The 72089-nt window shown below is 34.1% G+C and overlaps 1 protein-coding gene and 2 long non-coding RNA genes across 24 annotated transcripts; all 3 read left to right on the top strand.

The window, feature by feature from the left end:
• Positions 1 to 11132: 11132 nt before the first annotated feature.
• On the top strand, positions 11133 to 13272 carry LOC145816144 (uncharacterized). Its single transcript, XR_014358568.1, has 3 exons — positions 11133 to 11258; positions 12181 to 12233; positions 12998 to 13272. It is a non-coding gene; the product is annotated as an uncharacterized LOC145816144 (long non-coding RNA).
• A 3968-nt stretch (positions 13273 to 17240) lies between these two features.
• On the top strand, positions 17241 to 19376 carry LOC145816145 (uncharacterized). The gene is made up of 3 exons (XR_014358569.1): positions 17241 to 17362; positions 18285 to 18337; positions 19102 to 19376. It is a non-coding gene; the product is annotated as an uncharacterized LOC145816145 (long non-coding RNA).
• A 2648-nt stretch (positions 19377 to 22024) lies between these two features.
• On the top strand, positions 22025 to 43104 carry LOC114310374 (uncharacterized). Of its 22 annotated transcripts, none has more exons than XM_082912279.1 (8): positions 22025 to 22327; positions 23611 to 23679; positions 30675 to 30715; positions 39848 to 39929; positions 40525 to 40578; positions 40724 to 40931; positions 42493 to 42613; positions 42721 to 43104. In XM_082912279.1, exons 2-6 carry the CDS (start codon positions 23638 to 23640, stop codon positions 40826 to 40828), a joined length of 324 nt encoding a protein of 107 aa, XP_082768405.1. In that variant the 5' UTR covers positions 22025 to 22327; positions 23611 to 23637; the 3' UTR covers positions 40829 to 40931; positions 42493 to 42613; positions 42721 to 43104. The 22 variants fall into 22 exon arrangements, 1 of the variants encoding a protein (XP_082768405.1); XR_014358516.1 differs by adding an exon at positions 37666 to 37798 and having other exon boundaries at positions 22060 to 22327; positions 39581 to 39942; positions 40525 to 40931; positions 42721 to 43044; XR_014358520.1 differs by lacking the exon at positions 30675 to 30715 and adding an exon at positions 37666 to 37798 and having other exon boundaries at positions 22064 to 22327; positions 39581 to 39942; positions 42721 to 43044.
• Positions 43105 to 72089: the final 28985 nt, after the last annotated feature.

Below are 72089 nucleotides of genomic sequence, written 5' to 3' on the forward strand. Positions count from 1 at the left end.
CAAACTGAGCAAATGATGTCTGTATTTTTGAAAAAGAAAACTGAGCAAAATTGCGGATCTCATACCCATGTGAGATATTTGGTCATTTGTTTGGTAGAAAATTTGGTATCCCTAATATTGTCCTTTTCTAAACTCATTTTTAGACTTAATGATGTATAAGTGATATATGATTGGTTGATAATTAGAGAAGCTATGATTGATTGTCATATCATTAAGTTTGAAAAGTAAATCTAATTTTTTATCTTGAATAGTAATGTTCAAACCGAAATAGGTGAACAAGAGTAAAATTGCTTGTTGTAATTCCGAAAACTGAGCATCTGGTGGTCTTTGTGTAATTCATAAAAGACATATACATGGGAGCCCCACCATTAATGGGCACTTGAGGTTTTATAATTATATATGGTGATCATTTGTAGAATCAATGAGGACATAAATGTATTTATGTGTATATATATCATAAATATAGGGTTAATAGCGACGACCAGTCTTTGCCAACTCTGAAGAAGAAATTCCAGATTCGATAAATTGAAAGGAATGGATAACAAATGCACTTGTTTACTAGACTAGTACTGTCTACTACCATATTTTCCAGCTGTGGTGATAAATATATGTTCTTTTAACAACACCAAAAGCTTAATTTGTATCCTTTGGGTTACACTACGAAATTAGCTTGGCCTGAAATAGTGAAAATGTCTACATAATTGTATTTAAAATATATATATATATATATATATATATATATTCAATATCAACATTCATTGCATTATTAGCTGTTGTGCATAATCAAAGACTAACCACCCACCCACCATAAAGAGTTCATAATGTGATATTTGTTAGATGTATCTGTTGTTATAAGTTTCTACTTTGAGTGAAACTTCAGCAATTAGGCTATATTTGAACTAAACTTGCCACTGCATTTCATTCATTGATTTCAAAACTTCAACGAATCTTTGATATGTGGGCACATGTAATTGATATTAGGAATCTTGATAGATGAGTTAACTCAATTACTTACAAAAATTAAAAGTTTCCCTGAAAATTGCCACTGTATTGCATTCATTGATTTCAAAACTTCAATGAATCTTTGATATGCTATAGTAATTGTAGTGTATTAGCAGTCATGGGCGCATACAATTCATATTGGGAATATTGACAGATGAGTTAATGCTAGTACTTAACAAAATTAAAAGTTTTCCTGACAATTAATTGACACAGATTTTTCACTCGATAAAAAACATTTTTTTAATGGCCAATGCTATGGTATAGTCCTTTGATTATTACATATGTCATAATTAAATTTAAAAAGAAAATTATAACCAACTACCAGAGAAGATATGACCAAAATAATGTCATAATCGATATCACAATGAGTCATAACTAGCAGATGTTTATAATCAAATTGTAATCAAGTCATAATTAATACTTCAATATGTTATAACTAAAAACTACGAAGGTCATAATAGGGGTGTATAATACACATCCCAAAAAAATTCTCCTATTTAATATAATTATAGAATTAAAAAACTGTTACACACCTTCATTGAGTGTAAACTATTTGGATGCAATAACTAAAAATACCCGGGTTTATTTTGTTTATTTTTTGAAATTTGTTTTGATTATTAAATTGAGAATTTTGTTAACAAGTGTGAAAAACCTAGAAATTCCCTAGATATTGATTTGTGATTATGTATCAATTTTAAGCAGTAAATAACAATCACAATCAAACAATTAAGACAAATTGACACAAAGATTTTAACGTGAAAAAATCACAATTGGAACGCCTCCAATTGTGAGAAAAAACCACGGGTCAAAGCCACAAAATAATCCACTAAGAAAACAAAAGGAATTACACAAATGCACTCTCAATTACCTAGCGAATCCACACTAACGTTGAATTCACAACGCTGATGTCGAATCACGATGATGAGCCACTCCAGAATCCATCAAAGCTTCAGGCTCGAATTCCTTAGAATCCACTGAAGAATAACTCTCTCTTTTGTATAGAATAAACAAACAATCCTTTGATGTATGCTTCTTAAACCATGAGTTGAATACTCAATCAAACATCAAAGAAAACTACCAAAATAGCCCCAGATATAAACTCTAATATCCAAAAAGAAGATCTGGAAGCGTAACTCTAAAATCTGACTGAAACACATATTTATAGCAATCTGTTCCGCAATCTCCGCTCGAGCGCAGGAATGCCCACTTGAGCGGACCGACGCTCGAGTGCAGGAAATTCCGCTCAAGCGGGAAAAAATGACTCCCTGTATTTTTGCAAGCTATCAAACTTCTGGAACCAAAGATTCTCCACTCGAGCGTACAAACGGCCGCTCAAGCGGACAAGCAACTTCGAATGCATTTTTACATTTTGCTTCGGGGGCGTTGCCCTTCAACCCCACAGTGGTGTTGCCTCGGACCCGCCAAGGGGCGTTGCCCCCTGAACCCCCGCGAGCTGACCAGGCAGCTTGATCCCCGTCATAGTCAACGGAGTGGCAAACATGAAAGAATTATCTTCTGAAACTTCTCAGCAAGGCGCAATTCGGGTTGGATTCGCATCTAAATACTCATAGCCTTACTGAAATAAAAGAGCGAATAAAAGTACAACTGAAAGGAATTTTATCAAACGAGATTGCCAATAATAAAAACCTAACAAAATGTTTTAATGGTATTAATAAATAAATCTTAAAATAATTATACATTGTTTATGGCATTCAGTTTTATATAAAAATAAAAATAAAAATGTACAACTGTTATTATAGGGCTCTAATTTAAGTTTTAAAAATGTCAATTTATTACATTAGCGATTAGAGTCTATTTGAATTAGAGTTACGAATGTATATCACTGATTGGTTACAAAACTTTATGTGAATCACAATCCCGCTCAACTAATTATAGTATTGAAAAGTCACCAAAGTTGAGTTCCTTGTTCCACTTAATTTGGTTATGAAGCTATTTTTTTATGAATACAATGACTCTAGGATGTTTATGACCAATATGTTTATCTGTTGTCATGATTCATCATTTGAATCTAAGTTAAATATGAGTACAATGATAACTTGAGGATTTTGTATTTTATACCACTTTTATTATTTTAAATCATGCAATTTATGGGACAGGTGAGTGTGGATGCATGAAATAGAGAAACAAGGCTAATTATTGAAGCAAACAATGTTCCTATATTTTGAAAAAGAAAATTGACCATTCATACCGTAATAAATGGAAAGGAAAAGAAACCTAATTCAAATAGACACTAATAGCTAATGTAATAAATTGACATTTTTAAAACTTAAATTAGAGCCCTATAATAACAGTTGTACATTTTGATTTTTATTTTTATATAAAAGTGAATGCCATAAACAATGTATAATTATTTTAAGATTTATTTATTAATACCATTAAAACATTTTGTTAGGTTTTTATTATTGGCAATCCCGTTTAACAAAATTCTTTTCAGTTGTACTTTTATTTATTAAAAATCTCGAGGGGTGGAATGTAATTTCTAAAGGGGTGGAATGTAATTTCTATAGACTCTAAATAGATTTATTTATTAAAAACCTCAAGGGGTGGAATGTAATTTCTAAAACTATAGGGAGTGATTCGTATTTTAATCAAATTTTAAAAAGTGTATTAGTAATTTACTCAAAAAAAAACTTCAAGGGGTAGAATGTAATTTTTAAAATTATAAGAATAATTTATATTTTAATCAAATTTCAAGAAATTTATATATAATTTACCCGAAAAAAGAATGTTTCCTGTCAATGTCATCATCTGGTGGCCTTTGTTTGATATACAAAAGAAATATACATGGGAGCCCACCCCATTGATGGTTAATCGAAGTTTCATTATCATCGGGTGTCTTTTAGTATAGAATTTGAAAAAATGCCCCATTCTTTCAATTTTCACCCCTAAACTCCACTCAATAATGTGACAAATAATTTGAAAATCAACTTTTCTTAAATTATTTATTACATTATTAGAGGGAGTTTAGAGAGAAAAAAAAAATAGAAAATGTAATATTGCTGATGAAATTAATGGGTACATAAATATAGTAATGTGTATATGTAGCTATGTGTATATAAATATAATAAGCATATTATTCATGTTATGCACGGTTTAAATAAATAATTGAAATTTAATTTTAAAATTAAATAATAACATAAAATTTGTTTGACATATATAGGAAAAATAATTTAAAATCAATTAAATTTTAACTATTTTTGTTGGAGATATTTTTATTTATTTATGGCATTAATTGTATGTTCTAGGTTTTTAATAAGAAATAAATGTCATAGTTTAATTGATACAAATGAAATAATAAAAAAAGAGAGTAAATTACAAAAATTACATTTATGATAAAATAAAAATACATTATTTTTATAAACTTTTCAATTGTAGTTTATCCTATGTCAAAGTTTGTCCAATTATATATTAAATCATATTGCATAAAAATATAGTTTTCCTTATAACTTTCACATAAGAAAGGACAATAATTGGATTGAGTAATTAGAGTTGACCTAGACATGGCATAGAATATAGTCAAATTGACTTTTATACTAATTTCGCTCCGACTTAATCATTAAAACATTATCTTATGAGATGTTTAATTACCTAATTTAGTATTTAGAACTAAATTTATTAAAAGATAATCAATTAAGCTTATTTGATAATCATAATTGAAATCGCTTAAAAATATAAGTTCCTCTTAAATGTACACTAAAACTTAAAAAAAAAATTAAATCATATGAAACTTATTTAATTCTGATTAAATTTATAAATACTAAATATAAGTATCGATATATACTATTATAAACTTACTACCACTATCATGCCACCGCCACCACTTCTACCACCACCATCACTACCACCATGTCATTGTCACTGTCACCACTATAACCACCATCACCATTAGGCCCATTGTTGTTACCACTATCACCACCACTATTATCATCAATTTCATTACCATTATCATTATTGTCATATGACCCTTATCATTTTGCTACTATTACTATCGTTACAGCCATGACGACCAGCATCACCATCAACGTTACCACTATCATCACCACTACCATTATGCCACTACCATCACCATCACCACCACCACCACCACCACCATACCATCACCACTACTACAACAATATAAAAATTGAAATATATAATTTTAAAAGAATAAATTTTAAATTTAATTTTATACATATCAAACAACTTGTGTGGGTGATTTTCTGACCACACTGCCAAACAGTACCCAACTGGAGAGCACCAGCAGAATAAATTAAGCTCGAACGACCTGCAACAGAAATAAGAGTTTCCAGCGGTGGCTCGTCCACCCGGGGGCACTCCGACGATCAAGTCAGTGCTCAATATCTCTCAAAGATAACCAATAGTGCTTAACTCACTAGACAAAATATCAAAAGCATACCTTAGACCCATGGGGGTGCCTCCCTTTTATAGCCAACACAATCCTAGTCCCAATAGAAACCTAGCTCTAATGGACTTAGGATTACTGCTAATCTTGGACTCCCAGTTGAATTAGGATAAACTTTCTAAGAGTCTTATCTTTACCCAAACTGAAGTCTTCTCTCACTCTAGGACTCTTGTCCCTTATCCGCTTATCTCGGATTCCGGGATCTTTGCAGATAACCTCGGCCTAGCCGAGATGATCTCGGCGTCATGACCAGGGCATGTGACACCTCGACTGATACTTCGGTGTCACCTCGGCCACGTGTTGTCATTCAAAAATTATGTCCCCACAACTACCCCCTAGGTTCTATTACCTCGGCATCCTGAGGTGATGGAACCTATATCATTCCTTCTTTTTAGCACGTCGGCTAAGCTCATTTCATCATCTATTGCCGAAGTCAGAACTCGTCGGCTCAATATGACCAAGACCTATAGTCTGCTTTCATCAATGCCTTTAGAACCAACGACCAAGATCGCTCAAGTTTCTCAGCCAAAACCATCCTCCTAGCTGAGGTATTTGCTTCATTGAATCAAGAACTCCAAAAGTTCCAGCATTGGCACGCACAATATTTCAACCGTTTCTGCTATGCATCTTTCTTCGTGTCTGATATGCGTCATAAAGTTGCCTTGTATCTGCGTACTTGATCAAAAATCTCTTCACTCTCTCCATCTTTTCACTTCTGCATCTTCATTTTTGTTTAAACTTTCTCTTTCAAATCCTCTTTTGCTGCTTTTGCGAAGCTTTCTGTAACCAATTTCACTCTCCTCTCTGGCGAGGCTTCTGCTGCACTTCCTTGCTTACGGCCACCATCTGATCCCGGCGAACTTTACTTCGGCTTCATTGCTTTACTCGTTCATGTCTTTTGATCATTTAACCTGTATCTTGAATTTCACCATGTACTGTCTTCGTACCTTGTACTTTTTTGTTACTCAAACAATTTATTCTTCAATGTCAGGCCGAAGTGCCTTCTTTCCTTTTCTAAATGCATCTTTTAACTTCTTCTTTCAAGTGTTTTGAATGTTTACCTTCTTCTAAATGCCTTGTATGATTTCATACTTAGAATACAATTTGTATGTCTTCAACATACACCTTAACTGTGCAATCTCCCTAGGTTAACATACCTCGGACAAAACTTCCAACCTTGCTTATCTCGGTCTCGGTTTAACACTTGAAAATATTATAACAAATATTTTCACAAGTGTTACTTTTACTTCTTAAGACTTTTGTCTTCCATTATCTTCCAAGTCTTTGTAACATAGTCACCTCGGCACATGTATAGATACTTCTATAACCTTGGATTTAACTTCAACTTGTAAATTTTCTCAAAATTTCAACAAGTGTTAAATCATTCTTCTTTCTTGGTTTAACTTCAACTTGTAAACTTTTCTCAAGTTTCAACAAGTGTTAAACATCATATCGGTTTAACTTCAACTTATAAACTTTTCTCAAATTTCAACAAGTGTTGTCTTCCATTATCTTCCAAGTCTTTGTAACATAGTGTCCTCGGCACGTGTATAGATACTTCTATAACCTTGGATTTAACTTCAACTTGTAAATTTTCTCAAAATTTCAACAAGTGTTAAATCAATCTTCTTTCTCTGTTTAATTTCAACTTATAAACTTTTCTCAAGTTTCAACAAGTGTTAAACATCATATCGGTTTAACTTCAACTTTTAAACTTTTCTCAAGTTTCAACAAGTGTTAAACATCATCTCGATTTAACTTCAACTTGTACACTTTTCTCAAGTTTCAACAAGTGTTAAACATCATATCAGTTTAACTTCAACTTGTAAACTTTTCTCAAGTTTCAACAAGTGTTAAACATCATGGCCAAGCTCTTCTCTTCTCGAACTTAATCATGTAAGCCGAGATCTTGTCTTCTGGGATCTGGGATCTGGGATTCCAGATCTGGAATCTGGGATCTGCTCACTTGGGTTAAGCTCTTGTCTCTTCGTGTTCAGTATTATCTCGGCTTTGCTTCGGCGAACCATTTCTCTTCTCTTGTTTGGATGTCATTGTCCCCGGCGTGTCTTTCTCGGCTCTGGCATACTTTTCTATTCTGGCCATCAACTCCTCCATGCTTTTCGACAATGTCTTTGCTAGTGATTTTCGAAGCAGGCAGTCATCCTTCAAGCCGTTTTTAAACGACATGACCGCCACCTCTTGGTTGCATCTTGGTATTCGGTTGAATACCTCATAATACCTTTTGGCATAGGCCCTACGGCTTTCATCCTCACCAATCTTCAGGGCCATTAGGGCGTCTACCCTCAATGGCTGTAGTTTGTTTGTCATGAACCTGGCCATAAACATCTTAGCTAGGCCTTCCCAGGCTTTCACAATTCCTTTCGGCAATTTGTGAAACCAGTCTGACGCAATTTCTCTGAAGGATGAGGGGACACCTTGCAGAGCAACGGCTCGTTCCCGGTGTACAACACTATCGAGTTCATGTACAAGCCGACGTGAAAGTTGGGGTCCTACTTACCGTCGTAGATCTGGAATCTTGGCATGCTAAACCTTTTCGGGGCTTCGAATTTGTCCAATTCTACCGAGAACTACGTTCTCGGCTTGACCAGGGAGATTGCCTCGGCATCTTGTTGCTTCTTCTGTAGGTGATCTCTCAAGTCCTCCTTGGTCCGCCCAGGAGCTCAGCTATCTCCTGACTTTAATCTTTTCGGTGCACTGTTCTTAGCTTCGTTGTGAGCCTTTTTTGACCTTTCTTCATTAGTTGTGTTGAAGCACAACTCCTGCCCTTGAATATGCTGATGTTCTTTGGGGTCTTCTTCCTTGGTGCGGTGTATCCTTCGAGATTCTTCCCTTCTCGACCCTCCTCGCCCGACCTCCCTTGAAGGCCGGTGATAGTGTTCTTCGCTCCTGGTGTATTGGAGAACTGCAGGGACTGTTTTCTGCCCTCCCTTCTGGGCATTGGCCACTGGAATCGGCGTGTCTTGCAGCGGGAATGATGGCTTCATGATGTTGCTTTGCATCATGAAATTGATGACTGATTGCAGGTCTACCAATTTATTTGCTATCTCTTTCACCTCTTTGTCCCTCCGCAGGCATCTATCTTTCCATACCTGGAGGTCGTCCTCATTGTAATACCCGCTTCGATCCGGTTTCTTTGGTATGTCGTCCTTCTGGCCGACGTCTTTCTTGCCGTGATACTGGTTCTAAGTCTCCTTATTGCGACCATCTTCCTCCACATTTGGGTCAACGTGTTTTCCATTCCCAGTAGGGATTTCGTCTCCAACCTTATCCTTATGTCCGTCGTTGGCCATCTATTCTTCTTTCTTTCCCACAGACGGCGCCAAATTGTGTGGGTGATTTTCTGACCACACTGCCAAACAAGTACCCAGTTGGAGAGCACTGGCAGAATAGATTAAGCCCGAATGACCTGCAACAGAAATAAGAGTTTCCGACGGTGGCTCGTCCACCCGGGGGCACTCCGACGATCAAGTCAGTACTCAATATCTCTCAAAGATAACCAATAGTGTTTAACTCACTAGATAGAGCATAAAAGACATACCTTAGACCCATGGAGGTACCTTCCTTTTATAGCCAACACAATCCTAGTCTCAATAGAAGCTTAGCTTTAATGGACTTAGGATTACTACTAATCTTGGACTCCCAGTTGAATTAGGATAAACTTTCTAAGAGTTTTATCTTTACCCAAACTGAAATCTTCTCTCACTCTAGGACTCTTGTCCCTTATCCGCTTATCTCGGATTCCAGTATCTTTGCAGATAACCTCGGCCTAACCGAGATGATCTCGGCGTCATGACCAGGACACGTGACACCTCGGCTGATACTTCGGTGTCACCTCGGCCACGTGTTGTCATTCAAAAATTATATCCCCACACAACTTATTTTTAAATTAGCATTTAAAATTTTATCAAACAGTTTTTCAATTTAAAAAATCAGCATTTAGTTTTCAATACTTAACTTTTAGTTTTTAACTTTATCAACTTATTGTTAAATTAGCATTTAAAATTTTATCAAACAGTTTTTCAATTTAAAAAATCAGTATTTAGTTTTCAATACTTAACTTTTAGTTTTCAACTTTATCAAACGCCACCTTAGTATATGCCTAACTCATGAACCATTTAATCCATTGATTTATTTGGTTATTAAATTGGCGAATACACATCTGTTGGTATTTGGTTTTTATAATAAAATGGGTTAATTACACCAAAACCCCATCAACTATTAACAATATTACTTTGTCTTCTCTCATCAATGAATTTCGTACATATTGATGTCATTAACTATAAAATGTAACACTTTCACCCCCTCTAGACCACTTCCAAAAGAAGTGTATTTATATAATTTTCATAGTTGAGGGAGTCAATATGTACAAGTTCATAGATGACGAAGAGAAAACGATATTCATTAATAGTTGATCGGGTCTTGATGTGATTAACCCTAGCAAAAATAAAAAAATATATATACATGTATATGCATATTTATTTTTAAAAAAAATAAACTTGGGTAAAAAATTATATATTTATATTTAAAATTATTGTCAATTAAAGCTATCTAATATTGGGTTGCCTTAAAATATAGGGCTTATTCTAGCCCTACTTTTCACTTGATCTAAAAATTTGATTGGTTAATTAGTAAAAACAATTGATAATAATCAATTTAAATTTTATGTTTTAACTTACATCCTAATTTTTTAGGTTGTGACAGTATGAGTTAATTTGAGAGTGTTAGTATTGGATTAAACACAAAAGTAATTTAGAAGTCGAATGGATAAATTTTTATGCCAATAATCTAAATTTTAGAAAATTGTCTTACATGGGTATGGGATCCGCAATTTTGTGGACCCCACACCCATGTGAGACATTTGGTCATTTGTTTGGTAGAAAATTTGGGACATATAGCATTTTCCTTTAAAAAATAGATGTGTATATCATTTCTCTTCTGATTTTAATACGCAGTTTTCTTTTTCAAAAATACGGACATTGTTTGCTCAGTTTGGTGGCATTTCAATACTATAATTAAAAAGGAACATCAATTTTGGAGTCCTGAAGCTATTGTCTTAGAAAAGTTTTTCAATTTTTCCTAAAATGACCTTAACTTCTTAAATAATTATATTATTTTTCTACTTATCAATTTGTAATTAAGGGTAAAATAATAAATTACAACCAATCCCACTTCTCATGATTCCAACCAATCTCACCTCCCACCTTTTCAAACTGCTATGCAGTTCTAAATAGTTTCAACATCTTCACCCCTCTCTCTAGTTATTGTAAAATCTTCCCTTTTATTTGTTCAATGATTTTTTATTTTTATTTTTTGTTGGGAGAAATACTGTGAGAACCCGAATATAAAAATTAAGTAAATAATTAAATAATAATATTACAATCTCAAATATTTTGGTGGTGAATTCTAAGGTGCAAATTAAATATTATTGGAGGATCCTTTAATTAATTTTTAAACCTAAAATAAATTTATGGTGAAAGTCATTGATTTAGAAGCAAGATTTATTATTAAAAAAAAAAAAAATAGAGAAGAGGGTGTGACTTGAACTCTAGACCATAAAATTAATAAGTTAGACTCCTACCATTTGAGTTACATATAACTTATATATATGTTTTGTATATTTATCTATTTATTTGACCTATGTGTGCCCACCACTAGTATAAAATAAAATAAACACAAACCCTACTCTATTATTTGTTCACCACATAGGGCAACAACAGCAGCCACGGGAGAGGGTTAGAGAGAAGGAAAAAAAGAAGAAGATGTTGCAATCAAAGAACTTTTGGGTGTGTTGTGTTGTGTGTGATCATAAAAGGTTAGCCCTCCTTGGTTTTCTTCTCTTCTTTTTGTTCTTCATCCTTATTCTATAATTATTTTGTTCATTGATGGAGAGGTTGTAGGTTTATGTATTGTGTATATAGATATCCTATTAAGAAACTTGAGGAGCTAAATTTATGTGTAAAGATTGGGTGTAATTTTCAGTCCAAAAATTCTGCACAGAATCGCAAACTTTAAAAATCAAGAAACCATATCAAACGGATGAATTTTAATCTGAAATTTTTGCAGTAGATCAATTACACATTGAATTGCATATCTGAATTTTTTCATAATTTTTGGGAGTCAAAATCCATATAAATTGAGGTATTCAAATCTGTCCAGGAAACCAGTCCGAAACAGTAAATTCGGGATTGTTGTTCTCTTTGGGTATAAATCCAAAAATTATCAAATTAGTGTCATTAGAACCGGTTACGAGTCTAGTTTCATACGTTTTTGGCCTTGCATTGATTGCTCGTGTATATTAAGAGAACCGTCAATTTCTTTAAAGTGCTGCAGAAAACAACCTGTTTGGATATAATAAATTGTAGAAAATTATTTTGATAAGCAAATCAAGTGAAACCAATTGGGTTTGAAACTTAGGATATATTAGATCATATCTGGAGGTTTTTGGAATTTTTTGAATAGCGTGGAGTGGGTTTTGTAATTTTCAAAGTTAGCGAATAGATTGGGAAAACTAGTTTAAAACACTGTTTTATCTTAAAGTTATTTTTAGTTAAGTTTCGATCGGAACCTATGTCTTGGGTGATTTTAGACCTTGAAGAACATGAACTTAGGTAATATTTAAGAGTAACGGTGAGTTGGGTTGAGCCGTGTTAGTGCGCTTTAGTTTGGGGTTACTCAGTTCGTATTCATTAGTATTTTTAAATTAGCAGTGACGTGTAGTTTTCATATTGGTTCAGGGCACTAGTTGGACTTTCATACTCTATTCGAGGATTACATTATTTCGTTCCAGGTGAGTAGTTTCATGCTACGTATTTTTATAAATGTTCCCCTACCCTGAACTGTTGGAAAATTAAATTGTTGTTTCAAGACTAAACTGTTTTGATAAATTATTATATTATCAATTGAATCAAATTGTTTCTGAAACATGTGTGAACTTGGCATACTGTAAACTATTTGTTTTGGTCTCATGTTTATAATGATGAACTACCATGTTTTGCGAAACTGATGTGTATTGATTATTGGGACCATGTGTGTATTTAGTCCAGGGAAATTATTCCACTGTGTGTGGTGACTCTGGCCACTAGGGAACAGATCCGGGTTGGGCCGTGATGACTCTAGTGCTCAACGATTGTAAGGAACAGACCTTTAAAAACAACTAGGTGACCTTTAATCGGACCGTCTTTGAGAAAAGGCCCAGGTGCCACCCTGAGGATGACTCTTAGTTCGGTATTGGATCCAACGGGGCTTATAGCCTGAGAAATGTGTGGCAGATTATTTGTTTTTATTGGTACCCAGAAAATTATTGGTGTTCATGTTATAATCTGTTTTAAGTGAAAAATGTCGTTTATCATGTTTTTGCGAGACATGAGTATTTTAAGTGTTGAATTGTGGAACCTTCTTTTTGAAACAGATTGTATTTACCAAACTGTATGCCAATCTAGTTTCTGTGATATATATCTTATTTTGGAATTGAACCCTGTTTTTAAAACTGTATTTACTATCCATGTTGCTACTCACTGAGCTATCAGCTGACTTAGTTTTTATCACTTCCAGGTGTTAGAAGGACTTAGAGTGGACTCATGGCATAGCGGGGACTCAATTGCATGGACCTCTAGGGCATTCCTTTAGTTTAGAGTGTTATGTCAAGTTTGTGCATATTTAAATTTATTCTTATCTAAGTTCATTTAGGATTATTTTTGATATGTGGGTTGTTTATATCCCATAAGTTTGGATGGTTTGTGATTACGGTTGATTTTGCCGTTTATAATTGTGACATGTCTGGATTGAGTTTTGGTTATTTATTATTGGACTATTGTTTAATTGTTCAAGGTGAAATTGAATGCGTGTTTAGGCTTACGTGTGCCTTGGGCTAAGTCCCTGTGGGCCACGGCCGGTCATGCCCGGATTTGGGGTGTGACAATTGTGGTATCAGAGCCAGGTTTATCGAGTTACATATCTTGCATTTCATCATTTAGACGAGGTCCGAGTCCCTATAGTCCTTAGTAGTGTTTGGTTAAGTTAGTTTTGTTTAAACTTGTGTTGAATCTTTCTTGATTTAATTTTGGAGGTTAAGAGTTAGTACCTAGATATCTATTTGGATTGTCTTTTCCTTGTGGTCGTTTAGATGTTTGTATTACCATGTGTACTCCATTAGGAGAAATAGTAGTGTTAGGAGATGTATGTAGATCTTGTGAGGTAAACTTGGATGGTAGGATTGTTCTGGTGGATTTGATTTCCTTAGAGGTGAAGGATTTTGATGTGATTTTGAGTATGGATTTGTTGACGAAGCATCACGCCTCTGTTGATTGGTTTAGAAAGAGGTTAGTTTTTGCTATGCCAAGGCAACTTGAGTTTTTCTTCCAGGGGGATAGGAAAGGGTCTTCTATCTATTTTACTTCTTCCTTTTAGGCTAATCGAATGTTGAGAAAAAGGTGTCATGGTTATTTAACTTGTGTGGTGAGTATCAAACTACCAAAATAGAAGTTAGAGGAGTTGCCTGTAGTGAGTGATTGTGTTGATGTTTTTCCAAAGGATCTACTTGGACTTCCTCTAGATCGTGAGGTAGAATTTTCCATTAACTTGGTCCCTGACACAGCACTTATTTCTAAAGCGCCCTATAGAATGGCATCGTTAGAGTTAAGGGAGTTACAAACTTAGTTATAGAAGTTGTTAGAGAAAAGTTTTGTTAGGCCTAGTGTCTCATCTTGGGGAGCACCTGTGTTATTTGTGAAGAAGAATGATGGGTCTATGAGATTGTGTATTGATTATGGGGAACCGAACAAAGTCACAATGAAGAATATGTATCCTTTGCACGTATTGTTGACCTATTTGACCAATTGTAGGGAGTTCAAGTATTCTCTAAGATTGACTTGAGGTTAGGCTATCACCAGTTGAAAGTAAGGGATGAGGATGTTCCTAAGACAGCTTTTAGAACCCGTTATAAGCATTATGAGTTCTTGGTGATACCTTTTGGTCTCACAAATGCACTAGCCACATTCATGGATTTAATGAACTGAGTATTTAAACCCCAACTGGATAAAATTTGTGGTAGTGTTTATTGATGATATCCTAATTTATTCGAGGAGTAAAGAGGAGCATGAGCAGTATTTGAGGGTAGTATTTTAGATCCTCAGGGAGAAGAGACTGTATGCAAAATTTAAGAAGTGTGAATTCTGGTTGAGCAGTGTATCCTTTTTGAGCTATGTAGTGAGTAAAGATGGGGTATCTATGGATAGCACGAAGGTGATAGCAATTATTGATTGGCCACGACCTATTTCTGTGATAGAGGTACGTAGCTTTCTAGGGCTTGCTGGATATTATAGACAGTTTGTGGAAGGATTTTGCTGTATTGCTTTGCCATTTATAAACCTCACTAGGAAAGAGGTAAAGTTTGAGTGGAATGATGATTGTGAGTGTAGCTTCTAAGAGTTTAAACAAAGGTTGATATTAGCTCCAATCCTTGCCTTATCTACTGATGGTGGTGGTTTTGTGATTTATAGTGATGTTTCATGATAGGGTTTAGGATGTGTGCTCATACAGCATAGGAAGGTGATTGCTTATGCGTCATGAAAGTTGAAAGTACATGAGAGAAATTATCCTACGCACGACTTGGAGTTAGCAATAGTGATTTTCGCTCTTAACATCTGGCGACATTATTTGTATGGAGAGTCATGTGAGATTTACACTGACCATAAGAGTTTGAAGTATATTTTCACACAGGAGGAACTAAATTTGAGGCAAAGAAGATGGCTTGAGTTACTAAAAGATTTCGATGTGAATATATTATGTCATCCGGGGAAGGCAAATGTGGTTGCAGATGCCTTGAGTAGGAAGGTTATAGTTGGAAATGTAGCTGCTTTGTCTATTGAGAGTTGTTTGGTGGAAGACATGAGACGTTTGAGGCTTGGGGTTGTTACGCCTGGTGATAGGGCTTATTGTAGTCAATTGAAAGTTCAGCCAACCTTGAGAGAACGGATTCGTTTAACACGAGAGATTGACCCCCCAGTGTGAGCGTATTAAAGGAGAGATGACAGAGGGTAAGAATGTAGACTACGGGTTGCTTAGATTCCGTAGCCGAATTTGTGTTTCTGTTGGTGGTGATTTGAGGAAGGAGATTATGGTAGAGGCACATAGTTCTAGTTATAGTTATAGCATTCATCTTGGAAGTACTAAGATGTATCGAGATCTTTATGAACATTTTTGGTGGAATGGTATAAAGGGAGATATTGCAGAATTTGTGGCTCAGTGTTTGGTGTGTCAACAAGTTAAAGTAGAATATTAGAAACCTGCGGGGAAACTACAACCCTTACCTATACTGGAGTGGAAGTGGGATCATGTTACCATGGACTTCATGTGTGGATTACCTCGTACTAGTAGTAATCACGATGCAGTTTGGGTTGTTGTTGATAGATTAACCAAGTCAGCACATTTTATTGCAGTTCGGATGAACTATTCTCTAGCTCGATTTGCACAGTTTTATGTGAAGGAGATTGTTAGATTGCATGGTGCACCAGTGTCAATAGTGTCAGATCGGGACCCTCGTTTTGTGTCTAAGTTTTGGGGTGCGTTACAGTCAGTTATTGGTACTTGGTTAAATTTTAGTTCAGTTTATCACCCTTAGACAGATGGGGTATCGGAGAGGACTATTCAAATCCTTGAGGATATGTTGAGGGCTTATGCTTTGGAGTGGAGAGGTAATTGGGATGATTATTTGCCGCTCATGGAGTTTGCGTATAATAATATTTATCATTCTAGTTTGGGAGTAGCTCCTTATGAGGCTTTGTATGGGAGGAAGTGTAGGTCTCTTTTGTGTTGGTATGAGGTTGGTGAGAAGCAAATGTTGGGACCTAATTTGGTGGAGGATGCTACACAGAAAATTATTACCATTAGAGAGAGATTATTGACTACTCAGAGTAAACAAAAAAGTTATGTTGATGATCGTAGGAGAGATTTAGAGTTTCATGTGGGGGATATGGTATTCTTGAAAGTATCACCATGGAAAGGAGTCATCAGGTTTGGAAATGAAGGAAAGTTGAGTTCTAGATACATTGGACCATTTGAGGTATTAGAGAAGGTTAGTGAGGTTGTGTACCGTGTTGTTTTACCCCCTAGGTTGGCAGGAGTGCATAATGTGTTTCACGTGTCTATGCTGAGGAAATATGTGCACAGTCCGTCGCATGTGATAGATTATGAGCCGCTTCAGATTAGAGAGGATTTTTCGTATGAGGAGATACCTATTCAGATTTTGGATTCGAAAGAGAAAAGGTTGCATACAAAGACCATTAAATTAGTTAAGGTATTGTGGCGTAATCATCTAGTTGAAGAGGCGACTTGGGAACGTGAGGATGAGATGCGCAAGAAGTACCCACATCTATTCTCATAATTTACTCAGGTTAGTTTCGAGGACGAAACTTTTTTTTTAGGAGGGGAGAATGTGAGAACCCGAATATAAAAATTAAGTAAATAATTAAATAATAATATTACAATCTCAAATATTTTGGTGGTGAATTCTAAGGTGCAAATTAAATATTATTGGAGGATCCTTTAATTAATTTTTAAACCTAAAATAAATTTATGGTGAAAGTCATTGATTTAGAAGCAAGATTTATTATTAAAAAAAAAAAAAATAGAGAAGAGGGTGTGACTTGAACTCTAGACCATAAAATTAATAAGTTAGACTCCTACCATTTGAGTTACATATAACTTATATATATGTTTTGTATATTTATCTATTTATTTGACCTATGTGTGCCCACCACTAGTATAAAATAAAATAAACACAAACCCTACTCTATTATTTGTTCACCACATAGGGCAACAACAGCAGCCACGGGAGAGGGTTAGAGAGAAGGAAAAAAAGAAGAAGATGTTGCAATCAAAGAACTTTTGGGTGTGTTGTGTTGTGTGTGATCATAAAAGGTTAGCCCTCCTTGGTTTTCTTCTCTTCTTTTTGTTCTTCATCCTTATTCTATAATTATTTTGTTCATTGATGGAGAGGTTGTAGGTTTATGTATTGTGTATATAGATATCCTATTAAGAAACTTGAGGAGCTAAATTTATGTGTAAAGATTGGGTGTAATTTTCAGTCCAAAAATTCTGCACAGAATCGCAAACTTTAAAAATCAAGAAACCATATCAAACGGATGAATTTTAATCTGAAATTTTTGCAGTAGATCAATTACACATTGAATTGCATATCTGAATTTTTTCATAATTTTTGGGAGTCAAAATCCATATAAATTGAGGTATTCAAATCTGTCCAGGAAACCAGTCCGAAACAGTAAATTCGGGATTGTTGTTCTCTTTGGGTATAAATCCAAAAATTATCAAATTAGTGTCATTAGAACCGGTTACGAGTCTAGTTTCATACGTTTTTGGCCTTGCATTGATTGCTCGTGTATATTAAGAGAACCGTCAATTTCTTTAAAGTGCTGCAGAAAACAACCTGTTTGGATATAATAAATTGTAGAAAATTATTTTGATAAGCAAATCAAGTGAAACCAATTGGGTTTGAAACTTAGGATATATTAGATCATATCTGGAGGTTTTTGGAATTTTTTGAATAGCGTGGAGTGGGTTTTGTAATTTTCAAAGTTAGCGAATAGATTGGGAAAACTAGTTTAAAACACTGTTTTATCTTAAAGTTATTTTTAGTTAAGTTTCGATCGGAACCTATGTCTTGGGTGATTTTAGACCTTGAAGAACATGAACTTAGGTAATATTTAAGAGTAACGGTGAGTTGGGTTGAGCCGTGTTAGTGCGCTTTAGTTTGGGGTTACTCAGTTCGTATTCATTAGTATTTTTAAATTAGCAGTGACGTGTAGTTTTCATATTGGTTCAGGGCACTAGTTGGACTTTCATACTCTATTCGAGGATTACATTATTTCGTTCCAGGTGAGTAGTTTCATGCTACGTATTTTTATAAATGTTCCCCTACCCTGAACTGTTGGAAAATTAAATTGTTGTTTCAAGACTAAACTGTTTTGATAAATTATTATATTATCAATTGAATCAAATTGTTTCTGAAACATGTGTGAACTTGGCATACTGTAAACTATTTGTTTTGGTCTCATGTTTATAATGATGAACTACCATGTTTTGCGAAACTGATGTGTATTGATTATTGGGACCATGTGTGTATTTAGTCCAGGGAAATTATTCCACTGTGTGTGGTGACTCTGGCCACTAGGGAACAGATCCGGGTTGGGCCGTGATGACTCTAGTGCTCAACGATTGTAAGGAACAGACCTTTAAAAACAACTAGGTGACCTTCAATCGGACCGTCTTTGAGAAAAGGCCCAGGTGCCACCCTGAGGATGACTCTTAGTTCGGTATTGGATCCAACGGGGCTTATAGCCTGAGAAATGTGTGGCAGATTATTTGTTTTTATTGGTACCCAGAAAATTATTGGTGTTCATGTTATAATCTGTTTTAAGTGAAAAATGTCGTTTATCATGTTTTTGCGAGACATGAGTATTTTAAGTGTTGAATTGTGGAACCTTCTTTTTGAAACAGATTGTATTTACCAAACTGTATGCCAATTTAGTTTCTGTGATATATATCTTATTTTGGAATTGAACCCTGTTTTTAAAACTGTATTTACTATCCATGTTGCTACTCACTGAGCTATCAGCTGACTTAGTTTTTATCACTTCCAGGTGTTAGAAGGACTTAGAGTGGACTCATGGCATAGCGGGGACTCAATTGCATGGACCTCTAGGGCATTCCTTTAGTTTAGAGTGTTATGTCAAGTTTGTGCATATTTAAATTTATTCTTATCTAAGTTCATTTAGGATTATTTTTGATATGTGGGTTGTTTATATCCCATAAGTTTGGATGGTTTGTGATTACGGTTGATTTTGCCGTTTATAATTGTGACATGTCTGGATTGAGTTTTGGTTATTTATTATTGGACTATTGTTTAATTGTTCAAGGTGAAATTGAATGCGTGTTTAGGCTTACGTGTGCCTTGGGCTAAGTCCCTGTGGGCCACGGCCGGTCATGCCCGGATTTGGGGTGTGACAAATACTATTCAAGAACATTGCAATCTTATAGTTCTTTTCCAACTTTGTTGAGTGGTTATCCGAAGTACATATCTACTGCTATTGTTAATTATATTTTTATTTTCTTCAATAAAAAGTTTCATTATGTAATTAGATTCTTTGGAGAAAAAAAATACACTGATTGAGAACAATATTATGTATTTTTTTTCTTCATTAAAAAGTTTCATTCTATGTGTTTTTGAAAGAAAAAAAAAATTAGTGTTCATAGTTTTGTGTGTATGTGTGTGTTTTTGAAAAAAAAAAATCAGTATTTAATTAAATTAATTTTTAGATTCTTAATATTTATAAGTGTTTTTAATTGAACACTTTGACACCATCACATGTGTGTGCAATTTTTTACGGACTTAAATAGTTTTGGATTTTTTCTTATTTCACTTTTTAAGCTATTGTTTCTATTTGTGTATAAATTCAGTTTTTTTTTTTTTTTTTTTTTTTTTTTTTTTTTTTTTTTTAATTCGATTTGTTTGTTTGTCTACTTTTGTGAGAACACTATTTTGTATTTTTTTTTCTTCATTAAAAAGTTTCATTGTGTGTGTGTTTTTCAAAAAAATAAAATAAAAATTAGTGTTCTTAATTTTGTGTGTTTGTTTTTGAAAAAAATCACTATTTTCTGTATTTTCATTAATTAATTTTTAGGTTCTTAATTTTTATAAGTGTTTTTAATTGAACACTTTGACACCATCACATCTGTGCAATTTTTTAGAGACTTAAATAGTTTTGGAATTTTTCCTATTTCACTTTTTAAGCTATTGTTTCTTTTTGTGCATAAATTCAGTTTTTTTTTAATTGGATTTGTTTGTTTGTTTATTTACTTTTGCGAGAACATTATTATGTATTTTCTTCTTCACTAAAAAGTTTTATTTTGTGTGTGTTTTTGCAAAAAAAAAAAAAAAAATGATTTTACAGTAAATAGAGAGAGGGGTGAAGATGTTGAAACTGTTACAAACTGCATAGCAGTTTGAAAACGCGGGAGGTGAGATTGGTTGGAATCATGAGAAGCGGGATTGGTTGTAATTTATTGTTTTACCCTTAATTACAAACTGATAGGTATACAAATAATATTATTTAAAAAGTTAAGGTGATTTTAGGAGAAATTGAAATTTTTTTCTAAGATAATGGCTTTAGGATTCCAAAACTCCTATTCCTTTTTAATAAATAAATATCGAGATTTAGGTACTGGCCATTAAAATAGTCTAACACATTTTTAATCAAATACACAATAAAAAATATAGGCCTATATGTTAGAGTTAAGTTGTTTTATATACATATTCAGTGTTTAGTATATTAGTTCTATTTTTTTAAAAATAAAATAATTAAAAAAATATAAATAATCAAAAATTAAAAATGATGTATGGTGATCAAATTAAGAAAATGGCTTCAGGATTTGCAAAATGTTCAATTGGTCTAACATCTAAAAAATTAGTAAATATAATTAACTAATATTCAATGAGATTGTTTTAGAGGTTATACCTAGTAGCCTAGCAGGATCAAAATCATCAAAATCTTATTTGAGGAGTGGGTTGAAGATTGAGGTTACTGATACTCTATTTTTTTTTCTATTTTTTTAATATTTATTCTTCAATTTTGATTAATTAAATTTTAGAAAATAGATAAGGTAATTAATTTTACATAATAGATATGAAATAATTGGTAAATTGAAAAACTAAAATTACGAAATTCTTCAAGACGAAATATATTTATATTTTATCGTAAATATAATTATTGTATGAGAATTAATTAATGTAAATAAATTTTCTTTTATATTATAAATAAAGTTTTTGTTATAATTTAATTTTAAAAATAATTTTTAATTATTTATTTGAAACCATGCATAGCACAGGTATTATGCTAGTATAATATTATAATAATATAATAAAACTTAATAAGTTCCGATCATAATATTGAAGATCAAATACATGACATAATTTATACTAGCCTCCTAAGAGCATCTCCAAGGGGATAGTTAAACAAGGCTTGTTAGGCATTTTAGCCAATGTAAGTCTAATTTTGAGCTCCAATGGATTAGCTATTGGGCTAGCTACTTTACCATCTTATTTTTTTTGTGGCTACAATTGAAGAGCCCCAGAGGCTCTCCAAACAATTATGTATGTATATATTTTAGATTTTTATATATTTATGTCTTAGATTTGGGATTTTATATTATATATATATATATATGTGTGTGTGTGTAGCAATTTTATATATTCTTTCAATTCTGTTTGATGAATTATAAAATAACTTATTTTGTATTTTTTTTCTCCTCGTTCTACAGGTTTTGTATGTTTGTATATTATTGCAAATTCATATTAGTAAAATATCAACAATTAGTATTTTTTTATTTTAAAAATTAATTAAGTTAGTTTAAATGATTAGCTAAAATAAAAAGTATGGTTGGAGAACACAATAACTAAAGTACTTAGGTAAAATAAAGAGTGTACTTTTTTTGTACTTTAGCTAGTGAAAAGTAAAGAGTGTGGTTGGAGTTGCTCTAATGATGTGTTGGTTTCTTTGTTGAGTTGGTTGTTGGGTTTGTTGTTAGATTATAATTATTCAAAGAAAAACAAAAAAAAAAAAACACCCAAATCCAACTTCCCAACGGAGCTTATGTTCACCACCCAGGAAGCTTCCTACTAATTTCCTCCCAGCACAATATGTGCGCCACCTCATATCTCTCTCTCTCTCCACCACGACCACAGCGGCAACGTTGCCTCTTCCTTTTCGTCGACACCCACACTCCTCACCACCATCGCTGCTCTTCCCTCCGTAGCGACCCTTCGTCTACATCTCGATCGCAACAACGGCGGACACAACATTGCGAACGGTGAACACACACATATATATATATATATATATATGCTTCAGTTTTCAAGATCGTTAAACTATTTGAAAAGCTTTGATAAAAATTTATCTTTGTATGGAATGAGAACCGCAAGATTTTACCTAATTTGTCATCTATGATTGATTCTCCAAATTCATAGAAAAACTATTGTTCTCATACAGCAAAAAGCCCTAATTTTTCACACTCCTAAAGCTTATACTTAGAGGCCATGTTTGTTTGGGTGGACATGAGCTTGGGATTGGACTAATAATCCAATAAAATTATTAATTCGATGTTTGGTTAAATAATTGAAGTACGGATTAATTATGTTGAACTTGACTATTAGTTAAGATAAGATACATAGTCCAACGGATTCGTTGTCCTAAGACTATTAGTCATGGTAATGCTAATCCAGTCTGCCCAAACAGACATGGCCAGAGAGATTTCTTTTTCCTTCAGTTTGGGTATTGGATTACAATTTTTTTTGTTATAGGTTTGTGAATAATATGGAACTCTTTTTGATCACGGAAGTTACCTGAATTTTTATAATATGGTTTCGTACCTTCTAGCCATGGTGTTTGAAGAGATTATGTTGATTAGGTTATACTACTCTTTCTTTTTTGGTCTACAAAAGATGCTGATGCTGATGCTGATGCTGATGTGTTTTTATCTTTATTAATTAATCTTTTGTGATTAGATCATTATTGTTGAATAATTCTTCACATCATTATTGCAACACATTGGTTATGAGCTAAGGTCTAAACTGTTATAGTGAATACGAAAGTTATTGAAAAGTTCATTGTGATTTTCGGTTGGGAATGCACATTTTGAAACATGGTAGATTTGTATTCTAATTCCTTAAATTTCGTGAAAAAAAAAATAATAATAATAAAAATTGCCCCATTTCTTTCCTCACTCAGTTCTTTTTAAAAAGTATTTATGCAAGTAATGGATTGATAATAAAATGCAATTGACTACTCATATAAAATTCATGAGGAGCAGATTGAGGGAAGGCCTATAACATATCAAATATTAAATTTTCTCAGGGAAAAATTTGGGATTCGTCCATTAAACTTGCGCGGGAAACATGTTGGGATTCAAACACAACTTATTCAGGAAAGGCTCATATCATTTCAAAGAGTAAACTTGAATCCTAATATGTGCTCTATATTGCTGCTTGCTAGCTGTTTCTCATGTAGTGTAGCTGCAGTAATATTAAATTTTTCAGTAGTCTTTACTGAGCGTATAATTCATTAACTTTTCTTCATTATTTTTAACCATTGCAGGAAGATAAGGCCAATGCTATTTCCCATATGAACACCATTGTCAATTCAACCAAAGGAGATCCAGTTTTGGTTAGTTTTCTCTTTTGCCCTGTCATGAGTGCTATCTCCTGATATTTTGCTTATAACTTAATCTATTTAACTGCCACTAATGTGAATAATGTTGATGTTCGAGCACTAACATCTTAAACTAAGTTTGGCTTAGTATTTATTTTGTAAGAGTATTGTTGATTTTGAGTTATGATAGCCTTAACACATCATTGTCGTGTTCTCCATATGGTTAAGAATTAGCAGCTATAGATTTAATTGCCATTATGCTTTCTGATTTAATTGCTATTAACACATCATTTTCGTGTTCTCCATATGGTTAAGAATTAGCCTTAATCTGATTTTTATTTATTTTTACTTCAACCTTCAACCAATTTGTTGTTTCTCCAAACTTTTAAGCAACTCTGTAGCAATTATTAATATAGAGATATGAACCACATTTAATTAAGTGATTTTAAAATAAATATTTTAAGATAAATTACACTGATCTCTTTTAAAATTTGAAGAAATACAGTAAGTTGTATAATTTTGATATAATTATATTGATATGTTTTAGTAAAATTAAATAGACCAAAACTAATACAAATGATATGAAAACACAACGATACACAATATAAAATATATATTTCAATATAAAAGCAATGACTACATTATTTTTTTTATTTATACGAGTAACAAATTTACGATAAAAAAGAAGCCAAATATTATCTGAACTAAAACCTTAAAAAAACTCAGTATAATTATGTCAAATTTAAGAACTTATTATATATATATATATATTAAATCTTAAAGGAGGTGAATGTACCTAATATTTTAAATTCGAATACTATTCGATTCATTTGAAAAGTCTTGTTGGAAGACATGTTAACAATATTTAAAAATATTTGCTGAACTTATTCTTAAGAATTACGATATTATTTATGACTCATGTTAACATGTGTCTCAATTACACTAATTAGTTGTATTTTATTCTAGTGTTTTGAAATTTGTTAGATTATTATTTGGGACAATTAAAAAAAAAAAAAAAAAACAACTAAGGTTTTAGTCATGTAACAAAAGAAATTTTGAATTTTGAATTTTGTCAATTTAAAACATAATCTTTTAATTTGTTTTCAATCTAAACCATTAGTCTATTATTGTTAAATAAAACTAATGAAAAAAAAGTATTTGAATAATTAAACTCAATGTAGGTTACATAAAATATCTAAAATTTCATTTTTATTGAGTTTAATGACTAAAATATTTATTTATTTTTATTGATTTTATTTAACGAAAATAGAAACTCAGAAGAGGTTCATAGTTATTAGCTCAGAGGAGATTAGCTTTGTAAGGGTAAATTTCTTGAAAAAAAAAAAATGGCAAGAATAATAAAAACTATTTGTCATTTTTTTGGGACGGAACTCTCGAACATATGACCAAAATTCGAGAATTTGTTCGGGAACAGGTTAACAAACCTCATAATGAAATAGAGAAAAAATTTCTTAATCACCATAAATTTTTTCCATTGGTTTTGGGAGGTTACACCGTTGTGGATTTTGTTAGGGTTTTGGGGATGTGAGGAATGTGAGGGTGTGCATTTGAATAAGTGAAATATTTTTACAAGAATAATTTTATTATTAATTGTAAGGAGATATTTTTTTTAGGTATTTTAAGACTGATAAATGAGGATTCAATGAAATAGAATATTTAAAATAATTGATGAAGTGCTAATAATAACCTTCTATTTTAATTACTACATCCTTCAATTAAGAGCAGATTTTTTTTTTCAAACTTTAGAATATGCTAATTAATTTGAAGCTCATTGTTTTTGACTATTAAGCTCTGAAGAATTGATCCCCCAAGCTACCTATTTTGACCAATATTATTTTAGTTTACTTCAAGAGGACCACACGTCTATGCTTTTGTTTACCTATTTTGACCAATATTATTTTAGTTTGCTTCAAGAAGACCACACATTTATGCTTTAGTAAACATGTAGCGACCTTGGTGTTTTTTTTTTTTTTTTTTCACTTATGATTCTGAATCAAAACAACACAATTGATGAGTACAAAATTATAATATAATAATAAGTCACAAACAACAATAAAAAGAGACTAGCTTTATTTACAGATGACGGACAAGGTATTCTCAAGGGACACATCATTTAATTTAACATATCTTACAGAAGAAAATAATTGGTGCAGAAGAAGGCTTCTAAATGTTTTACAGAGTCCTTCTTGTTGTACTTGTCCTCCTGTTTTCCGCAACTTGCCGTGGCAGAAATCAAAACCAGCAGCTCATCGGCAATTCATGCGGAGACATCCATAACATCACCTTCCCCTTCCAATAGCAATCCAACACACAAATTTGCGGAGGAGGTAACAAACCAACAACAACACCAACGTTTGCTCCTCTTTCCCTCTTCATTCTTTAACCCCTTCCAACTTCAATTCCGGAGATCCTTTTTATCCGACTGTAATAACCTTTCTAGTGTTCTTGAATTGTGAAAATCCAATGAAATCTCCTTATTACATTAACACAACGTCTTATTATTGTGACAATGGATTCAATTCCTCGTCATTGAAAGGCTATTTGTATGTTGTGGCTGGACAAGTGAGGGTTTGGGATGCCGCCGACTCCTGCACTGTCCATACCATTGCTATTTCTTCGTGGCCATTGATGATTGGAACTGAAATTGCATCGAATTTTTCATTCTCGGATGTTAACAAGGCGATGGAATATGGGTTTGAGGTTTTGTAGGGGGTTCAATAACTGCAAAAGTTGCAAAAAATAGACATCTTGCTTCGGCGATGTTTTGAATGTCACTGCCGCTTGCTCCAGTGTGTGCTCTTTTCAGCCTTCCTTTCTAAGTGAGTTAAATTTTCTGGTCCCTTAGCCTCAGTTTGTTTCAACAAAAATATTTTTATTACTTTTCGACGTTTAGGATGTACAAAAAGTTAAAAAAATAATTTTACCCGGAAATAGTTTTCACCGAAGAGTGATTTACAAATAGATTGTGTACAAAAATTACATTAGAATGATGTGTTTGATGACAAATTTATAATGGCAAATCTTTTCATTTTTTATTTGAAATGAATGTGTATAAATTTGACTGTCATTTCTTTAGGAGCACACTATTGATCTGAGAATGTCCAAAAAAAGGTTTTTTTGAAATTATATACAACAAGAGTGTTTGGAATAGCTTGCTGCTTTTGTGATGTATAGTTTCTCTCATTTCAGTTCATGCGGAATGTGTGAGCGTTACTCCTATTTTCCTTGTCTGTCTATCATTCGATAAAATGCATCAATGGATGCGTACCGTTATTTTATTCATTGAGTCGTTTTTTGAAATTTTGGACCTTTGAGGATAGAATTTAAAAGAATTTTGTATTGAAAAATGTTTGGTTAAGCTTTCTAAACTCAATTCTACCCCTTGATTTGAGTCATGTGTTTGGTTACAGTTTTCAAAAATTAATTCCACACCCCTATGTGAAAACACGTCTATTCGGACGTCCGGCCAGTTGACCGAAATAGTGTTTGCGTTTTTTTTTTTTTTGGGCCTATTATTTTAATATTTTAAATTAATCAATAAAAAACCTATTATTTTTATTTATGCACTCGAGTCTCCGCAAGAGCGGATCAAATTGTTTTATAACGAATTATCGTCACGAATGACACTTGATAGTGTCACAAATAGTGCCTACCATGACATTAAAGTGTCACTGAAAGGTTTTAGTCTTGATGGTGTAATGACACTTATAAGTGTTGCTAACTCTTTTTTTAATGGCGCTTGATAGTGCCACAAATAATATCTACCATGACATCAAAATGTCATTGAAAGTTTTTAGCCATGATGGTGTAGTGGCACTTGCAAGTATCTATCTTGGCACGGATACAAATGACACTTGTTCAAAATGCCACAAGACTAAAAAATGTCATTAAACCAATAGTTTTGTGGCACTTTCAAATGTCACTAAACTAAGAAAATGTTGTAGTGTATTATAATTTTGTACTCATCATCAATTGTGTTGTTTTGATTCAAAATCATAAGTTAAAAAAAAAAAAAAAAGGCGCCACTACGTGTTTACAAAAGCATAAATGTGTGGGTCCTCTTGAAGTAAAACTAAAATAATATTGGTCAAAATAGGTAGACAAAAGCATAAACGTGTGGTCCTCTTGAAGTAAACTAAAATAATATTGGTCAAAATAGGTAGATTGGGGGGATCAGTTATTCAGAGCTTAATAGTAAAAAACAATGAGCTTCAAATTAATTATCATATTCTAAAGTTTGAAAAAGAAAATCTGCTCTTAATTGAAGGATATAGTAATTAAAATAGAAGGTTGTTATTAGCACTTCATCAATTATTTTAAATATTCTATACGTCATCAATTATTTTAAATATTCTATTTCATTGAATCCTCATATATAAGTCTTAAAATACCTAAACAAAATGTCTCCTTACAAATAAATTAAAATTATTCTTGTAAAAATATTTTACTCATTCAAATGCACACCCTCACACTCCTCACATCTCAAAAACTCTCTTTTCCAAAACCCTAACAAAATCCACGACGGTGTAACTTCCCAAAACCAATGGAAAAAATTTATGGCGATTAAGAAATTTTCTCTATTTCATTATGAGGTTTGTTAACCTATTCCCGAACAAATTCTCGAATTTTGGTTATATGTTCAGGAGTTCAGCCCTAAAAAAATGACGAATAGTTTTTATTATTCTTGCCATTTTTTTTTCCAAGAAATTTATCCTTACAAAATCTCCTTTCAACTAGTAACACCATCGCAAACTATGAACCTCTTCTGAGTTTCTATTTTCGTTAAATAAAATCAATAAAAATAAATAAATATTTTAGTCATTAAACTCCAGAAAAATGATATTTTAGATATTTTATGTAACCTACATTGAGTTTAATTATTCAAATACTTTTTGACTAATGGTTTAGATTGAAAACAAATTAAAAGATTATGTTTTAAATTGACAAAATTCAAAATTTCTTTTGTTACATGACTAAAACCTTAGTTTTTTTTTTTATTATAAATTGTCCCAAATAATAATCTATCAAATTTCAAAACACTAGAATAAAATACAAATAATTAGTGTAATTGAGACACATGTTAACATGAGTCATAAATAATATCGTAATTCTTAAGAATAAGTTCAACAAATATTTTTAAATATTGTTAGCATGTCTTCCAACATGACTTTTAACAAATGAATCGAATAGTATTCGAATTTAAAATATTAGGTACATTCACCTCCTTTAAGATTTAATATATATATACAATAAGTTCTTAAATTTGACATAATTATATTGAGTTTTTTTAAGGTTTTAGTTCAGATAATATTTGGCTTCTTTTTTATCATAAATTTGTTACTCGTATAAATAAAAAAAATAATGTAGTCATTGCTTTCATATTGAAATATATATTTTATATTGTGTATCGTTGTGTTTTCATGGTTCATATCTCTATATTAATAATTGCTACAGAGTTGCTTAGAAGTTTGGAAAAACAACAATTGGTTGAAGGTTGAAGTAAAAAAAAAATAAAAATCAGATTAATAGTAAAATTTATGAATTTTAATTAAAAATCCATAATTTTTCATATGTAATTATGTTTAAAAATTTACCATGATTTGTAATTTTACCACTTATTAGATTTTGACTTCTTTTTCAACGGACTTTGACTTAAGAAACAACCATCCAATTAGCCCTCAACCACATTTCCACACAACTGAGCACATCTTGGTGAAATGTCTGTATTTCCTTTGAAGACTCACCCACCACTCAACTACAATCATCTAGCTATGAGAATAATCATATAACCCATGTGGACACTCCATAAGTTGTAGATCACATCTGATCCAATTTCCAGCGCCACCAAAAGCGGAAACTAAGATATTTCCGAAGAATAATCCTTGGTAGCTCGAGAAACTCGTTGCCCGAATTGGCTCGAATATCCAAAACGACATCGTTTTGGGTATTTTTTTTTCCTTTCCTTATATCACTGAAAACAAAGAGAGAAAAGAGAAGAAGAGAGAAGAGGGAGGGGAATATCTCTTGTGTATGTGTGTGTTGATGATGATGGAGGGGAAAGATCCCTCTTGTATCTGTGTGTATCTCTTGGGAAGATCTCTCTCTCTCTCTCTCGGTGGGTGGGTTTGATTTTTGTGTTTGATTGGGCTTGATTTTTGTGTTTGATCGGTGGGTGGGTGGGTTTGATTTTGATTTCAGTTTTGTGATGGGTTTCATAGTTTTTAGAGAGAGAAAGTAGGTTTGCTTCAATTTTGTGATGGGTTTGGTAGTTTTTAGGGAAAGAAAGTAGAGGAAGAAGAAGATGAAGGAGGTTCTGTTTGTCAATGTTCACAAATGTTTGAGATAGAAAAGAGATGAAAAGGAAGATGAAGACGGAAAGAAGAAGAAGAAAAAAAAAAAAAATGCAAAACGACGTCGTTTTGCATTTTTGAGCCATTCAAACTGTGTAACTTTCGAGCTACGAATTGCTGTTGATTTCTGAAGTAGTATCACTACAGGAAATGTAGGTTTTCACGGTGTTTATTTAATGGCGTTTTTCTAAACGTCACTTTTTTATAATATTTAACGGCGTTTTGTAAACGTTGCCTTTTTTTTTTAATTAAAACGACACAGCTTTGATGATAGGAGGCGTTCAAAAGCGCCTTCAAATCTCTAAACACTCTCCCTAAATGGGCCGGCTACTGACTCACTCTTCTACACCCCCTTTAAGCCCTAATCTCTCACTCACTCAACCCTCTCTTGATCTGGACGGCTCGCTCTCTCTCTTTCTCTCTCTCTCTCTCTCTCTCAAATACTTCCAATAGCAGTGATTCATCTCAAAATATCGATCGATCATCGATCGATATCTCAACGGATTGCTCTCTCTCAATGGATCGATCGATCGAATCATGGTGATTCATCTCAGAATGACATCTCGGCGATTTTGATTTTGATTTCAAAGCTCTCTCTCTCGATTACGAAGGTCTATCTGTTGATTTTCGTTTGTGCAGATCAAGGCATTGCATATACGGAGATCAAGGCAGGCAGAAAGGTTCGGATCTACCCCTTCTCTCTCTCTCTATATATATATATATATGACTATCGTAAATTTGATTCAGTGATTCTGTTTTGTTTGTGTTGGTTCAGTGATTCTATATTTATATACTATAACCCTTTTCGGTTTTGTTGATTTGATTGTTACCAAATTTTGATTCTGTAATGCAATAGTATTGCTCTGTTTCAGTGATTGATGTTTTGTTTATGTGAAATGTTTTGTTTGGTTATGAATTGATGTTTTAAATTGCTGTAATGTTACGAATCTATCTCATGTTGTAGCCATGCTTTCGATGGACAACTACTTCTTGGTCCTCACTTAGAAGCGAGGTTTTGAAAATTTGATCTCTCACAGTTTTGTCACTAAAATCAGTTTGTAGATGCATAGTTGTAGACACCCTATTTTTGACCGACCTTAAGACTCAGACGTTATTGATTGAGCGCTCGGTGATCACGCATGTTTGTGTTCGTTTCGAGTTTCCAGAGTTTTCAACTGAGTGCCTTGCCTCCGGGCCTCTGAACTCTTTGTGTTTTGGCTTGGTTTGTGGACCAAGCCTTGTTGACCTTGCCTGGAGGGAGAGAGGGGTCTGTAGATCACTTTTCTCTCCTGTAGGCTAGTTTTCGATTTTCGTAGCCTTCGGTCGCGCGCCTTGTCTCGGGACCGCTTACTGTTCTCCTTTTGGCTTGGTTTTCAAACCATGTCTTGTTGCCTTGGTCTAGAGGGACACAGAGGTCTTGGAGACCACTTTTCCCTCGTAGACCACTTTTGGTGTTCGAAGACAAGTTTTCGAGGCTCTCAGCTGTGTGCCTTGTCCCGCGGACTCTTGTCTTGTATCCTTTTTGGTTTATTTTTGGCACAAACCTTGTTTTCCTTGCTTGGAGGGTGGAATAAGGGTTGTAGACCAGTTTCTCTCCCCGTAAACCGCTTTTCTTCTCCGCCAGCCAGTTTTCTGGTCGGCCAATTGGTCTTGGTGGCTTTTGGACCACCAAAAGTGGTCGGAAGCCATGCCACCACCTAGCTTTTCCTGCTGACCATTTGGTCTCCTTGCAGACTACTTGTGGTGGTCGGCCGACCAGTGTAAGTAGCTGGCCGACCACTTCAAGTGGTCGGCAGCTTTCCTGTATATTCTACAGGTGTTGTGGATGGTAGCTGTCGGGCACAGAACTCATCCTCCATACACGTGTATGGATGGATTGATTCAAACTCTTAGCTTGTTCAAGAAGCTTGAGTTTTGATTTTCTATAAGAGGGAGTCCCCTCTCTCGTCTCAGGTTGATAAATTTGGCTGAGGGCTATACATATCATCTATATCTATACTTCTTCCTTTCCTTCTATATTTGTGCTTGAAAGTGTAATTTCTTCATACTTTTGCACACAAACACCTAGTGAAACACCATACTCTTGGAGCTGAGGCACCTAAAAGCTGGTTTTGGTGTTTTTGGATTGGTTTTAGCTTAGAAAAGCTGCTGGAGTTGCAATTTTGAAGTTGTTCAAGGGTGAGTCAACTAGCTTTTTAAAGCTTTATTTTGATTAAGCTTTTGGACCTATTTGCATGCTTATTTTGGCTGGACTTTCTACTGCAAAAAGTTCTGCTTTTTAGTACTTAACATGTTTGTTTAAGGCTTCTTTGGTTTGGGGGTGGTCTATCCCCTCTTGTGCCTTGTTTGGCTTTGTTTTGGTGCTATCCTTTTAAGCTATTGGGACCACCTCCTTTTCGCCTTCTTACCATTGAAACTCAGAGGAATTTCAGTGGTGGAAAGGGTGTTTTGAGGTCCCAAATAGGAGAGGGTATCCCCTCTCCTTGTATCTTGGTTGTTTGCCTTGTTGGCCTCATGTTTGAGCATGTTTATCTAGTATATTTTGGCCCCATCTCAGCATATTTTTGGCCTTATTTCAGTATGGCATACCTCTGTTTTGGCTTAGTTTAGGCCACCCTTGCATGCTTTATACATTTGTAGTGTAATCCTTGCAAACTAGCCTTGTATGCCTCATGTTTTAGCATGTCTTGCTAGCCCATTTTGGCTCTATCTCAGCATGTTTTTGGTGTTGTTTTAGCATGCCTTAGCTCTGTTTTAGGTTGGTTTGATAGCATCTTGCATGCTCCTTGCACTTGTAGTGCATTTCCATTCATTAGCCTAACATGCATCACGCTTTGGACCATCATTCTAGCATGCTTTTGGCTCTACTCAAAGAAGCTTTTGTTCATGTTTTACCATGCTTGAGGTCTGATTTATGTTGTTTTGGTCATGAATGCTTTGCTTTGTATAGCCATAGTGCATTCTAACTCACTAGCTTTGAGTTTCCAAGTCACTAGCATGCATTGCTTGGGCCTTTTGCATGATTTGGCATGATTTGATATGTGATTTCAGTGCATGTAGTGTGGCCATACGCTCACATCTGACACTCATTCAATGCTTTGGAAGGTTGGTCCTTTATGCTTTAAATATGAGCCATTGTGTATGCCATCTTGCTTAGGCTTTTAGGCTGCCATATCAATGTGTTTTGGGTGTTATTTTGCCGTAATACAACTCTGATTTTTGTTGGCGAAGTCACCCCATGCTTGGTTTTGATAGGGGCAGTGTAATCATGCTCATTGGCCTAGCTTACTTGATGTTTTGGCCCTTCATGCTAGCTTGTTTTGGCTTTGCTCCATGCATGTTTTAGCCTTGATTTGACATGCACTAGGACTGTTTTGGGTTGCTTTGGCCATATCGTTCATGTATTGCATAGCTGTAGTGCAATTGGCCTTGCTAGCTTTGAGTTTTGAGCACCATAGCATACTTCATTTGTGACATGTGCATGATTTGGCATCATTTAACATGTTGTTTCAGAGCATATAACATTGCCATGTTCTCATTTCTTTCACCCTAGTGCCTTTAAGGGTTGTGCATTATTGCCTTGTTTGTGGCCCAACTTGTGTGCATGCATGCCTAGAGTGCCTTTAAGGATTGTGCATTATTGCCTTGTTTGTGGCCCAACTTGTTTGCATGCATGCCTAGACCTTTGAGCTCCCATCTCAGCATGTTTTGGTCTTTGTTTTGACCTATTTAAGCTCTGTCCATGGTTGGTTCCGTCATTTGTCCCATGTGTTGCATGCCTCTTGTGTAGTCCCTCTTGGTGGCCTTGTGCCTTAGACCCTCTTGCATGCTATACTTGTGTTTTTGGAATGATTTGGCATCATTTCACATATTATTTCAGAGCATATAGTGTTGTCACACTTCCATGTTTATCACTTCTCGGTCATGTTTGAAAGTTGTGCTTGTATGCTTAGTTGATGGGCCATTGCATGTGCATGCATCATCTTGCCTTTCATACCATCTTTTCATGGCATTTTGGCCACTGTTTTGGGCATAATTAAGGTCTGTCCATATTCGGTTTAAGTTCATATAGTATGTTGTTTGCATGTTGTTGCATTGCATTGTGTTTGCATGCATTGCATTGAGTTTGCATGCCATTAGCTTTGATAAGTTGATCATGCATGCATTGTATTGTGTTTGGATAGGGTGTTAGTTCAAACACGAGAAACGAGGGACGTTTCATACTTGAAGTGATGAAACGTGCCTCATTTCTCGGTCGCCGACCCTCTTGATCATACATGATGGTTAAGGCTTTTATGTGTTATTTGTGCATCCATTGATATTGATTCGTGCAATCTTGGCTTCTCGGCCATTGTGCATTGCGATGCTCGATTGGTGGCCCGAGAGTCGAGAACCTCACTCCCTTGAGCTTAAGAAATGATAGGGAGAGTGGTTATGCACACATACCTTGCAAATACACTGCCGTGCCCCTTCTTGTTCTCTGTTGCAGTAAACTGGAAGTGTGCAGAATTTTCTGGTCGGCAGACCAGTAAAAGTGGCTGGCCGACCACTTTTTCTAGTCTGCAGCAAAGGTAAGTGGTCGGCAGGTGGTTGGCAACACCAATAAGTGGTCGGCAATGCTCTTGGAGGTTCCCATGGTGGAGTAGAAGCTATCTAGAGCTTTGTGCAATGTCCTGAGAACAATTGCAAACAGAGGCAAGTTGGGGCATCGCAATGGATTTTCGAATGAGGCGACCGAGCATGCATGAACTTCTCATCCTGAGGACATCTCTTTATTGCTTTACTTAGTCACTTTGCTTAGCTAGCTTATACCTTGGTTTTGTACTTAAGTAGTTAATGCACTTAGCTATCAATTTGTGTTGTAATAACTAGTTAACTTGTTAGTTAATTAGCTTTGTTTTGTAATAAGTAGTTTAATTAGCTTAGATTAGCTAGTTTACTTATTATTTGGACCCTCCGTCGAAAGGGCACAACTGTTGTAATAAGTGTGCGTGTGTGTGATGCATGTCTTTCAACCCCAATTTCTTTCTCCCTTTTATTTACCAGCTTTCGATGGTTAATTTTAGGGCATGTTTCAATTAGCATCCTTATGCTCGCATGTTTGCATTCATTCATCTGTCTTGCATGCACCAGGCTCGGCGCATCATTCAAACTGCATTGTATTTCAATTCCTATTTGAATACATGTATCAATTGTCGCATTCATATGCCATATTAGAATAGCTGAGCCTATCTTAATTGCATTTTTGCATGTGTTGCATTGGGCATTGTTGACATAGCTAGGATCATGCATGATTACTAACTAGCTTCTGTTTTAGCTCGGAGTACACTGTGAGTGTTTATGGTTTAGCATCCTTGCATGTATGTAAGTGACTGCCATGATAGCATGCTTGCCATGAGGCTAACTGCATAAGTGTTTAAACTGCTTGAATGCCTGTGGATGAAGGCTTGATTGCCTGAATTGGAACAACTCGATGATTGTGAGTTTTAAGCCCACTTGAAGTGGCAAAATCATGTTTTCTTAAGCCCACTTGAGGGTGGCAAATCCGCGTCTTAGTCTACTTGCGAGTAGCACCTTCAAACCACTTTAAAAAACAAACATGAGTTGTATTGTTCCAATCCACGTGATTGAGTTTATACTTGTATGCTGTGCGCATCACATAGTAAGCTAGCTAATAAACCGGAATAAGAACGCATGTGTTTTCAAAAACAACATATCTTGTTAGTAGAGGCCGATCCTTTGATCGGGCGAGCGGAGGTGCTCATTTCATGACCTTTCCCCTTCGTACCCAAGTTCTTGAGCCGATGCAACTTTGGTGATGACGGACACGTGGCTTTAGGCACGAGTCAGGATTTCCTAAATTTCCCAAAACAAAATATTTAGGTGGCGACTCTGAAATCTGGTAAAGCAGTCCATGTTTGGCACTTCTTGATAAAAATCAGTTTTCCAAAACGATTTGCCAGATTTGGACTCTTTCGTGATTTATCAGTCTCACATTGCACTTTGTGAGATTAGATTCAGAACCATGACATGAGTCCGAACTGTAGTAGCTAAGAATCATGATTCGCGCCCTTGCGCGCGGAGCTTAGTTCCGGGCGGTCTACAATAGTGAATTTGAGGTAGTTTGCTATTTCAAATAGCAAAATTATGGAACAGTTAATATTTTCATGTTCTTGATGCTGCTAATTGACTTGGTTTATCATGAATTTGCTAATGTTCAATGATCCACTAATCTAGTTATAGTTGGTAGTCAATAGTGTTGAATCAGTTTTGTAATTTGAGTTATTCAAACTTGAAATCCTGAGTTCCAGCTTAATCTCGAGTTACCTATGAACATATTGGTGATTTTGAAATACATTTGAAATAACAGCCTATGTTCCAATCAACTAATCAGGTTGTTTGCTAAAACAGAAAGCTAAGTAAAAAAAATGTTTTAATACTGACAAGTGAACTAAAACACTAAAGTAATGGACTTCTAAAATAAAACATAAATTAAATATTTAAAGATAAATCAATTTGTCAAAACTAAAAAAACACCTTCTATAAAGTATGTTCAGCATTTATGACATGTCTTTCTATTCCCACGGCACAAAACATCTTAGCTTTGATCTGACCCCTCCTTGGAGGAAATCTAGCCTTTTTTCCCTTTCCCATTTTGATGTCTTTAGCTTTCATTGTTGTTGGTGAGTTGGACTCTTGAAGAAGCTCAGTACAAGGAAGAGAGTAAGAAAGAGAGAAGAAAATTCTTCTTTTTTTTCTTGGGAAAATAATGTGAAGGAAAACTTTTTCAAGGCTACTCTCTCCCTGTTGTTCACACACACACACACACACACACACACACACACCACACACACACATACATATTGGGGGCTTGAAGAGGAAGAATAAGATTCTGTCAAAAGGATTCACACACAGAGTGTGAACATAGCTTGGTTAGAGGAAAATGTCAATGTGAATTGGTGTGAAAGTGTTATGAACTCTTATGTATAGCTGTCTTTCATTCATTTAATTTGTTAAAAAAAAGGACTTTTATTTATGACATAATAGACACCAATATTTTAGTATCAAAAGCTAAAATTGAATTTCATAGGAGTTAGCTAAGTCATGCAGCCTCTAGTTTAGTCAAAAGCTTGATTCAGTCAAATGCTAGCTTGCAACTCACTGAATTAACTCACTTATCTATTTTGGATTGAATTAACACAAATTTTATCAATCAATGAGAAACTTATGCTTCTTTTGGCTCCTGCTTTTAATTTTTTTTTTTTTTGGACTTATTTTTGTAATAGATCCCAATATTCTATACATGTAAGAATTTTGGGCATTGTATTGGATTAATGACAAGTTATTTGGTGCTGCTAGTGATTTGGTTTTGGTTTTAGTTTGACAAAGGGTACACACAAAAGGTTTAACCAATTTTAGACTTGGAAATGGTTTCATCAAGAAATACTGCTACTACTACTAATAGTAGTCGTATTGTTTATCTATTTCTTTGCCTTTTTCTTGCTGAAGTTAGCTTCTGTTTTTCTTCTAAGGTGTGTAATTAGGTTATGCTGTGATGTTTCATGAGCTTGGTGGATACTCTAATGAAAATTTGAAGTTCTTTCCCTTATCTCTTTAAAATTATATGCAGGTGTATGTGGTCTATATGGGAAGTAGAGATGGTCATGATCTAAATGATGCTTTGGGTAATGATGTTATGTCAAACACTCAAATGAACAGACAGAAATTGGTTCACCTTTATTAATGCACTAATCACTTCTTATGTAAGGTTGTTATCACTCTGGGAAACTAATTTGATTATGCTGAGTAAATGTTTCATTAATAAAGCATGCTGTATTTTTTGTTTCTATGTTTTAATTTTATTTATTTATTTTTAAAATTTATACTAAACTTACTGTTTTATTAGTTTATTTGCATAATTGAAATTGTACACCAACTATTTTATGTCTTTGTGTGTGTGGGTTTGGTGCTATATTGGCTTGTTTCAAAATTAAGACAATGATGTTGATGTTTCCCACTCTGGTTATAGTTTGTGCAGGTTTGGTGTCAAATGCTGTTATTCTGATTCATGTTTTTGGCCGCTATTCATGTCTTAATATGAACTTTATGGTTACTTGACTAGTATATACCTTAGGCTATTGACAGACGAAGCTTTAATTTTTGTCCTCATCCACTATAAACTTCAATTAAATGTTCAGAAAAAAAGAAAGAAAGGCTTTCTTTCTTTGCAATTTGAAGTTTCTGCTGCTTTTGTCTGAAATCAAAAGGAGGTTGATCTGTTTTGGTTATAATTTGGTTTTCAAGTGCAGTGTACTTTGTTATTATACAAAAAATTTGAGACTTAATTGGTTGACTAGGAAAGTAGTTTTCACATTTCAAACCCTGTAGTCCTGTTAAGGTGTTTCATGTTTATAAAAAAAAAAATTGGCCTTCACCTTGAATAGAGTGGATTCAGTAAAAATAATGTTTTACACCTAAAAATATATATAAAACAAGCTAGATTATTATTGTCTTACTCCTTTGAACTATCATTTAATATCATTTTATTTCCTCTAACTAAAATATATTACATTTTGTGACATTGCACTGTCAATTTGTATAAATTTAAAAATTACATTAATAATCCGTTACATAACTGGATCGAACATTGACATGTAACTTACACACGATATCTAAAATAATCATACATTTGTTTTAATTAAGGTATTGTGTTGGTTTGATGAAGGTTTTTGGGAAAACATATTTCGTCTTTGTTTACCCAAACACGTGTGAAGGGATTTTTTGCATTGCAAGTGTTTGATAAATGCTTCAATGATTTTTTTTTTTATAAACTAATTAGATACATGTGAATTTAGGAGTATGCTATGATGAATGCTAAATAGCTCTTGTGATGGTGTATTTTGTAAACTGTAGTGACTATTTTCACCCCTAGAATAGTATTACTTAGGAAATAGATGTGTTTGGTTAATATATTTTAAATTCTGATTACATATATGCACATGTATATTTTTGTGTTCTTTAGGATTTGTGAAAAATAGTGATATGTTAAATCTGTATTATATTTGTAGTGATATACTTTGCTATGGTGTTGGTCTCCTTTTCCAAAATCAAAGTTGCAAATGTGGAAGAAAAAAACAGATATTAAGATATTGGATTCAAAAAAAAAAAAAAAAAATCCAGGGAGGCTTTGGTGTGCAAATGACGTGTGATTAGTTTGCGTGGTGAGTGCTTGCAAACCAACATGGAGCGGCTTGAGGCAAACCAATGAGCTATGAAATTGTTTTTGATGACACGCATAGTGTGTACTGATTTTAGCATTTACTTTAATGCTTAAGTGATTGTTGTATGCTAAAGTGATTTTAGCATAGTTTTTTAAAGTATGATCTGTAAGGTTATAAGATGTTTGAACTCAATGTAATAAGATGATGTCTTGTTATTAATTGAAAGATGTGTCTTCAGATGCCAAGCCATCTTTCCCTTGTTATTATTTGATGTTGCATTTGGACATTGCACTAATTTGGAGGACAAAGGGTTGTTTGTTTCAGACTTGGAAGCCGTATGGGCATACAAACTTAGTGTTCTTATGTCTTTAACATGCAAATGGAGCCACAAGTCTCCTTGGGTTGTGAACCATGCCTCCATCCTGAGAAAATCCTAATTAAGGATGGTGATTGTGGTGTAACTGTATCCTTTCAAAACCAGGGAATATTTTGTGCTTGTCATTTCGAAGTTTCTAATCATTTGTCTCAATTGAGGTGCTTTGTCGTTTTTGTTATTGAATTGAGAAAATTGATTGTACCTCTGGAATGCAGTTTCCAGTGCAGAGAAAAAACAAACACTGCAATGGGCTGCTTGGACACGTCAAGAGGAGGAAAGCTTCTTCACTGCATTGCGGCAAGTTGGCAAGGCATTTTTTGCTGACATGGTTTTTGGTTTTTGGAATTATTTCTTATGATATAACATGACTATATGATGTCTTTTAAGAGAATTTCGACTTTGTCTTGATGCCAAAAATTCTAAAGATACTAATGCTACAATGCTTTGATGGTTACCAGAAACTATGCCCTCTACTTAATGTCTATTTTATATATTTTGGTAACTGTGCAAATTTCTCTTAAACTAGCAACATGTATGTGCACCTATGTTCCTTTCTGATTATATTTCTAAGGAGATCTAGTGATGTTGAACGAACTTATGTAGGGGTTATTTTGTTGAATGAAGCCCTCATCTAATTGAGTAGGTTTCATCTTCAACTGCTTAGGTGGGATGTACTTTAAGACTACCATTAAAGACTCTGAATAAGAGTTGTAGAGTGTTCCAAGTAATACTGGAAGTTATTTTTGTTATAAATAAATGTACCTTGTAAAATGTCTGGAGATTGTATTGTGTTTCTTTGGTTGTGGGCATTTCTTCTATGATTGTGGAATTTCACTTCGTTCTCGAATAATAATTTCATCTGGTAGTCATATTTTTGAACTTGCATTTTCAGGGGGGCAATGTTGGTCATCTGCATAAACTACAGGGTATAGAGTCAAGTTCACAGGTTTGTTAATATGTTGATTATAATTTTTTTCTCATCTCCTTTCCTTTTTCAAATGGTGCCTAGACATTATCAAGAAGCTATCATTTTGAGTGGGATGCTGTATATTCTTTTAATCTTTTGTATTTTTTTGCATATCTTTGTTAAGCATTTGATTTTTCTAGATCTTTACATGAGCGCGCATATGCAATCATACTATACTTCAAAGCTGTTGCTTGGATCAATTCAACCTCTTACTTTATGTTCAAAGTAATCTAAGCACAGAGCAGCAGTTAAAAGAGTTTTATGTGGTTTGATCACTTGTGGAAGATTGTGAGATTTGATTGGAGAATGGTTGGTTCCTTCATGATGACAGAGTAACTATTTTACCGATTGCTTTGTTAGTTTTCATGATATGATAATTAGAGCTTGCTATTATATTCTTAGCCTAATTACCGTTAAATGTAATGTTATATTTTCTTTTAGAATATAGTATATTGTAACATCCATCAGATTGTCATATTCTATATTTTTTTCTCAACTAGACAATGCTCCAAATATTGAGTTGTGGCCCCCTACTGGACAATGTTCCCATCCATTTTTGTTTATTATCCTTTGCTATTCTATATTTTTTTCGCTGTTATTGATTGTGTGCCTTTCTTCTCCACCCTCACCCTCACCCTCACCCTCACCCTCGGATGAGATTATTGAATATGCATATAAAAAAATGGCTGAGATGACATTATGATGACATCATAACTTTGCCTATAAAAAAATAGCTGACATATGATGAGATCATAACTTTTATGGCCTTGATAGGGAGTGCTGACAGCATTATTTGTGCAATTTGAGGAGCTGTCGGTTTTTTTTTTTTATATGGTGTTTGGATTACCTGGACTGAAAAGAAGGTTTTGTGTTTGACCATGTAAAATATAGTTTTTTTTTTTAATATTATATATTTTATAAAATTTAAAGGCATACTCAGCCAAAGGGATTTGTTTGGGCACAAATGAAACTGCTGCCTATAGGTAAATGCTACAGTTACTTTTCTCTGTAAACTAGGTAAAAATTGAAGAGAGCTTATTGAAGAAAGTTCAAAAGAGAAACACAAACTAGGTTCTATATTTCTTTAATTGGCCAGGTGTGCCGCTTCTGTTACGTGGGAACAATGAGAAAAATGTGAGTTCCTTGTCCAATATTTTTTATATCATGGAGATATATTGTTTTGTCAAAACTAGATACTGGACAGGAGGAAGCATGGGTTGAACTATCTAGATAAAGCTCCTCTATTGGCCATGTATTTTGTGACAAAACAGGTAAAATTTGACTAAAAATTTGACTATTTTGATAAAGATGCTCTTACAAGAAGTTAGTAAATTTTATATATTGTTTACAATTTTTTAGAAATGAAAATAGAAAGCAAAACGAGTTTTTGTTTTGAGTTTTTAATTTTTTTTTAGACATATGAAACTATAGACGAACATTTCCAAAGATATGGATCACCTTTAAGAATTTGCAATTCATGGGTTGGAATTAGGTGCATGCATGATGGTCATTGGCTAATAAAAGAATGCTGATTAAAGTTCGAAGGATATTTTGTGGGGCTTTTTTCACTCCTATCCAAGCCATAGAAGAGACTACCATGCTTTGTATTTCCTCGGATTTTAGATTCCACTAATGTTTTTGATGTCTAATTTTTTTATTCACCTGGTGAATCTTTAACTTCTCTTGTAGCCCCAGTACTTGTTGCGAATGGTAATTTTTTTAAAATTGAATATTGCTTTCTCTTGGGTGCTTAATTTTTTATTCACTTGGTAAATTTGTTAAATTTGTGTTGTAGCACTAGCATTGAGGGGTAATTTTTTAAATTGAAGATTTCTTGCTCCCTTGATTTGCACACAGAATTTTGCCATTTGCTAATTGAAATTTCTGGATTAGTTTGTAAATAAACTGCGACATGCAAAAGAAGGTGCAAGGGATATAATGGACAGAACTTGTGCTGACTTACCATGTCAAAGTTTGGCTTGAAGTTGATGGGAAAGACATTCCAATCCCAAAGGTATTTCAACTCAAATAACATAAGATCTTTATTGTTATTGTTGTTTTAAATTATTATTACTATTGTTATTTCATATTTAAAAAATTTTCTTCTAACTTTTCCTCTAGGATGCTGAGGGTTTAATTGTGCTCAACATAGGTAGCTATATGGGTGGAGTTGATCTTTCGCAAAATGATTATGAGCATGATGATAATTTCAGTCTTCAGTCCATGCATGACAAAACGCTTGAGGCTTTCCTTTGGATTCTTATTTCTCTTCTTTTTTCTTTTTTCCTTTTTCCTTTGATCTGACTAGGGGGTTGGGTGTTTTGATTCATTTTCTTCTTATCTTTTGGCTTTGTATACGGAGTAGTAATTTTTTTGTTGAGAATTGTGAATTCAATTTTTGGATATATTATTTTCTAGGTAATGTTGAAACATTATTTGTGGATATATCATTTTGTGGGTAATGGTGATTGGATATTAAATTGAATGGAAAAGTGAATTAATGAAGCATTTACTATTTGAATGTGAGTTATTATTTCATATAAGTGCTATTCAATTTTATTATAGGTATTGTTTTAGTTCAATCACATAAAATTAGCACAATTTAAAAAAAGAAAGAAAAGGATACTTACGTGTAGGTCTTAATAAGTGGAATTATTGTCTAATAGGTTCTTTGGAAAAAAATTGTCATAAAAAAAGTCGTTAATTGTAAGTTTTAATGATAATTTATAAAAATCATAACAAAAAAAAGTTACTAATTATCAATTTTTAGCGACATATTAAAAATTGTCACAAAAAAATTATTATTGGCGTTAATTTTATCGAGATTTATTTTCAATAGGATTTTATAGGAATTAAGTTCAATTATTAGGATCTATTAGTAATTTACCCAAAAAAAATAGGGGGATATCACGGCGTTTTGAGAAATGCCACCTAAACTCTAAAGCTAACGGTCAGTTTTTTTTTAAATGATATGACGGTGTTATCGTTAAAATCATAATTATGTCATAGTACTGTTAGGGTGGGACATTTAGGCATATTTAAAAATGCCGCCTATACTAAATATAGCGACGCTTTTAAAGTGTCGTAGAGTTATAGCGACGATCGCATTTTTGACGTTTGGTATTAAACGTCACGAAAACAATTAGTGACGTTTTTTAAACGCCACTAAAGCCTAATTTTAAGCCGTGTATATTTCAGAAGATGATAGCATGTGTGTGAAATTTGTCATAAGTCAATCTCTAAAATGTCCATAGGAAACTTCCAAGACAACCAGCTCATTGTTCATTGGCCTCTCTATAAAAGCACACCAACTTGGATCCTTTGGGCATTTTTATACATTCGAAACCACTACCAAGAGTATCGCCCCGGAAGTGAATTGGTCACCAACCAACAATATCCAAGGATGAGATGATGCTTTTGGGTAAATGCAAAACTACTTGGGCCCTTATTGCTGACTGAGCGTATACTAGTTGTAGGTTGTTGTTCACTAAATTGAGCCTACACAGGCTTGAATAGCTTGAAAAATATTAAGTGTGCCAAGTTATTTTGGAAATTGGGCTTGTTTGGTTGGGTATGCCAAATCACTGTAAGTCACTTTGGACATTGAACTTGTCTTGTTAAGTGTGCCAAACTTTGGAGATTGAGCATACATGCTAACGATTGGTATTTTTTTTCATAATAATACTAAAAAAATATATAAAATAAAATTAAATAGAAATAAAAAAAAATAATATTTGTATTAAAGGATGAAATACAGAATATTTTATAAAACTAAAAATACATGAATGATTCAAACCCGGATATTACAATTTGATGAATAGAAACATAAAACAAACACATGCTGGAATAAAATGATAAATTGAAATAAAATAAGAGATGGCCGAAACCAAGATACGAAAGTCGAAACTAACTAATGCAAAAACATCTTTTGAATAGTTTCGACGAACTTGATAATGTCAACACTCTCTCTAATAAGAACAAAAGAAAGGGCTAGCAAAGAAGATAGGAAAATTGTCCTTCGAATTTTCTTTTGACGTAAGAAACATCTCCAACTTCATTTCAAAAATCACCATTCTTCATCACAAAAGACCTCTCTAAAAAACCTACTAAGTTGAAGGGAAAATGCCTCTATTTATACTTGTAGAGGAGAGCCTTAGTCATAAAAGCTAATATCAATACACTACTAAAAATCGGAGCTTTTGCAACGGTCTTAAACGTTGCAAAAGATTCGCATGTCGTCGTAAGAGACTTTTTGCAATGGAGTAGCAATGGGAAATGGGGGGTAGCGACGGTAAATCAATGGCTTTTGCGACAGTTTAACCTGACATAAAAAAGGGTGAAAAACTTCACTTTTAGCGACGATTTGGGTTGCTATCGCCAAAAACTTTGTTAGCAATGGTATTTGACATCGTGAAAAGTATTATTAGCGACGGTCTAAAACGTCACCAAAAAATTAGAATTAAATTAATACTAGATTTGCGATAGTTTAAACCGTCGATAAAAATTTGAACAAATATGTATATGTGATAGGTTAGCCTATCGCAAATAAAATGTAAGGAAATGATGATTACATTAGGGACGATTTATTATTGTCGTAATAAAATTATTTTCATAAAATAAATATATATTTTATTAATTCATTCCCTGTACAAAATATTAATATTTTCTAACATAAAATATATCCACATCCACATCTACATTCACATTCACAAAATCATACAAATAATAATATATGTACCCTGTAATAATTGTCAACCAAATATTCTTTACAAAAATATATATAAAACATCCTCCAACAATACTAATAATTTTTGATAATTCAAGAATTTAAATTTTTGTATATAAAACAAAACAAAAGTATCGACAATACATATACATATATATATATATATTATAACTTGTTTTAATATCAATAGTAAGCTACAATATCGATGTGTGAAAATATCATCACGTACTCAAAATGGTTGCATCTGCCAAAAAAAGAAAAATTATCATTTACAATATAATTAATTTTAAACTTACAGAAAATAAATAAGATTGTAACATATACATGAATCGAGCGCCACACAATGTATCTTCCAACAGCTTCTCTAACTGTTCTTAGACCTAAAGATGTTGTTTCCAAAAGGGTGTTCGGCTTTTTGGCTTTTAAGATAGACTTTGCAATATTCAGGGTTAATTGGAACTCCATCAATTTCACACAACGGATCATCACTAATAACAAGTCCCTCCGCCAATTGGACTATTGGTATACGTAAACTATTTGAAGAAACTTTAATTACATTCTACAATGATGATAATACTATTAAAATCAGGTAATGATTGAAGACATTGTGCTATAATCTAACAATAATCGAATAAACATAAACGATGAAAAGAGTTTCTAAAGGACTTGTTTTCACAAATGGGAATTTGGATATACATCCAAAACTAGAACCGGTTTCAACTTCCCTCTTTTCCTACAAGCCATTTGTGCCTAGTTAGTCAAGTGTGTCAAGTTTTGTTGACATCTGATGCCGTTTGAGCATTTTAGTGTGTCAACCGATTCAAAAAAAGTTTTTAAAGGACAAGTTTTCACAAACGAAAATTTGGCTTCAGATTCAAAACCGGGAATCGGTTTTGAGTTCCGTCTTTTCTTACAAGTCATTTGTGCCTAGTTAATCGTGTGTGTCAAGTTCCGTTGACATCCGACATCGTTTGAGCATTTTAATGAGTCACACGGTGAGAAAAAGAGTTTGTAAAGAATAAGTTTTCACAAATAGAAATGAGGCTCTACATGAAATTTAGTTAGAGTTTAAATAGATTATTGAGGGGTTTAGAGTTGCTGTTGTGAGCTCAGCACAACAGCAACTACTATGCCTCACTGTTGTGCCTCATTGTTCACCAGATTCCAAGGTAATTATGACTTCAATGCTACTGTCATTACCAAAATAAGAGCATCAATCCAATAAACAATCTTGACAATTGAATTGGTTCTTAAATATTTGATTTTTTTTTATATCTTTTTTTTTTTGTTGCTTTCAAGAAACAAAGGTGTTCCTTCTCGCTCTATGATTTCGTTTTCTTGAGTATCTGTTTTAATTTTTGGGATGAGAAGACAAAACTAGACTAGAAATTTGGTACCATAACTGTTTTAGGTAAACTCTATTGTGTCTTTCGTCTGTTCTATCTGATAACTAGCCACTAAAGCATGTTATGCAATCTAAGAACCAATATGTTTGTTGATGGACCTTATACTAGAGTTTTAGAGACAATGCCCTTGTATGACATATTGCACAAGTTTCAAAACGGTCTCAGCCATATGGCTGCTGTCATGAAACAGGACAATGACACAGTGGAGCAACTAGCCAGGAGACGCACAGCCAATGGTGAGTACTGAGTTCTCTTGATAAAATGGCTTTTGTGTACTCTTTTTTTGGTTTATTTAATTTTGATTATTCTTTGGTACATAATTTCATCTTTTGAGCCACATATAGATTCAACGAGGGAAATGAGAGTAGATATTCACAGTGAAAGGTTTTATCACAAGAAAGTATTGAAAACCAAGAGATCGCACAAGAATTTGAAGAACCAGCCAAGAAACTCAAACAGAGTAAACTCAAGTAGTAGGAGGTGGTCAGATCATTATCACATGGAGGTCCTACTAATAAATGACAATTCACTCTCAATGCTCACTAAAGATGAGGAAGTCATTGGCATAATTAAGTACTCGAGTGTTTACGAAAAATAACAAATTATATGTATGTATATATGTATGTATGCATGTAAACGGTCTAGTCTGGTTCCAAATCAGAATTATAGTTATAAAATCACGTATTGAACTGCAAAATGATTTACCTATTTTAAGAATCAACACTAAACTGTGAATTGAAAAACCAGCATTAAGAATCCTTGTGACGACCCCACCACGTATAATAATTAGTATCTAATTAACGAAGGAGATTTCAATTTTAATTGCCCATTATTCTGATTTAATTTGGGATTATGAAAATTGTGGAGGCTAATTCATATATGATTCTATTGAGAATTTATTTTGGAATTAGAAATTAAAAGCCTAAATGGCTCAAGAGAGTATAATTGGTGAATTGAATTATTTTAATTTCAAGTATCGGACCATATGGGAGTTTAATTAAATATTCGGTTCATATTTATAAAATTAAGATTTGATTAATTGGGTCCGAATTGGAGTTGATTAAGTTATGAGAATTGTGAATGAAGATTATTATGAATTAAATTTATTTATGAGGTGTTCAATGTGATATGTAATTTATTGGCAGAGATTTTGAGTTTGATCTGAAATTGAAGGCCTTAATGATGTAAGAAACCAAAATTAATGAAGGTAACAAGTTTAATTTGATATTTCAAGTCTTTTGGGAGTTTGATTAAAAATCTAATTTAGATTGAAAAAAATTAAATATAATTAATTGGGCTCTAATAGAAGTCAAATTAGACAAATTAAATTATGTGGAATTTATGATTAGCTATGACTAATTTAATTATGTGTTAATCAAGATTTATTAAGACTAAGGGTTGCTCAATTAAATTAATCCTAAACATAAATTAAATTATAGAAGAGTCTAGAATTTAGAGTGTATGTGGGTGTGGGTGTAGGTGTGGGTGAGAAATCTGTGGGTGTGTGTACGCTCAATGTTATGTGCACGTGTGCTTGAGGTGTCAACAAGAGAGGATGTGAGTGTGTATCTCTTGTTCAAAAGGAGAAGGAAACTTATGGAATCAACACTTTGGCTGGAGAAACAATCTGAGGGAAAGAAAGAAAAGAAAACCCAGAGAGAGAGAGAGAGAGAGAGAGAGAGAGAGAGAGAGAGAGAGAGACTCTATGCGCTGGAATGGTGAAGGAAGGCAAGGGAAAAGCTTGGAAAGTGAAGAATTAGAAGAGATATTCAACTAAATTTTTTGAAATTAAAAGGTATGTAATTTATGTTTAATTTGTGTAGAATTTTCACATTACACTAGCAATTAAAGATGAAATTGGAATCAATAGCATGTAATTGGAAGAAATTAAGAAGATAATGAAGAAAAATGAGTTAGGTTACCTAATATGGAAATTGATCTCATAATATTATCAAATTGAGTTTGATTTTGAACACTATAAAGTATTTGAGTTTTATATTTACATGCATCATGAATTTTGAAAAAATTTAAGTCATTCAATTTTATACTAATAATAAGAGAAAGAAAAAGTTGTGAAAACATGAGTTCATGAAAATGGTTTAATGATGGAGTTAAATGAGGTTTTGATTTTTTGTTTTGGAATCTAAAAATTGGTTTGATTTTAATCTCTAATCCATGCATGTAATGTAATTTAAGAGTTTTATTTAATTTAAACAAATTTTGGAATATATTAAATTAGTTAGTTTTATCTGAATTACATATATACAATGTTTGCTAGGAAAATTGACAAGAAAATAAAGAATTGGAGCTAAGATTTTATGAAGTTAAATTAGAAATTAATTATTTTGGGTTTGATTTTGAAAGTTATGGTTAAATTAAGCTTCATAAATTACATGTAAATATTCTTATAAGAGTTTTATAGATTTAATTTCATGTTTTGAAAATCAAGAGAAGAAGAATTTAAAAGCTTTGAATGAATGAATAAATAATTCAAGTTTTGACAAAATTGTTGAGTTTTGGGGAAATTGATTTCTAAAGGGGCATGTATTGGTATTTTCCAAAGTATTTTCATGTTTTCAAGCAAGCCATGCATGACGCCAAGTCTTGGAACAAAGTTTGAAAGCTCAACTCCGGTTTTGAAGTCTAGAAAATTTATAGACCTGCTCGAGCGACCAATTGGTGGCTCTAGTGAACCCACCTTTTGTTTGTTAGTTGTTCGAGCGACTAAATGTTAGCTCGAGCGTACTTTTGACCCGTCCAACATTTTTGCAGACAACACAATATGCTCGAGCGACCAAGTGGTGGCTCGAGCAGTCAGGCTATTTTCAGCATGTTTTGAAAAATCACACTTTCTTTATATTTTCATCTCATCTTCTCCCAAAGCATTCTAAACATGATTTATGGCTCATTGAAGATTAATAAGCTAACAATCAATATAAATTAGTTGGTTAAAGAATAAGTCATTGATTTAGTAGTAATTAATTAAGAAGCCAAGTACAGAAATTGATCTACTTGAAAAAGAAGAATTTAATAATGAAAGAATATGTGAAATGAGACCCGATTCATTTGAATGAACATGGTAGAATTTCGGATTACTTAAACAAAAAAAGAAAAGGAAAGTCAAGTTTTATTAAGGAAGTAATGTTGTGTTTCAATGTGGATATGTTATGTGTTTATGTAGGTCACGCGCTAACGTTTGCTTGATCTATTTGATCTGTTTAATTTGTCTGATTTGCCTCTGGAGCTATCTGTGAGTAATAACTCTGTAAAGCTATATTTGATTATAAGTAATTTCAGAATGATAAGATATGATTTGGTTTTTGAAATGCTATTTTTTGTGAATAATGAATGAATGTCTAATTTTCTGAAATGTATTTGTGGCATCCTTAGTTCACGTGGCCCTCGTCCGGGAGAAACAATACCGTGGCATATGATTATATGGCCCTTGCCCGGGGAAAAAAATATCGTGGTCTATATTCACATGGCCCTTTCCTGGGGGGATATAATACCATGGTTACTTGCGCGCAAGATATGGACCTTTATGGTCGTTGGTACCGACTATGCATGTGGGTCCCAGGACCAATTTGATATGATAGCTAATAGATGTACCATATATAACTGCTTATGATTTCTGGTTAAATATGTGAATCTGAATAAGTTTTTGATATGAACTCGTATTTCTGAAACTATTTGGACATCATTCATAAACCCTTGTTGTTATTCATTGGGGTCCAGCTAACTGCTTCTACGGATTACTGGTCGGTCATAATGCTAAACCTATAGAGGCTGGTTTGGGTCGTGACAATCCTCAATTTCAAATCAATGAGAAAGGTTACCTATTTTAAGAATCAAGAGTAAACTGTGAATTGAAAAACCATGCATTGAGAATCATGGTTTTCGAAAAGTTTCTAGACGAAGGAAAGAAGAATGCAACTCAGTCAGCCCGCAAAACTCAGTATGATTTGATAAACAAATAGACTATTTTAGCTTCCTATTCATAGACAAGAACGACCACTAATCTAATTAAGAACAATATTTAAACTCATTTCAAATCAATAAAATTACTTCACTACAAAAACATTATGTATAAATTATATATCTATACTATCATATATGTGAACAACTCACTTTAGTGTCTTGAAGGCTACTCTTTCCTTTTGTCAAGTGGATTTTTTTATATCAAAAGCGAGAAAAATTATAAAGTGAAGTGTACAAGATTTGAACTTAAGATCTTGAGTTTGGAAAACAACACCTTTACCACTTGATCAACAAACACTACTTATATTTCTAATTCAAAATTGAAATTTATATTTTACAAATTTAATAGCATACCCATCGGGTGGGCTTATACCCCTAGTATATATATGTGTGCGTGTATGCAAAATATATGATTTAACAGAGGAAAAAATAGTGAAATGGAAAATGAAGGAAAATTACAGGGAAAAATGATGGGAAAATTGATGGAAATGAACGAACCTTTGGTACTAGACCTTGAGTTGTAGTAATGGTGAGAGTGATTGAAGAAAATGATTGTAACAGAGTGTTTCCTCCAGTCTTCAGGGCTTTATTTTATAGCTATCTTTCTCTCGCTCTCTCTCTCTCTCGTATTTATATATGTATTTGTTTGTATTATGTAGATTATGTACAACTAGAAGCAGATTGGGATTTGCTATTGGTTGTTTTTAAATTTCCTCAAATTCTTATGGTTGTGATATTTGCTATTTGGGACTCAAGAAAACAGGGTTTCTTTGGAAATTTGTTCATAATTTTTAAGCTTTTATCGAATTTGGTTACTGGTACTTGAAATTTGTGGTGTTGAAGTGATTGAACTCTATTTGGTAGTTGAGAAAACAAAGGAAAAGATAAGGGATCTTATGCTTTATGCTGTCGTTGAAAAGAAAATCTGAAAAAACCCACTAACCAAATAGTTTCATTAGGCTCAGTAGAGTAGAAGCACTTTTTTGGGTTCCAAAGTAATTGGAAATTTTGTGATACAAAAATTGATTTTTGTGTTTTTTTTCAACTTTTCTCAGTAAACAAACAGGGAAGAAGTGAACAGAGGAAAATAGATTCCCTTAATAATAAACAAATGGATTTTGGTCCAAATTGAAGTTGCAAAACTCTTTTAAGCTTTCTTGCAACTCTTGAACTTGGCCTTTATATGATTTTTGTTTCTTCTTTAATTTCCTTAAATTGTGGCAAGTAAATTTAAATGCTTGGAAATGTTGGGGATTGAGGATCCTGCCCAAGACCTTGCAGAAAATATACCAAGCAGTAAAACACACCCACACCCAAGGAGACACAGTATTTAACGTGGTTTGGCCTCAATGCCTACATCCATGGGAGAGTAACCGGTTATCACTATAACAATGGAGATATTATAGAAAGATTACAATAGAGGAAGAGCTCACACTATCCGAGCTCACTCACTCACCCGTCTCCCTCTCTCATACCTCGAGAGACGGTCTCTCTGCCTTACATCTCTTCTTCTTTAGTTTGTTCTATCACAGTTTTGCTCTCTCTCTCTCTCTCTCTCTCAACCTCTCCTTCTCACCTTAATTTATACATAATTGAGGGAGAGGAGTTTAATCACAATTGAAGAAGAGGAGTCAAGACTTGGTTAGTGGGGAGGTGCCACCCACACTCTCTCTGAAGTGCTCTCCAACCACCTCACTCTCTCTAAAGTGGGTTAGCCACTCACATGGGATGATGAATATATCTAACAAATCACCCCCTCAACCCATGTGAGGTGATCTAGTGCACACACTGCTGCTAATCTTGTCACGCCCAAATTTCAACATAGTTTGCATCTCCTCACTGAGACGTTTGCATCCCCTGAAGCTAGAGATAACACACTAGAGATACAAGAGGAGGAGGGAATCCTACATCCTCAACTCAACTCACACTACTTTCTGATTTAGAGAGAGAGCCTTTGCTCCTATCTCCCACAGATCTCTTCCACGCTTCCTGTCTTGGATGCCTTCACTTGCTATGCTTGAACTTGTGTAACCAAGATATCCAACACCCCCTGATTGGATGTCCTGCACCTCCTGCTGAGATGCCCTTGACTGTTATGCATTACCTCGCAGGACCAGTCATTGGAGCAATAGAAAACTCGTCGTTTATCCCATCAACGTCCTCGATTTTCTTTGCTCAGAGCTCTTCCTCTGAACTATCAGCCTTTGCCCTTTGCACTTCTGAACAACCTCCTAGCGTTCCCATACGCTCGTCGTCTATGCCTTTGCAATCCCTGATTTGTTGTTCAGTAGATTGATGGTTGACAGTAGCTCTATCTGTCAAAGCATCGTCAGCTATGCAATTTTGTATAGTGCTCGCACCCATGGCTTCTGGTCTCCCTGCGTCGAGCTCGCTTGAGAGATCCGCATCAACTCTATCCTCCGCTGCCATGGAACTAAAGAAACCACCATAGAGAAAAAGACTTGCCACTCCTTGGCGCGCACTCTTGTGTTTTATTCATCTTAATTTCTCTGTCTGGCAGTTCCTGTGAACTTTTTACAACCCATTGCTACACACTCTTCTCGCGCCTCTGTATGACACTCTAGTGTACCCTTGCACTGCTACACATCTGCATTTTGCTTCTGCGCTTAGTATGCTCCTCTGCAACTATTATTCTATATGTCCACATATCAGTAGTACCTACTCGTATACAGTAGGTCCAACAGCCACAGCATTTTCTTGAGCCTGTACTTGTTGCCAAATCATCTATACATCGATGAATGGTCTTCTCTTTTGATTGAACCAGATTTTCCGATGAACTTCGGAGATAATCATTTCTGCAATCCTCTGATCGCCCTTAACCAATCCTGATCTCCCCTAACCAATCTTGATCTCCCTCGATTTGTCATTTGATCAAGCCTGATCTCCTTTGGTCTCCAATGATCTATCTCTCAATTTGTATTTGGTTGTCCAATCTGGTTAGAATCTGCCTATTCTTACTTCTTCAGTGAATCCGCAGTGTTCCACAATATCCGACAACCTTCCTTCGACTATTGAAGATGACAAACTCCCCTGTTTTGAAAATCTTCAAAAAATCGTCTAGAATTTCACTATTCTGACCTCGCGGTTGCTTCCGAAACGATTCCTTTAGCTAGAACCAACCTTCGCTGCACTTCTAGGGACCTTATTGAAAAATTTCCCCAAAACCTGGGCCAAAATTGCAAATTTCCCAAACACCCGGGGCTGAACTGTAATTTCACAAACTACAAGGCCAAAATAACAATTTACAAAAATTCAGGGACCAAATTGTAATTTTTGAAAACATTGAGGACCAGATTGCAATTTAACAAGCTTCCAGGGCCAGTATGAAATTTCAGAAAAATTCTGGGCCATTTTGTAATTTTCAAAATTTGTCAGAGAATATTCCGTTATTACCAGGAATATTCCATTTGCTGAAGTCAGCCTCTCGTCATGCTGATGTCATCACCTGGGCCTTTCTGCTGATGTCACTCTTGCATCAGCACTGTGTCATCCTCCACTTTTTTTTTTTTTTTAAAAAAAATTACCCATCTTTGGTTGCCCCAAGTTTTGAACACATGACCTTCAAGCAATATGCTTCACCCAATGTGCCATGGGAGTCCTTGTGTTAAATGGCTTCTAAAATATTTTATTTGAACCATCTTAACATCTTCTTCTTCACCACTCCTCCATCAACCGAACTGAACTTTTCAGCGAGATGTGGCAAACTCCGTCGAAACTTTAGGCCGCATGTGGTAGCGCGTGACTTCTCATTTTGGGCTGGTGTTTTTGGGTTTAGATTCCAATCGTCAAGACGCATTGCCTGGTATGCTCAAAACTCGATTTTGAGCAAGTTGATTTCTGGGCTATTTCAAAAAACACACTGTTTTTCTTCACCCGAGCTCTGATACCACTTGTTGGGGATCGGGGATCCCACCTAAGACCTTGCATAAAATATACCAAGCAGTAAAACACACCCACACCTAGGGAGACACAATATTTAACGTGATTCGGCCTTAATGCCTACATCCACGGGAGAGTAACTAGTTATCACTATAACAATGAGAAGGAACTCACACTATCCCCACTCACCCACTCACCCGTCTCCCTCTCTCACACCGAAAGAGACAGTCTCTCTGCCTCACATCTCTTCTTCTTTGGTTTGTTCTCTTACAGTTTTGCTCTCTCTCTCTCTCTCTCAACCTCTCCTCCTCACCTCAATTTATACACAATTGAGGGAGAGGAGTTTAATCACAATTGAAGAAGAGGAGTCAAGACTTGGTTAGTGGGGAGGTGCCACCCCCACTCTCTCTAAAGTGGGTTAGCTACTCACATGGAATGATGAATATATCCAACAGGAAGTTTGTTCACTTATCTACTTAGCTATGGCCTTTATTCAGCTTGTATACAAAAAGAGGTCAACAAGGCCTAGGAAAAAATGAAAACTACGCAAAAATTGTGGGCAAAGACCCCACTCTGGAAGCGAGCAGAGCTCCTTCACAAGGTTGTTGCTATTCTCAAATAGCACAAAGCCCCCATTGCCGAGTGTCCAGTATATATATACATATATATATATATATATTATTTGGAGCAAAGGGAGTTAAAAGGGCAAAGAAAAAGAAAAAGGATTTTGTTCCTGTGACGAATTGTTTTATTCTTAATCAAAAAGAGTTTCAATCAACTGATGAGTAGGCATAAGACAGACAATAGAAGACCAGAGGAGAGAAGATAAAAGCTATACCTGGATGTCGGAGGGAGAACCAGTGAGGAAGTCGTCATTGCTACTGCTACAGATAGTCTGTGCGGTAATACGAGAGCGAGAGAGAGATTGTGAGGGTCTGCGCAAGTAAGAGCGAAAGGAAAGAAGAGAAGAAGAGAGGAGATGTGGGTTACCTAGACGCTGCCCAAGATGCTATTATTGCTACTGTTGTTGCTGCTGTTGCTGCTGCTGCTGTGAGAGAGAGAGCAGTGAGATTAGGATAGAATATTGAAGGTTTTTATTTATTTATTTATTTTTAGTTTTTATTCTAAGAGAAAATAGAGAGTTTGGGAAAAGAGGGAAAGAGGGAGGATGGGAGGAGTGGGCGCGAATTTAGGAATTACCATTTGCGACGTTTTTAAGGCCCATCGCAAATGAATAAGGAAAAAAATAAAAAAATTTGCGACAGACTGCCAAAGAGCATCACAAAAAAAAAATAAAAATTTAAGGCCAGAAAAAGTTTGTGACGTTTAACGTATTATCGCATATAATCTTACTTTTTTGCCACGGGCTTAGTTTTTTCGTTGCAAAAAAAAAATAAAAAAAATAAAAATAAATTCTCGACGTCATTAATTGCCGTCGCAAAAGCTTGCTTTTTGCAACGATTTTTAAACAATCGCAAAATGTTCCATGTCCAATGCCCCTCTTTCTAGTAGTGTAGGGTCATCAAATTACCATTAACTAAGGCCATCAACTATAGCCACTAGGACTAGAGTTTCAAAGGTTGAAAACTTCCCTTGCACTATATATAAATATATATATATATATATAATATATAACTATTTGAATAATCCAACTGAATGAATCACAAAACAGATAGGGGTGTTGGATCATAACACGATCCAAGCCTAATTACAAACACATGCACAAGCTAAGTCCAACACAGCCTGACCCAGCCCAAGCTCAAGACTAAGTCTAAGTCGAAGCCTAAGACTAACCCCCACACATGCACAAGTACAAGCTTAGACCATGTCCAAACCAAGATTAAGTCCGAATCTAAATTCAACTTTTATTAATGTCTACTTTATGAAACAATTATCATTCACAACTCAATGGGTTCGGTTCATTATTTTAATATCGTAATATTCTCACTTAAGTTAATACAATCCCACTTGGACCCACCTCAACTAATGATTGAGTCTCACTTTAATTTCGAATTAAAATTGTCGAAAAACTATTACTATCCAACACTAATGTCACATGAGACTTTTAGATTTGGGTGCTAAGTCATTTGGGATCTAAAGCTTAAGTCTCGTTTGGGAATAAGTTATTTTAGTAATTTTTTTATTTTTTATAAAAATATATGTAAATAAATAGATAGAATAATGTGATAACTTATAATAATTTTTTAATTAAAACATGTAATTGTCAAACGATACTTTAATGTCAACGTAATATGAGACTTATGTCTAGGAGTATCGTCGCTTTAACCGAGGATATGGTAAGACTTAAAAAACATGGTTGGATCATGGGCCGATAATTTGAATGTTGAAACAAGTTGACTGCCAAGTGGGTTGAGCATCCAGAAATTAAATTATGAATTACATATGAAATGTCGAATGCCAATGAGTCTGGTACTTTAAATAGTAAACTTAGGGTGGTTTGGGATGATCTAAATAAGTGTACTTTTTAATTTTTTATGAAATATGAGTTGGATATGGGTTAGATTTGATGTGATGTGATAAAGAGGTGATGTGACTTAAATAAGATGATGAAACTTAAATATGATAGTGACTTTTTAACTTTTAAACTTTTTTAAGTTATAACAAATAAGACCTTAATGTTGAATGCCAGTTGGACTACTTGTAGTCGAGTACTCATTTCGACCCGTAATAGTATATAATGCTCCTTGAGACCTAATTACCACATAGTTGAGTGTCAAATTATTTAAATGTCCTGTAACCTTATAATAATTACTCACATGTATTCGTTCCAGCCGATGTGCCTTCTTGTCTCAAAAGTGGCATCAATATTAAACAATCTCACTGTTAGAAATTGGGCGCCCATGTGGCATGACCCTTTGAACCTTATCCATGTAAGTTTGAATTTGAATTCAAAACTTGTTTGGATAACCATTCAGGATATCTATATCTATCATATCAATAGATATGGATAGATGGATAGATAGATATTGGTTGTTATATCTGATTATATATTATATATATATATTTTATTTGGTACATCAGATACGTATATCAGATACGTGATATGGGTTTTTTCCCATAACCTTTTCTCCCAGATTCTCTCTGACTATCTCCCATAAAAACAACGATCAAGCTTCTGCACTGTGACTTGTGTGGGTGATACTCATTTTGTAGTATCACTCCACTGCTGGGTTCGTGGTTCAGATTCTAGAAGCACATGATTTACCCACGAGGTTTTTCTCTAAAAGGTATGATTCTGATATTTTATCCGTTACGTTATTATGCCTTTTGATTTACATTGGTATCAGAGCAGAATGTGGGTATTTTCGTGCTTATTTGTATGCGATAAAATATGTGTATAATTTTATACAAATATACATACACATTATATGCATGAAAATTAGATTGAGAATGTGATACATCTCATTTTTATGTCCATTAAATGTCATTTTTGAGACTATAAATGTATTTTTTGTGAAAAATGGAGCCCGATAGTACAAAAATCGAACCAGAAAACACCGTGGAAGGCGGCGCGTGTGCCTCACACGCTATATGACGAAGCCCAGCGGTTTCACGCTCTTCGATGCACCACCACGGGCGCTCATGTGCCGCCACGCGCTAGGCGCTCTTTTCATGCGCTTCACGCGCGCGCTATCCGCGCCCTCCACACGTGCGCTTTAGCCGCGCCGCTTCGCTCCGCGCCATGTGCGCAGCCACGCGTGCGCCATGCGCCACGCCGCCGTTGAGCCGCCTCGTGCCGAGTTGCATTGAGTTGAGCGGCGCGAGCCGAGCCGAGCCGTTTTTCCCAGCTAGCTTGGTTCTTATGCTCTGCTTGTTCTGTTTTAAATTCTGAATCGTGTTAAATTGCCATAATTAATTCGTTATAGCTTTGTTTTAAGCATGGTTGGTACCGTTAGACTCAGAATTAAAGTTTTTATCTTCTGTAAAATTTTGAAAATTTTATGAAAATAAAAAATATTTTTCCTGAAATAATAATTCATTATTTCTGGTTTAAAATGCATCTGGTGTTGCATGATTAAGTTTCTGGGGCTGAATTTTTTTTTGTAGACTATTGTTATGGTTTACTATTTACTGGTATAGTTGTAGCATTTTACCAGATTCTGGAATATTTATTTCTAATTTTATGTGTGTTTATTAGTTATTTAAAATTCCAGAAAAATTCAGAAAAATTCTAGAAAATTTTAGGATGATGTACGTTCTGTTATGGCATAATTTGAATATTTAATACATCATATTATTTTTTTAGAGTTTCTAATATGTTGTAATTAGAAAAGCATGGTTATTTATTTATTTATTTATTTGAATTCCATTATTAAATGAATATAACATGAGTTATTTGTAAATTTACATTAAGATGCTATTGTATGGAATTTATCATGCTTTGACATGCCATAGTCAGTGGGAGGTTGTTCGGTTGAGAGAAATCTTTGTAGATTTACTCCCGAAAATCAATATTTTGCGCTTAAATTAAATTAAATTAAATTTTGGATAATTGTCACCTGTGGCGCAAGAGATGATTACGAGCATAGCGGATTTTCGATCTTGTGACTTGTGTAATATTGTCACTATTTAATTTAGATTTTTGCGGCAAAATTATATTATGCTAATCAAAATTAATCCCAATACGAATTTGTCTCTAAATTGACTTATCTTATGGAAGTTATTTGGTTGACCCAGACTTAGTAGAGATGTTCAAATGTGAACAACGTAATCCTATTCTTTAGATGAGCAAAAGTCTTGGAGACTTGAGGTCAGACCTTAATTGAGCCAAAGTAAGAAAACATGACTCAAAGTCGCCGTGGTTTTGTTGCCTTGTTTGGCATAATAAAAACTAATGTGTGCGCTATGGTTAGTGGCACACTATGTAGTTTTGGTTGGCGAGTTTTGGAGTTATGAAATTAGTAAGCCCTCAATAGATCTATATATGATCTTGACTATTGAGCTGCGTGGATTGACTTTGTAATTTGACTTGTAAATAATGTTACATCATTGGATGAAGTAACATTCAAGAGTCACGTCATCCAAGAAATGCGAGTTTAAATAAATTAGTCATTAAGTGTAAGACGAGTAGCCACTATGAGCAGTGTTTTACTTTCTACCCAATAATTGGGAGTGGATGGAGCAAAAATTTCATGTACTATAATAGTGTGCATTGAAGTATCACTTGAAGTTAAAAGATTAGCGCTTTGTAGCAGCAAAATCTATTAACACTAAGTAAAAAGATTAGCGCCAAGTGGTTGCAAAATCTATTAGTATTGCCAACTTGTCTAAGTCTGGACACTTACTGTTTCCACACTTGAGTGTGAGACATGATGAGGTGCTTCTTTGTGTGATTTCTTTACTAGGCTAACGTTTTGAATAACATTTACCACTAAGCGCAAACGTCGCAGCATAGTAATGAAAAGGTCAAGGACGACAAGGTTGTTATGACTCTAAGAATTTGACGCATCGTTTGTGAGAGCATTGTGTTGAATTAGACTCTTTAGCCTAATTCACGCTTAAGTTATTTCAAGAGCTGTCATAAATTGATAGCTTATTCTCTCCTTCTTGTGGATAGTAAAATTAATTGCAAGTAACTATGAAGCGAGAAATAGATATGGCAAGAGGAGTATCGTTATCTTTCAACTAGATGCATTAAAGTGTATGGAGAATAAAATTGACTTGAAGGTGCAGGGGATTAGCACTTACTAGTTAAATTTGCGACTTAGGCGCACTTGATATCTCCGTGACATCCTTTTATGATCTAATCAATATGAATTAGTCTTGAGTCATTATCTAGTTGGGCCTAAACCTTTTAAACTTATCTTCGAAAACTCACACATTAAGATGATTGGAATTAGTTTATGACATTGGTCATGAACCGGTGGAATATTATACTTAATCACATTAATGAGATGATGACATGATGGTTTGAGTAGTCCTTCTCGGGCCTACTCGCTTGTGACATCCTGCTCTCATGTGAATGTGTAACTTTGTTCGCAATGGGTGCGCACAAGTAAGTAGGAAAGCCGTAGAAGGTCATTTGTATTGGCGTATTTAGTCCACTATGATATTTGTGACTAGATATGTGTGAGGGTATGATAGCTAAGCCTCAATCTCGACACATTTATAGATTACGATACGCATCTGAGTCAAGACTATTTGATCTCTTATAAGTCAAAAGTTTTGAGATGATTTTTGACATTGCATATATGAGGTTGAGATCAATTAGATAACAGCTTTCGTGCTTTTTAGTTTTGACCAAGGTGGCGAGTATCTATTTGAGTTATTTTTTAGAAAAAACTCTGTGAAGAGAAATGAATGCTTAGAAAATTGATTATTCCTAATACTCAACAACACAATGGTGTAATAGAGATAAGGAATTAAGTATTGTTAATGTTAGGTGGATAATGATGCAAAATGTTTTCCAATTGGGAATTGCACTAGTTTGTTGCCTATATCCCTAACTAAGTGCCCTCCATATCAGATTTTACACTCCATTTGAGTAATGGGTTAGTAGAGAGCCATCTATGGGCGATTTGTAACTGTTAAACAGCTTATCTTTATTTTACTTCTCATAAGGTTGCGAAGTTAAGACCTAGGGTTCTACAGCGCATTATTGTATGCGGTCATGTAAATCCTCTGGGTCATGTGCATATAGGTAAGCAGCTTCGTGATAGTGTAATTACGTCACATAAAGTTTTCTTAGTAAAGGTGACGTGAATAGAGTTTTGGAACCCTATAAGATAGAGAATTCTAAACATAGCGCTTTATGTAGCCTAGTTGAGAATGGAAAAAAAATTTCCAATATCCTAGGGACAGTGAGAGCGATGTGCCTACTAATGGATTACTCCATTAGAGAAGAATACTCTACATTCTTAGTTGCGTGGTAGCGAATGTGAAAATTTTCCACGTCATCACTGGGTGATTGAGAGGGAAACATTCATGATTGCTCCGTAAGATGATAAAGAGCCTATTGCTCCGTAAGATGATAAAAAGCCTAGGATAATGCCAAAGGCTCTAGTCCCATGTTTTTAGAAAGTGGATTAATGTTGTGCAGTTTAAGACAAAGTCTTTGAGAATTAACCATTTCTATAATTTGGTTCACTTTCCATTATGAAGCAAAACTGTTCTAAAGTTATGCGTAATTTGGATAGTCATTGTTGAGGCATAAGGCTCGCTAGATACTGAAAAGTCGCACTATTGAGGAAAGTGTAGACCATGAGAAGACTTCCTCCTGGGGAGTGAGGTTATTTTGACTTAGGCTATGATTGACATAAGTTCGGAACATTGATTTGAAGACATTATGACCTAACTTTCTCGTTAGAGAATTGAATAAGTAGATCCGTAGGGATTTACCTTCTGCTTTTATGGTGAAAGGTTAGGAGCGCAAAAAGGTTGCTAGTTCCAATAAATCTTTTACAGCCTAAAACAGTTATCCAAATAGTAGTTCTTAGATTTCATCAAGCCATGATAGGCCAACGATGATCGATGAAGACCACTGAGGCATGATCAATGGTCCAAAAGAAGTTTTTCCTTAGTCATTATGAGCCAGGAATTTATAGGGTTGTCGCCACCTAGGGTGGGCAGTCCTCTGTTTAAGATATGATGGACATGGGTGATGTAATTTATATGCTCGGATGTACGATCCTTAGGGATTGTTTTGGGAGAATTCCTGTTTTGTTTTCAATGACTTACATAAGGAATATCCTAGAACGATTCTAGATGCAAAATTGCAAACCCATTGACTTACCTATCGGTAAAAGCCAGAGCCTTAGCTATTGAGTGAATCCTCGGATTGTCTTTGGGAGAAACAGATGACCTATATTCCTTGATCTTTTCTTTGTTGTGGGAGCCTAAAGTATCCTATGTGGGCGTATTCAGCATGATAAGTGTTATCTTTGGTAAATGGTCAACTGAGTTGTTTAGACATTGACCTTGCTCATTAGACTGTGGACAAAATACTTTACTAGTAGTATATTAATTTGCTCCTTGTAAGATTCAATGCGCTAGTTGGGCGCATCCAGAATGAACGCAAATTGGTCACCAAAATATCTTTAGAGAGGTTATTGCGCAAGAGGTAGTGATCTTGAATCACTTCATGTGACGCGCACATGGTGGATTCCGTTGTATATACTTATCACAAGAGGTGCTGATAAGACTTATGTTTGGAATCTAGAATTGTGATCTTGAATCACTTCATGTGAGGCGCACATGGTGGATTCCATTGTATATACTCATCGCAAGAGGTGCTGATAAGGTTTATGTTTGGAATCTAGAATTGTGCAAGCTGTGGTCATTTTTTTTAAAAAAAATTCATCACTTGTTTTGAGATGATGGGATGTTGACACTATTATGGTTTGTGCCATAATGATTAGCAGATGATGATGCCAGCAGGCAAGATTGGCTCACTCACACGAGCAATCGCCCTTGGCGCTTGGGAGTGAGCAAGGATGGGACTAGTGGTTTATTTTTATTTGGAGCGAAGAGAGGCTTAAAATTATCCACTATGTATGTCGCCTTGGTTACAACCAAGATGAGGTCGTGTTAAGGACCAAACATGGATGTTAGTATCCACTTTCCATGTTGTGCCTGTTATGATTAGCCAGATGCGAGATCTCATTTGGCGCTTGGAGGGCGAGCAAATAGAGAATTTGAGTTAGGCGCTAGAAAGCGACTAGACTAATATCTGTACGGTGTATCGAGTATGACGTCACTCTTTTTGAAGAGTTACTCCACCGTAGCATGTATTCATACTATATGTGCTTGGCGACCGAGTAATGAGGTGAGAGAATGGATCCCTGTTTCCTCACCGTGTGAGTCTTACGTGTCATTATTGATATGACTTTCATTTATGTACCCTTTTGTGACTTTTGACTATGTTATAAGGTAAGGGGTTGATGTTCTGCTACTTTAGTATGTTGCCTGCGGTCATGTATGATTCGACCTTAAGGGACATCACTGGAAAAACGGTCAACCCTAAACTAAATGGCATGAGGGCAAATGGAAGATCATCTAGTATTACACCACTGTTGTATATTCACTGCCGGCAACTCACATCGCTCTGTATGAGAGGCGGATTGAGTGTGAATATATTGCAAGAATTGAGAGGGTCAAACATGCTCTGTTTGAGGGATTAGAGATGTTTTTGGGACCGATGTAATTAGATGAGTCTGGGGTATATGAGACACTATTTCTATTCTTTTTGGATTGATGTCTCTATGCTGGCTCATTTTGAGTTTCTAGTATAGAGCTCCCACATGTAGGTGTTCTCAGCAGTCGCACGGTGCATTGGCTAGTATGAGATTGTTCATTTTTGGGGAGATTGAGATAGAGATGTAGCAGTGTCATACCAACTCATGTGCGAGTGGGAGATGTTAGAAATTGGGCGCCCATGTGGCATGACCCTTTGAACCTTTTGAATCTGAACCTTTTGAACCTTATCCATGTAAGTTTGAATTTGAATTCAAAACTTATTTGGATAACCATTCAGGATATCTATATCTATCATATCAATAGATATGGATAGATGGATAGATAGATATTGGTTGTTATATCTGATTATATATTTTATATATATTTTATTTGGTATATCAGATACGTATATCAGATACGTGATATGGGTTTTTTCCCATAACCTTTTTTCCCAGACTCTCTCTGACTCTCTCCCATAAAAACAACGATCAAGCCTCTGTACTGTGACTTGTGTGGGTGATACTCATTTTGTAGTATCACTCCACTGCTGGGTTCGTGGTTCAGATTCTAGAAGCACGTGATTTACCTATGAGGTTTTTCTCTAAAAGGTATGATTCTGATATTTTATCCGCTGCGTTATTATGCCTTTTGATTTACATCTATTTTATTTTATTTTTTTCTTTAAGAAGATAACAATACTAGTTTGAAAATAGTGAAGATTGATTCTAGAGACCACAGTTTAATTAGTATGTTTTGGAAAATAATTTAGATAGAAAATGTTTATTTATACAAAATGCAGCGATATTAATAATTTTACAATTCTAAACCATAACATATAATGAATGTTGTGTTAAAAAGGACACCATAAAACGCCACATCACCCTTGATAAAAAATTTGGTACAAAAAATTATGTTATATTTTTTATATTTTGTCATGAACATAATGTTCTATATTTTGACTTAAAAGACTTATTTAATTTGTCATTCTAGGCAATCACTCCGAAGCATTCACTCCAATTGTTCAATGTCTATCAAGCATCTAATTGAAGGCAGAGCAATGGGCTTAAATCACAGATTGGTTCTCCTCTTTTTACTTGGGGCCTCAGTCTAACTCGTCACGAAGTGGGAAAATTATATGCTTCTCCCGTTTCATAATAATAATTTTTTTTAGGAAATTCAAATTTTTTGACAGTATAATTATTGTATTTTAAAAATATTAATTTTTAAAAATTATCCTTTAATAATACATTTTAAAAAAAATATCAATTATTGTAATTATATTTTTTGTATTGTTAATCAATTTAAAAGAAGGATAAAATAGAAAATTCATATTATTTTAGTCATTGATTTTTGAAAAGGGACTAATAGTTTGGGACAATAAAAAATGAAATAAGAAACTAATATTTTGGGACCGAGAGAATAATAGTTTCAGATTATGTGGTCATACTCTTTTACCAATCATCATTTGTTATACCTTTTATATTCCTCAATTACCTAACACAAATAATTAATACTTCATATTTTTTACCTATTATATTATTATAGAATACCACATGATCGTACTTCTAAACTATCGAATAATTATCAAAAAGTCATACCTTGATCGACCGGTGCAATTTCGGAACAAATCTTGTAAAACAATTTTCATGACGCCTAAACATATTGAAGGTGAAAAAACAAAAAACAAAATATATATATATATATATATAAAATAGAGTCTTCTATCTAATAACTACAAAAGTGTAGGAAAATAACTAGGTATAGAGGCTTTTGGAGAGATAAATCAATGATTCCATGCCGAAAGAATGTTTTGTTTGATTATCGGCCTTCATTTTTTCAATGTGATTATTATTCTTCAGGCCTCATTTGGACTAATAAAGTAGAAGTACTATGCTGCAGACCACATTTGGACTAATAAAGGAGAAGTACAAAACAAAAGTAATCATGTTGTGATATTGGAATAGTATTTCATCTCATTTGATGTACGACATTTATTAAAAAAAAAAAATTGTCCAATAAGTAGTGACTTTTACTGTTCTCAAAAAAAAAAAAAAAAGAAAAAAAAAGTTGTGACTTTTACTATTTTAACTAATAGAAAAATAAATAAAAAATTGAAAGAAATATTACTCATAAATTTCATTTGTAGAAAAGTTATTTCATTTAGGAGTTGTTTGGGGTGTTTTAAATAACTGTACTTTTTGAACTAAAAAGTTGAGGAAAAAAATATGATTGTTTGGATTAACTTTTTGACTTTTTACAAAAAAACGTATATTAAAAAATTATATAAATTAGTGTGTAAGAGAAGGTAGGAAGAGTCGCAGTATGGCCAATCGTCTTGGGCGGAGGCATTTCACATAAGAAATGGATGCCTCATTTGCGGGCATTGCATTGGACTGTGATGTTCGGCCCGTGGGGGCCCATCACGGGTTCCTTTTTGCTAATCGAAACCGTTCAATGTGTAGAACTTGTCGAGTATTATATATTTGTAAAAAATTACTTTGATCGGATATCGATAGCTATCTGATCGGATTAATTTTTTTTCCACTGTTAACTATAACACCATCCATTTTTTTTAATACAAAACTAATTTGATCATATAGTTAGCGATATCCAATCAACGCGATTTTTTATAGGCATATAGTACTCGACAAGTTCTACACATTCAACAATTCAAATTATCAAAACGGGACCCGCGATGGCCCTCCACTAGTCGAACAGCAGCGCGTTTTTTGTGCAATATGGCTGTAAATTTTTTTAAAGAAAATTAGCTTCACTTGTGGGACGTCAGACGAATTTTATTATATTTTGTGTAAAATTAATTTTTTTTTTATTTTTTGGGTGAATAGTGATAATTTTTAACTTTTTTGTAACTTTTTGTCTTTTTGGATTATTTTGAAGATGCCAAACCAGGCCTTAGTCCTAGAAGTTTTTTTTTTTCAAACCAATTAGTCCTTTTTATTTTGGGTATGTTGTATTTCCTTGATTTGGGATTTGAAAGTTTACTTGTTCGCCCTTGTGTGTGATTTTGTTTGAATTTTTTTCCTAATGTTGGGTGTACGTAGGTAAAGTAGGTTTGTACGTTTCTATTATTTTTTTTTTTTTGGTAGGGATTTAGTGGAGTGATTTGTAGGTGGATGATGTTACCCCATTTGTGGTGTTATTGGTGTGGTGTTCGTTCCTTTTTATAGTGTTTGTCCCTATTGTAACATTGACATTAATTAACATCCAAACGTAACACTAATGTAACATATAAAAAACTCCTTACTATAGTTTTTCCAAACGTAACACTCCAATATAACATTCTAAAAAAACTCTTTAGTGTAACACTCTAAAGTAACACACAAAAAAAAATCCTTAGTGTATTTTTTTCTAAACATAACACTTTAATATAATACACATCAAAACTTCTTAATGTAACACCATAATGTAACACACACAAAAACTCCTTAGTGTAACACTCTAATGTAACACACAAAAAAACTTCTTGATATACTTTTTTCAAATATAACACTCTAATATAATACTCTAAAATAATCATTAATGTAACACTTTAATGTAACACACAAAAACTCCTTAGTGTATTTAATATAACACAAAAAAATTCTTTAGTGTACTTTTTCTAAACGTAACACTTCAATATAACATTTCAAAAAAATTCTTTAGTGTAACACTTTAATGTAACACACAAAAAAATTATTTGGTGTATTTTTTTTCAAACGTAACACTCCAATGTAACATAAAAAAAAAAAAAAAATTAGTGTACTTTTCCTAAACATAACACTCCAATGTAACACTAAAAAAGAAAAAAAGAAAAAAAAAAGCATGTGAGATTCTTCAATCCATTCCAAAAAGAGTACAAATATGCCTTAATAACTTTTGAACAAATTTATAATTTCAAACTGTGAGTGCTACGTTTGAAAAAAAAAAAAGAAAGTACACCAAGGGTTTTTTTTTAGTGTTTTCGTGTGTTACATTGGAGTATGTTACAATAGAGTGTTACGTTTGGGATTACACTGATTGAAGTGTTACGTTTGGAAAAAGTACATTAAGAATTTTTTATGTACATATATATATATATATATATATTTACATTGGAGCGTTACGTTTGGTATAAACCAAATTTTTTTTTGTGTTACGTTGTTATGTTTGGAAAAAGTACACCATTGAGTTTAGTGTATTACATGGAAGTGTTACGTTATTGGAGTGTGACGTTAGAGTGTTAGGTTTTTGTTTGTAATGTGAGATTTGTTCTAGAATGAGGAAAAATCTAAAACTCCTGTAGTTCAAATTGCCCAAATGTGTAATTTTACATTAAGAGAAAATCACTTTTATCCCTAAAAAATTAAACTCAAACATGTAAGTGACTACCCCTTTTTGTAATTTCCACTTTAATGGGACCTTTGGATTTATAAGAAAAAAGGGAGGACTAAACCGTTTATAAGATCGCATTTTGAGATTTATTGGTATTTCACCCAAAATTGAAACAACACATGTTTTATAGGTTTTTTTTTTTTTTTTTAATTTTTTTTATGGTAAATTATTAATAATTCTTAGTAGTTAGACTTAATTTTTACAAGCTCTATTGAAAATAAATCATAGTAAAATTATCGCTAAAAATATATTTTTTTATGACAATTTTTTTGTATATCGCTAAAAATTAACAATTAGTGAATTTATTTTTTTTGCCACGATTTTTATAAATTGTCGCTAAAACTTACAATTAGTGATATTTTTCTATGACGAATTTTTCAAATTATCAGTGAAAGTTGAAAGTTAACGACTTTTTTTTTTTTTTTGTAATGATTTTTTAAACTGTCACTAAAACTTATAATTAGTGATTTTTTTTTTTGGGACAAAAAATTAAACTGTCGCTGAAAATTAACAATTAGTAACTTTTTTAATAGTGTTTGATGAAAAGTGCCATTAATTCTCATAGGACCTATTGTATAATAAGTTCACCTATTAATACTTATACGTAAGTCCCTTTTTTTCCTAACAAACAATTTTCCTCATTACATAATTATGTAATGTATGTATTATTGAAATTACATGTCACCTACATCGCATACCATTGAAACATAAAATAAAAAAAATAAAATAAGGACAAATTATTCAGAAGTCTTGATATAAAGACTTGTATCCCTTATAGTCGCATAACTTTTTTTTTGTAGACCCAAAAATCCTAAACATCCTTTATTCTTCTCTTTGTCTTCTGATATGCATTTATTGGCGACTGGAGACCACAACATAAAGCTCCTTTCTTGTTCTCTTTCTTTTTCTGATATATGCTCATTGGCGACTGACGACCGCCATCGATTGGGGTTCACTGACAACCACTGATCATTGACTCCTTACTTCTCCCTCACCTATGGTGAAGGAAATGAGTTTCCGACGATATTTTTGTCATATATATACTCAAATCTACTCAGATCTGGCCAAGACAAGACTCACCAGAATGTTCAGATTTAGACCAGATATGAGTAGATCTACATCACATTTGACAAGATCTAAACAAAAAATAGTTGCTGGAGTACAATTATCTGTTTATGTTTGTCTCTCTCCTCCAATCTCCCAGTTTTTCTTCTTTTTCTCTACTATACACTTCTCTTTTCCTGTTTAATGGGGAAAATTTTCAAGTTCTGAACAAATGTTTTTTGAGTTTTAGTTACTGGCAGTGGAAATTGAAAATTTTTACAGTTTTGAATGTACATTTATGCTTTTATGTTCGACTCTAACCCTTTTTTTTCACTTTATTAAATTAACAAAAAAAATTAGCAAATATTGACAAACTGAAGCTACAAATCCTTTGAAACTACTAATCTGAGATCTCCACTATCACCGCAATGTGAAATTGTGTTTTCATAAATTGCAAATGAGCAAACTAATGATTTTTCTATTGTTGAAACTACAAATTGATAATTTTTGCAATTTTGAAACAGAAAATTATGCAGTTTGATATGCAATAAATTCAAACTTCAAATTTTTATAATTTTGTAAACTGAAAATTATGTGCTCTGTATGATAAAGAGCTTTTTGTTTTTGTTTTTTGTTTTTTTGTGGTATTGGAGAGGATGTGGTTCAATTTTGCTATGTTTTCACTCTAATTTTTCCCCCCCTCTCGGTGTTGTTTTGGACATTTCGGTAAGCCTTCGGCGATATTTTGGACACCCAACGATGTTCTGGACATTCTGAAGACTTCTAGTGACATTTGGAATTTCTAGCGATACTCTAGGGAGTCTCCCGTGATTGTCAAATGGAAGTCCGATAGAGAGTCTCCCGTCACTGTCAAACGGAAGTCCGACGGTGGTGGGATGTGGTAAAGTCTTTAAATTTGAATAAATAAATAAAAAGATTTTTTTTGGTAACAATTAAAAATGTGTAGGACTAATTGATGCAAGTGTCTTGTTTTGGGACTAGATGGGTTTTGAACTTTTTATATGAGACCTACGGATTAGTGCCCTAAAAGTAATATGTAATTAGTAATTGGGAATTTTTCGTACACCACTACCTGTAGAAATATATTGAACTTAATTAGAGCCCAATATTTGACTTGAAACTCTATTCTCATTTTGGAGTGCGTGAGCCTGAGCCTGAGCCTGAGCCTGAGCCTGAGCCTACCAAACAAAAATGTTGTCCCTATAACTACCACTTTTAATGCAAAGAGGTAATTTCAGAAGAAGTTTCTCACGAGTATCATAAATATTTTCAAATAACTGGGAAGCTTCTTTTGGTTCCACGTGATCTATAAAGTTGCTTTAGGGCACTCAGAGTCTGTTCATGCTATCAACTCAACCAAATGAGAAAATTAGTAGGTGTTCTATGGGTACCATACCATGTGTCCTTACCACTAATGTGCGGGGGTGATTCCACTATATAGAGAATGAATGAGATTTGTGGTTGAACTGCTTTGCTTTAGGAGGTGAATGCCTGCACAGATAACAAACGGTGAGGCTATCTAACCAGGGTTTGGTTAGAAACCACTCCAATGGTCAAGTCAGTCTAGACAGATGGAGAAAATGAGTGTATATAAATAGAGAGAGTAAATGAAATTCGACTCTTTTCTTAAGGGAAATAGTGCACTTTATATAGGCGGTGTTGCCTTGCTCTCCATGTGCACGTGATCGGGCGCGCGTGCTTCCTTCCTTCAACTTTGTGTATGCGTGTGCCCATCACCAAGCGGTTTGGATGTGCATGTTGAAGGGGTTCACCTAGCATCATCATGACGTCTCCACTCCTCTAACCACTTTCTGTTTGGCCTTGAGGGTTATCAAGTCTTTACATATACTCTTCTATGTGTGAGAGATATAAGTAGAGTTATACAACCGGGTTGCTATATGTTAGGTCGGATCATACCCAGATTCTTTATGTATAGACCATCCCATTGGTTTAAGTTGGTTAGTCCAACTTAGTTGTGCTCGGCCCAAGTTCGTAGTTCGGCTATGGTTTGGACCACTATTCTTGTTGGGCTTGAACTTTTGTATTTGAACTTGTGCTTGGTTTAAGTAAACACTTCGTTTTCATGGTTTGGACTATGGAACACCTGCTCTGTCATGACTTGAACCTGCCCAAGAGGTTTGGATCATAACTTGCCAGTAATCATGAGATTACCTACGGGCTCAAAGAAATCAAATCATAATTAATCGTATGGGGCCAGAAGCGAAATTAGAATTATAAAATTTTGTCCAATGAGTTGTGCATAAATGGCATAAACAAAAACTTCTCATATATTAATAACTCACACTCATACATACATAATCAGGTTCTATATGTCCAAGATCTTTCATACATCATTGTCATACAAAACCAGAACTTGTATGTACATAGACAAGGCCAAACATGACCAATAAAAACAAAGCAAAAGACAAAAGGAATAAAATCCTTGCTCGTGAGGCACTCATGACAGACTTCACAAAAACTCGATATCCTTCACAAGTTCACTAAGGTTGAGGCTGGACATCCCGTTGCTTACCTACATGCAAATATATAAACGAAGTGAGCTTTAGGGGTTATGTGAATAAGGTTTAGTAAATGACATAAGCATTTCTATATCATAGGCAATTCATAATAGAATGGCCTTTTTTTAGGTGAATTAATAGAACGACTTTGGATCGAATAGATAATAGAAGGACCTTGGGTCCAATGTATGACAGATGTACCGAACAGAATTGATCATATCATAACGGAACGACCTTGGGTCTAATCATTTACAGCTATATTATGACCATTTGGTGAACTCATAACAGATAATCAAAATGACCTTGGGTCCATCTTGTCAGATATACGGA

This window comes from Camellia sinensis, unplaced genomic scaffold (assembly GCF_055761805.1).
Source record: "Camellia sinensis isolate YWXY unplaced genomic scaffold, ASM5576180v1 Unanchor3, whole genome shotgun sequence".
Classification (NCBI taxonomy): Eukaryota; Viridiplantae; Streptophyta; class Magnoliopsida; order Ericales; family Theaceae; genus Camellia; species Camellia sinensis.

Bases quoted from the DNA above. Each gene is read 5' to 3' on its own strand.
- LOC114310374 (XM_082912279.1), top strand. From the start codon at position 23,638: ATGAACACCATTGTCAATTCAACCAAAGGAGATCCAGTTTTG. The intron at 39,930-40,524 runs GCAAGTTGGCAA...TTGCATTTTCAG, and splicing joins AGCTTCTTCACTGCATTGCG to GGGGGCAATGTTGGTCATCT. The intron at 40,579-40,723 runs GTTTGTTAATAT...ATCTTTGTTAAG, and splicing joins GTATAGAGTCAAGTTCACAG to CATTTGATTTTTCTAGATCT.